Here is a 71,380-nt window from a genome sequence, read left to right as displayed (position 1 = left end):
GGTGCAGGTGCCCTGCATAACTATACAATAACATCACCACAGTATTTGCCCCCCTACCAGTGCAGAGGGTGTTACTTACCTAATGTTTCTAACCTGGTTAGTCTGATATCTAGTTTTCTGTCCCCCTGCCCCTCTCAAAGGAGCGGCGGGGGGAACAGACTAAGCTCTGTGGTGCAAAGGCTGCTTCTCAAGCTATGTCTATGCTGTGCCTGACGCAATGGATCCGTAACCTCAACTGGGTTCCTAGGTGCTACTGTGCTATTATTAATAATAATAAAGACTCCAACCCCCCAACTCTGCTCTTCTACCTCTTTCCTGCCCTTTGTCTTTGTTGTAGAACTTGAATCCTTGGTGCCACAGAAACAACAAAGAGTCTGGTGGCACCTTAAAGACTAACAGATTTATTTGGGCATAAGCTTTCGTGAGTAAAAACCTCACTTCTTCGGATGCATAGAGTGAAAGCTTTCACTCTATGCATCCGAAGAAGTGAGGTTTTTACTCACGAAAGCTTATGCCCAAATAAATCTGTTAGTCTTTAAGGTGCCACCAGACTCTTTGTTGTTTTTGTAGATACAGACTAACACGGCTACCCCCTGATACTTGGTGCCACAGAGCTCCTTGTCCCCCACTGACTCTGGGAGGGGAAGATGCAGAAATCTAAAATTAACATCACGTGCGTGGAGGGGATGGAGCAAGCTCCTGTTCCATCTCCTGTTCGTACAAAACCCTCCATTCTCACTGGCAAAGCAGAGCTCAGTACAACCAGAAAGGTGCATGTTTTGCACAATGGCATATGTTCTAGTTGTTTGTTCCTATCTCCTGAATCTACCACCATGTGACTTTCTGGAGCATGCATGAGAACATCCCCATAACAGAAAAGAGAAGTCAGGTTCAGTTTCCACTGCCCTATCGGGCGATGTGCTGGAGAGCTGCTTATCCCTGTTCCCGTGCTGCATGCGAGCTGAATATAAATCTGTCTCTGAGGAGATTAGAATCCAAAGAGTTTCTGAGGGGCAGGTCTGCTCTAGCTGTGTGGAGAAGAGACAGAATCTGTTAAGACTCTGGGGGGTTCCCAGTTTGATATTTAATTATCGAAAATGTGCCATTTATTGGGGAGGGGGTGTCATCTCAGAGGTTCCTTTGCCTTTCTCTTCCTTTCCCTCCCTCCCTCCCAAGACTAGGTAAAGCTGCAGCAACGGATTCCTAGAGTTTAAGGGCAGCAGGGACAATGGGATCATTTGATCTGACTGCCTGTGTAACACAGGCCATAGAATTTCATCCATTTGCCCCTGTAGGGAGCCAACTAACGTGTTGGAGTACGGTGGCATGCAGGCTTGGAGTCTGGCGAGACGGAGAATACAACGCTGCCCTCAGCCGTTTCTTCCAACGGGGCACCAATGAACATGCCAAAGCTATCAACTCTGTCAGGTGGGATCCCTGCAGATTTAGGTGCTTGTCTACATGGGAATAGTTCCTGCCATGGCTATAGTGGAATAGCTTTGGAAGCAGAGCAGTAATTTTGGGGAATAAAGTTGCTTTTATTTGGAATAGAGTGTCCATGTGTGTGGGGGTTATACTGGAATAGCTACAGCGCCGTGGTTGCTCTGCTTAGAGGAGGTCAGTCGATTCCCCCATGTAGACGAGCCCTTAGACTGCAGGTTTTGTGGGTCCCAGCAGCCAGCTCTGCTCAGTCTCCAGCGCTCACTTTGTTTTGGTAGCTTCCTCGCTCTACCGCTGGGGCCGTGGAGCTCTGGTGCCACCTGCTGGTTGTGATTGCAAAGCTTGGTGGAAAAACAAAAAACTGCAAGGGCGGGGGAAGCAACTCTCTCACTGAGCCCTGGTCTACGCTACCAGCCTATGTTGGTATAAAATGCATTCCCTGAGCGACACGTTATATTGACCTAGCCCCCCGGGTCGACTGGGGTTTCTCCTGTGGACATAGCTACTGCCTCTCAGGGAGGGGCAGCGCCTACGCTGACGGGAGAAGCTCTTTTCGTGGCGTAGGTAGTGTCTTCACTAAATGCTGCAGCGCTGTAAGTGTGAGCACCTGCCTGGGATAAATCAATCGCCACACAACAGCCTTTCACGGAAGAAACAACGAGGAGTCCTTGGGGCACCTTAGAGACTAACCCATTTATTTTGGCATAAGCTTTTGTGGGCTATAGCTCACTTCACCAGCTGCATGGAGTGAAAAATACAGCAGGCAGGTATAAATATACAGCACATGAAAAGATGGGAGTTGCCTTACCGGGTGGGGGTGTCGGTGCTAACGAGGCCAATTCAATCAGGGTGGAGGTGGCCCATTCCCAACAGTTGACAGGCAGGTGTGAATACAGCAGGCAGGTATAAGTATACAGCACATGAAAAGATGGGAGTTGCCTTACCGGGTGGGGGTGTCGGTGCTAACGAGGCCAATTCAATCAGGGTGGAGGTGGCCCATTCCCAACAGTTGACAGGCAGGTGTGAATATCAACAGAGGGGAAATTACTTTTTGTAGTGACCCAGCCACTCCCAGGCTTTATTCAGGCCTAGTTGGATGGTGTCAGGTTTGCAAATGAATTCCAGTTCTGCAGTTTATCATTGACTCCTTGCTGTTACAGACTAACGGGGCTACGCCTCTGAAACCTTTCACAGAAGAGTAACACTGAGCACTTCACAGCTGTAAAGCATGTCGCAAACACTGCATAATGTACACTCCTCACAAAGCTCCTTGGAGAGGAGGTAAATAGCTTAATCTTCACTCTGCAGAGGAATTCGAAAGGGGCAGCCACCTGAAGTGTCCTGTCCCAAGCCACATTGTAAGAACCAGAAGTTAAATATTAGTGTTTTGAACTTACATTACAGAAGATTGGGACCCCTGTGTGCTGGGTGCAGTACCACACCTAGTGCCTTCACTAGAGCTTACAAACCAAAATGCACAGACCATCTGTTGGATGGGGAGAAGAATACAACCTGTCTGTATAATTAATGCAGTTATTTGTATACATGTGACCTTCACTATTATATAAAAAAAGGTAAGTATCTCCCTGATAGACCCTTATTCATTCCTCCTACTGTTAAAAGTACTCACTCCAGAAAGTAGAATCCCCGCTTTTTAAAAAATTCTCTAGTAACGCTCACACGTATAGGCTCACAAAATTATAACAGAAACTTAACACAACATTTTTTCATCCATACCCCCCAAATATCAAATATTTAAGATTAAAAGTGTTATAAAGGCCAGTTTAAAAGAAAGGGAAGTCAACTGATTCTATTTTTGAACCACAATAGTCTCCCCGAGGGGAGGTGCACCGTTCCTGGAGGTACTGCAATACCAGGTCGATGCGTGGAGTGGATGGAGCAAGCTCCTATTCCATCTCCCTGTTCCAAAAATCCATTTAATATATAGTCCTCAGATAGAGGATGTATCAGATATTAAACTGATAAGAACAGATACTACACTTGATCTTAGCCAAAAGGCCGAGAAGCGATACTTTATCGTTGAAATATTAGGCAGCCCTCCCATTTCTACAGCTCTGTATGTGACGGTGACACATGCCAGTGAGCGCCATTAACGCCATAGCAATTTTTTGATGACTTCTAATCTAATCATACTTCCTTCACCTAATCGCTCCATTTTTACTATTCAAAGCAAACCGTCTCCTGCCTGACAATTCAGCTTCAAAACAAATACATTCCTCAAATTTGTTAGCTGTCCCCTTGTCGCTCGTTTCTCTGCCTGAAAGATACTCTCTATTTGCATGAAGCCAGCCCCTTCGCTGCAACGTGCTGACGACATCGGGTTGCTAATCCTATCGTTGCAAGTTTACACTCGGTGCCCTGCTCGCTCCCCCTACAGCGCACAGGATTGTCTTCCCTTCATCAAGGAAGGAAGATCTTAAACAGTACTTAATTTGTAATGAAAGAGGTGCCGGGGATCAAGCAAATTTTTTTTTTAACATTCATAACTGATGCAGCAAGCCCAGAAGTGCCAGAACTATGAACTGCCAAGCCTAGAGGTCCTGGGGCTCAGCCCTGGCACAAATTAAGCACTGATATTTACCCTACTCAAGTGCTTGAGCCTGTACACCTGACCCAAACAAGTCTGTAGGCCCAACACAGAAGAGAGACAAGTTAGAGAAAGAGGAAAGAGAAAGAAAGAAAGAAATGTTTGTGTTTTGGTGTAAGCAGCACAAGGGAGGATGGGAGTCTCCGAACGATTATTTTTCTTATCTCAACACACACCTGAGGGATGATGTTCATTCTGCAGATAATTAGCAGGATATTACTGAGGGAGTGTCAAACCTGATTCGTATGTAAGCCCTCTGTGCAGGGACTGTCTTTTTGTTCTGTGTTGGAACAGCACCCAGCACAGCGGGGTCCTCGTCCCTGACTAGGGCTCTTAAGCACTAGAGGATTACATAAATAAGCAAAACCAGTATTTTAGTACTCAACTCTTAATGCGTGAAAGATAGATACAAGTAAGTGAAACAGAGTATGGGTTGCATTTTAAGGAGGATATGGCTACACTAGCACTTTTGTCAGTAAAACTTTTGTTGGTCAGGAGTGTGGAAAAAAATAACAACACCCCACCCCACCCCGCCGGACATACGTTTCACTGCCAGAAGCACCGGTGTGGACAGCGCTGTGTTGGTGGGAGAGGCTCTCCCGCCGTCATAGCTACCGCCGCTCATTGGGGGCCGTTTAATTATGCCAACAGGAGAAAGCTACACTGCGGCACGGTGTGCCCCTGCAAGGTCTGTAGTGTAGACGTAGCCTGACTTTCTCCCTTTGGCTCTCAAACCCCTGTGACACGCTTTTCCCCACCCTTTCCCAACTGTACAGCCCTCATTAGAAATGTCTCAGTGGTACTCTAATCAAGTTGTCATTATATTAACTTGCTTCAGCACTTTGCAAAAACAGTAGTGCTTGACACTGTGTCAAATTAGCTGATGTCAGCTGATGTGCACACTAAAGAGAACTTTTGTTTTATTGTCTGGGAAAAAAAATAAAGTCAGCAGCTGATTACTGCACATGCACAGAGGCACAAACCCTAAACAAACAAACCCTAAACAAAGACACAAGCTTGTGGACCATGTCAACTTTAGGGCGACAGCACAGTAAACACTTAGACACATGAGTATCTAGGCCATTGAGTTTTAAAGTTACCCACATGCCTAAATATCTACAAGAAAGAGGCTATTTAAACACCAACATTAGAAAAGTGAACCACCAAAAATATGGCCTGTGGTTTGGTTTGGTTTTGTTTTACAAAATACTGCTTGGAAGATGGGAAACAGTCATGGAATTATAGGACTGCAAAGCTTGATTGGGCTCGTGCCTGGAACAGATCAGTCATCAGATTTTGTTTTTTAAAATGCTTTCAGGTAATGTCTACAGCTGTTGAACTTCAATCCAGGCACTTTCTATATGAAAGCAAAACCTCAAAAGGAAATCTGGACAAAATTCTCAGAAGTTGGGGATCCAAAAATGAAGGTACCCAAAAATAAGTGGACCCTTGGCAGAATTGCCAACAGCTGAATTCAAAGGATGAGGAGTTAAATCCTAATTGGCCTTGACCCTGCAATTTGAGTTCAAGTGCTGGCCAATAATATTTCAGGGCAGCTGGACAATTCTGCCAAGGGTCCACTTATTTTTGGGTACCTTCATTTTTGGATGACCCACAAAGCTTGAACACATCCTCAGGGTCCTTCCCGAACTGCATTTTGATCTGTTAACACTTACTCCTGGGAAAATTAATGTTATGTGCAGAATTTCCTTCCCCTTCCTCCCCCCAGAAATGGGCTGCAGAGACCTCCACTAGGGTGCACTGGACCCAGCAGAGCCCAACTTGCAAATAGAAGTCAGTGCCGGGGGAGGGGGAGACGCAATTCCCCTAGTGTGATCTTGTGCAACTGAGTCATAGAGTTGAGCAGTTCCTATTGTGTGGTGCTTACACAATTGTCATTGAATTGTAAACCCCTTTCATTACTTCTCCCCTGTTGATTAATGGCCGTTTAGCACCCTCCTGGGAGTGGTTCATCACCTAGCAGTAGAGACTCCCAAACCTATGATGTATTGTTACCCAAGGTTCTTTCAACCCAAAGCTCTTGGTAACTTTTACTCTGTGCGAGGTGGTGTCAGGAAATAAATCAGGGGAGAAATGGCCGTCCGACCGATAGAGGGCTGGCACAAATAGGACAAGGCAAGAGTGCTTTCACTGATAGCTAAACTTTACTTAGTCTCAAGCACTTACACACGTCCGCAACAGATTAGTAAAACACCCCCAACCCTCGATAATTACCAACGCTGAGTGTGGCTCTCGAGTGAAACAGCGGCAGGCTTCCGGTGGCCAAATCTTCCGTCTGCCGGTGGGGACCTCAAGATGTATCCAGAGGGAGAGTCCAAAACGAGTCCAACTATCTCAAGCTTTTCCCCTTATTTATACATTAGTCATAGAATGACATGTCCCTTAAAGAAAACTTGTTAAGCAAGCAGTTCCAATGGGCAAGCAAGAAGCTCCTTCTGATTATTGATTAACCAGGTGTGGGTTTTTCTAGAGTTTGCAGCCTTGAGACCCCAATAGACATTCCTGGGGGTACATCCTGCTCTTTTAAAATGCATGTATCAGCAACTTTAACACAGTACTTATCAGGAAGGATGCAGGGTCAAGCTGCCCTTTCTGAGGCACCCAAAACCCCCTCCCCTCCTGCCTTGGTCAAGCTGAGACTGCTTAATAGCTTGCTTTTAACAATAAGCCATAGTGGTTTCAGGCACTTTACTGGTTTGACAAAATCTCCCCGTACAGTATTTCAGTTTTCAGAGAAGCGGCTGTGTTAGTCTGTATCCGCAAAAAGAACAGGAGTACTTGTGGCACCTGAGAGACTAACTAATTTATTTGAGTAACAAGCCTACAGCTAAATCCCATAACTGCATACACACTAATGATGTACATATTTGGACAGAACAATGAGTATCCGTAGATCGTGACCTTTCATATGGTATCTTACATGGCATGCTTCTTATGAAATATCACTACGATGTATGAATGATGAATATGGGGGCCACAGAGTGCTATTTTGAGGTACAGAAGGTTACAGTGGGTGAAACCAGGCAATCACTATGAACTCATACAAGAAGACGATAAGACAAGCCCACCACATCACCTGTGGGTGAGCACTTCTCACAGAGCAATCACTCTTGTATGTGATCTATCAGCCCTCGCCCTCAAAGGAAACCTGCATAACACTTTCAAAAGACGGGCCTGGGAGTGTAAATTCATCACGTTGCTAGACACTAAAAATCATAGAATGAATAAAGATACTAGATCTATGGTTTATTTACAGCAATCTGTAAACCACTAACAACGTCCCACAGCTGCTTTCTCCTTTGCAGGAGTGAAAGTAACTTAAAAGTTACCAGTTCGGGGGCCTGGCTATATGTCTGCGCGGAGTCTCCTGGTCTCAGGCCCCTGGGACCCCCAGTGGGAGCGGAAGGTGGTGGTCAATGGGGAGACATTCCTGGCGTGGCGAGATCCTGGGACAGCCCAGGGGGTGCAACCCCACCAGATGCTGAGGGGCTGCGTGACCTGGGTGAAGGTCCCCGGTATGTAGCCATTCGCCCTGCCTATGGCTCAGATCCCTGTGCAGACCAGGAGGGATCAGGCTGGCTGGTAGTTGGGGTTCTCCAGTATATTGGCTGTGACCTCCTGTTGGGGGATGACTGTGTCCCTTTGGGACAGGATACAGGCCCTGCTCCTGTAATGGCTGAGGATTTGAATTTGAATCTAGGGAACCAGTCAGCTGAGACTGAAATTGTTAGTGAAAATACAAATGACCTGGCTGGCAAGGGGGAGGAGCTGCTAAGCTTGTGATACCTGCCTGCCTGTAACCAGGCCCCTGGGGCTCAGTGGGGGGGAAACGACACAGGCAGGACAGGATAGGACGGCTGGCAACTAGGTTTGCATTGTCCAGAGGTGCTGCTGGGAAGTAATTCCATGGCAGGGAGGGGGCTACCAGGGACAGGGCTCAGCGAGGCTCTGACCCCAGGCCCAGCCAGCGAGAGGGAACAGGTTCCACTCCCTTCCCCAGCAGCTGAATTCCAGACCGAGCTGCAGAAGGATTCCTCATTGTAGAAGCTGAGGGAACTTGCTGTCCACAGTGCTGCAAACCCCCTTGGGGAAGGCTGCAGGGAAAGATTCCTGTGGGACAAGGTATTTCTGTACCAGGAATGGGATCCCCAAGGGGAAGTGGAAGAGTGGGGGTTCAGGAGACAGCTGGTAGTGTGCCCCAGAAGTACCGCCACAGGCTATTGTAGCTGGCCCACGATGTCCCTCTCTCTGGACACCAGGGGATCCAGTCCACCCTGCAGCAGCTGCTGCAGAACTTTTACTGGCCTGGAGTCTGTGATGCAGTCCAGCAGGTCCTGCGACCCCTGCCAGAGGGTGGGGAAGGCCCAGAATAAGGGTGAAGCTCCCTTGAGACCCCTGCCCATCATAGAGGAACATTTCCAGAAGGTGGCTGTGGACATAGTGGGGTCCCTCAGCAAGGCAACCTGGTCGGGGAAGAAATACATCCTGGTGGTGATGGGCAGTGGCTCTGTCCTCCACCGAGGCAGACGTGCTGCTGACCATCTTCAGCAGAGTGAGGGTCCCCAGTGAGGTCCTTGCAGACCAGGGGTCCAATTTCATGTCAGCCTTGCTCTGGAGCTTGTGGGAGAAATGTGGGGTCTGGCCCACCTGGGCCTCTGCATATCACTATCAATCCAATGGGCTGCTGAAGAGATTTTATGGGACCCTGAAGATGATGATGACTTTTATGAATCAGCATCCGCAGGACTGAGACAAGTAACTGCCCCACCTGCGGTACAGGGAAGTGCCCCAGGAATCCACAGGGTTCTTCCCTTTCGAGCTGCTATATGGGAGGAGAGTGAGGGGACCCCTGCACCTGGAAAGGAATGATTGGGAGGAGAAGGCGGAAGACCCCCCTGGTGAATCTCTTCCCTGAGATGGGAGCCAATCCTCCCATCAGCAGTCCCCCGTTCAGAGTCACTGGGAAAACAGCCCAGAACTTGGAGAGAGAGGTCAAGGACATGCTGGCTTTAGAGGTGATCCAGCTGTTCAACAGCCCCTGGGCCTCACAACCCATCCAAGCTGGGATGTTTGTACTCCAGAGACTTGATTGGTTTAAATCAGCAGTATTCCCATCAAACCTGAAACAAGAACTTTGCAATTGTTGTAGTTGATTCCATTTAACCAATTTTAACTCTCATCTGTATTTCTTTCTTTTTATGAATAAACCTTTAGATTTTAGATTCTAAAGAATTGGTAACAGCATGGTTTGTGGGTAAGTTCTGACTTGTATATTGACCTGGGTCTGGGACCTGGTCCTTTCAGATTGGGAGAATCTTCTTTCTTTTACGGGGGTATTGGTTTTTATAAACATTCATCCCCATAATGAGTGGTGCTGGTGGTGATACTGGGAAACTGCAGTGTCTGAGGGAATTGCTTGTATGACTTCAGGAGAGGCTCCAAAGGGACACACACACCCACGCAGGGGGAAGAGACCCGTAAACCCCCCCCTGCTGGACTTTATCCCCTGAGCCCTGAACCCACCAAATCTAACTGAACCCCACCACGTGAGGGTCACCCCATCCCCATTACCCAGCCCGCTTACTTATACCCATGACTGTCTGTACTTTCTGTATGAGTGATGGACCCTCACCGCTTGCCAGCTGTATCTTGATCTCGCCCACCGTTTCCCCCCCCCCCCCCATTGGGGACATTGCAGACTGTATATATTATGTGCTGCCCAATACCAAAATAACTGACTTTTCAAACTCTGTGTATCATCTATTTTTAATCATTATCTAATAAACTTTTAAATCTGTTCGTATTAGTTTAATATCTGATACGTCCTCTATCTGAGGACTATATATTAAATGGATTTTTGGAACAGGGAGATGGAATAGGAGCTTGCTCCATCCACTCCACGCATCGACCTGGTATTGCAGTACCTCCAGGAACGGTGCACCTCCCCTCGGGGAGACTATTGTGGTTCAAAAATAGAATCAGTTGACTTCTCTTTCTTTTAAACTGGCCTTTATAACACTTTTAATCTTAAATATTTGATATTTGGGGGGTATGGATGAAAAATTGTTGTGTTAAGTTTCTGTTATAATTTTGTGAGTCTATACGTGTGAGCGTTACTAGAGAATTTTTTAAAAAGTGGGGATTCTACTTTCTGGAGTGAGTACTTTTAACAGTAAGAGGAATGAATAAGGGTCTATCAGGGAGATACTTACCTTTTTTTATATAATAGTGAAGGTCACATGTATACAAATAACTGCATTAATTATACAGACAGGTTGTATTCTTCTCCCCATCCAACAGATGGTCTGTGCATTTTGGTTTGTAAGCTCTAGTGAAGGCACTAGGTGTGGTACTGCACCCAGCACACAGGGGTCCCAATCTTCTGTAATGTAAGTTCAAAACACTAATATTTAACTTCTGGTTCTTACAATGTGGCTTGGGACAGGACACTTCAGGTGGCTGCCCCTTTCGAATTCCTCTGCAGAGTGAAGATTAAGCTATTTACCTCCTCTCCAAGGAGCTTTGTGAGGAGTGTACATTATGCAGTGCTTGCGACATGCTTTACAGCTGTGAAGTGCTCAGTGTTTCTCTTCTGTGAAAGGTTTCAGAGGCGTAGCCCCGTTAGTCTGTATCAGCAAGGAGTCAATGACAAACTGCAGAACTGGAATTCATTTGCAAACCTGACACCATCCAACTAGGCCTGAATAAAGCCTGGGAGTGGCTGGGTCACTACAAAAAGTAATTTCCCCTCTGTTGATATTCACACCTGCCTGTCAACTGTTGGGAATGGGCCACCTCCACCCTGATTGAATTGGCCTCGTTAGCACCGACACCCCCACCCGGTAAGGCAACTCCCATCTTTTCATGTGCTGTATATTTATACCTGCCTGCTGTATTTTTCACTCCATGCAGCTGGTGAAGTGAGCTATAGCCCACAAAAGCTTATGCCAAAATAAATGGGTTAGTCTCTAAGGTGCCCCAAGGACTCCTCGTTGTTTCTTCCGTGAAAGGCTGTTGTGTGGCGATTGATTTATCCCAGGCAGGTGCTCACACTTACAGCGCTGCAGCATTTAGTGAAGACACTACCTACGCCACGAAAAGAGCTTCTCCCGTCAGCGTAGGCGCTGCCCCTCCCTGAGAGGCAGTAGCTATGTCCACAGGAGAAACCCCAGTCGACCCGGGGGGCTAGGTCAATATAACGTGTCGCTCAGGGAATGCATTTTATACCAACATAGGCTGGTAGCGTAGACCAGGGCTCAGTGAGAGAGTTGCTTCCCCCGCCCTTGCAGTTTTTTGTTTTTCCACCAAGCTTTGCAATCACAACCAGCAGGTGGCACCAGAGCTCCACGGCCCCAGCGGTAGAGCGAGGAAGCTACCAAAACAAAGTGAGCGCTGGAGACTGAGCAGAGCTGGCTGCTGGGACCCACAAAACCTGCAGTCTAAGGGCTCGTCTACATGGGGGAATCGACTGACCTCCTCTAAGCAGAGCAACCACGGCGCTGTAGCTATTCCAGTATAACCCCCACACACATGGACACTCTATTCCAAATAAAAGCAACTTTATTCCCCAAAATTACTGCTCTGCTTCCAAAGCTATTCCACTATAGCCATGGCAGGAACTATTCCCATGTAGACAAGCACCTAAATCTGCAGGGATCCCACCTGACAGAGTTGATAGCTTTGGCATGTTCATTGGTGCCCCGTTGGAAGAAACGGCTGAGGGCAGCGTTGTATTCTCCGTCTCGCCAGACTCCAAGCCTGCATGCCACCGTACTCCAACACGTTAGTTGGCTCCCTACAGGGGCAAATGGATGAAATTCTATGGCCTGTGTTACACAGGCAGTCAGATCAAATGATCCCATTGTCCCTGCTGCCCTTAAACTCTAGGAATCCGTTGCTGCAGCTTTACCTAGTCTTGGGAGGGAGGGAGGGAAAGGAAGAGAAAGGCAAAGGAACCTCTGAGATGACACCCCCTCCCCAATAAATGGCACATTTTCGATAATTAAATATCAAACTGGGAACCCCCCAGAGTCTTAACAGATTCTGTCTCTTCTCCACACAGCTAGAGCAGACCTGCCCCTCAGAAACTCTTTGGATTCTAATCTCCTCAGAGACAGATTTATATTCAGCTCGCATGCAGCACGGGAACAGGGATAAGCAGCTCTCCAGCACATCGCCCGATAGGGCAGTGGAAACTGAACCTGACTTCTCTTTTCTGTTATGGGGATGTTCTCATGCATGCTCCAGAAAGTCACATGGTGGTAGATTCAGGAGATAGGAACAAACAACTAGAACATATGCCATTGTGCAAAACATGCACCTTTCTGGTTGTACTGAGCTCTGCTTTGCCAGTGAGAATGGAGGGTTTTGTACGAACAGGAGATGGAACAGGAGCTTGCTCCATCCCCTCCACGCACGTGATGTTAATTTTAGATTTCTGCATCTTCCCCTCCCAGAGTCAGTGGGGGACAAGGAGCTCTGTGGCACCAAGTATCAGGGGGTAGCCGTGTTAGTCTGTATCTACAAAAACAACAAAGAGTCTGGTGGCACCTTAAAGACTAACAGATTTATTTGGGCATAAGCTTTCGTGAGTAAAAACCTCACTTCTTCGGATGCATAGAGTGAAAGCTTTCACTCTATGCATCCGAAGAAGTGAGGTTTTTACTCACGAAAGCTTATGCCCAAATAAATCTGTTAGTCTTTAAGGTGCCACCAGACTCTTTGTTGTTTCTGTGGCACCAAGGATTCAAGTTCTACAACAAAGACAAAGGGCAGGAAAGAGGTAGAAGAGCAGAGTTGGGGGGTTGGAGTCTTTATTATTATTATTAATAATAGCACAGTAGCACCTAGGAACCCAGTTGAGGTTACGGATCCATTGCGTCAGGCACAGCATAGACATAGCTTGAGAAGCAGCCTTTGCACCACAGAGCTTAGTCTGTTCCCCCCGCCGCTCCTTTGAGAGGGGCAGGGGGACAGAAAACTAGATATCAGACTAACCAGGTTAGAAACATTAGGTAAGTAACACCCTCTGCACTGGTAGGGGGGCAAATACTGTGGTGATGTTATTGTATAGTTATGCAGGGCACCTGCACCCACCAGTCACTGGTCTTTTACCCAAGAACTAAATAGTTCAGTTGTCCCCTAAACATAACAAACCCTTTGAAACCCAAACACGTGGTCCCTCTCCCACTTAGGTTCAGAGAACAACTAAAAAAGAGTCTTTATGGAGCTCTGCATGCAGTTGAGCGGCTTTCAAGCATTCCTTGCTACCTGCTAATGTCTGAGAAGTGAAACCAGTCTGTCCTCTGGCTTCTCTGCAGCTGATTAGCCACAGGGGGCTCTCGGGTCCCTTTCCTCCAAGCTGCTTCTTTGACTTTACATAAACACAATAAAAAGGAGTTTCCTGCAATTCCACTATCCCCGTCTCCAACTGTGGCCAGTACCAGCTGTTTGACAGAAAGGTGGGAGAAGCCCCAGAATGGGCAACTGTGGAATAAGGTCTACTCAGGTCTACACAGAAGTGTTCCATTTTATTACCTGCAAAAATGTCCCTCTGACCAACAACAACATATTTATACACACCCTCCTTATATAATAAATACACTCAAAGGCCTTGATCCTGCAAGGTGCCAAGAGCCTCGCACACCTGATATTCTCTGAACTCCAAAACCCACTGGGTGCCACCCCACCCACTCCCCTTTGAACCACCAAGTACACGCAGGGGACAGTGTTTGCCAATGCTTGGAACCCTACAGACAACTATACAGAGGAAACCCACGGATCACCCCACTTACCTTCACACTTCACTCTTGTATGTGATCCGTCAGCCCTTGTCCTCAAAGGAAACCTGCACAACATTTTCAAAAAGACGGGCTTGGGAGTTTAAATTCATAACTTTGCTAGACACTAAAAATCCTGGACTGAATAAAGATACTGGGTTTATGGTTTATTAACAACCATCTGTTAAGCAAGAGAAATCAGGGTTTGATCCTGCAGAACACGGAGAAAAGGGAAAACTGAATTTTGCAAAGGGAAGCCACAGGTTAACCCTAAAATGCCCAAACTCCAATGGTATTGAGCCAAAGGTGTGGCATGACAAACATGACTGTAGATGGACACTTGCAATGAATTTGTTGTTATTGCTAATGGTAATTTTTGTAACTAATGTGTTGCTATTACCACAAACTGTACAAATGTACAATGTGCCTAATCTTTTGGAACATCCCTTGAACATGTTAAAAGGAATACATGAGAACAGACTATGTTAAAAGGCCTTGTTATACTGATGTTTCACAGTTAATGCCTGTAAACAGTATTGGAACTTTTCACGGGGAAAAGACATTCCAGACCTAATGTGCTGTATAAAAAAAGGGAAACTGAGGCACACTACCATATTGCTTTCATGGCTAAATGCCAAGATTCCTGTACTATGAGCAACCTTGACGTCTACATTGACTTGATGTTGACTGGGTTCCAAACATTTGCCAGAGCTTGTATGGACAAAGTAGCTGTTTTCTTTAGCTCTTGGCAAGTTCACACAAGACATAAACAGGTACCATGCTGCAAGAGCAGATCCAATCCACTATTGTTCTAACCAAGTTTTACCTTGAGTTTGTAAAGACATTCAATCATGTTATTAAACATGAGTTTTTGATAAACCATTTCTGTTATACACTGGTATGGCTTCTAACCCAATACTAGCTGTAGTGAGACAGACCCAAGGATGGGGAGCTCTTGGGATGCAATCAGTGATGTTTGTGTCATCCCTTCCTGCATCAATTTTGCATTGGGGGTGTGAAGTTATTGATATAATCTGGGACCATATAGATCATTGTTGCAACCAAGGTCCGGTAGTGGCACCCAAATCTTGTATAAAGGGGGTCAAATGGGGTGTCTAAGACAAGGTTATGGTTTACTGGTTATGATTATGCTGTCTATATGTGTGTATCAATTTTGTAGTTGAAGTTATGAATATTGGCTCTATACCAGGCCTGCACAACATGTGGCCCGCGGGGGCCCACTGTGCGGCCCACGGGGGTTGAGTAGATGGGCTCACTGTGCGGCCCGTGGGCGGGGAGGGGGGTGAGTAGGCAAGCGGTGGGTGAGGCACGGGGGCTGAGGAGGCAAGCAGGCGGGCAGTGGCAGGGAATGAGTAGGTGAGCCGGGCGGGTGGAGGGCTGAGGAGGCGAGTGGGCGGGCAGTGGCAGGGGGTGAGTAGGTGAGCCGAAGGGGGGAGGGGGGGAGGAGGTGAGTGGTGAGTCGGTGGCTGACCTGTTCTACTGATCTGGTCTGGCTCCCATCCCCTCTCCCAGGGCCAGCTCCAGGCACCAGCAAAACAAGCAGGTGCTTGGGGCGGCATTCTGGCGCCGGCCATCATAGATGCCGACTCCGGGCCATGGGGAAAAAGTGCCCTCGCCGCCCCAGCTCGCCTCCGCCTGCTCCCCTGACCGCACCGCCGCCGCTCCGCTTCTATGAAAAGCGCCTGTGTAAACAGCGCTGTGTGTGCAGGAGCTGCTGCGGCTCCATGGGGGTAGAATTTGTGACGGGTTGGATCACAGAAACCCCCTTGGGAGCTGCCACCTGATGTGCAAAGACTACCCCTGCTTCTGTTTTCCCTGCCAGCTCAGGACTCCAGCACCCTGTCTTGCTGAGCCAGACACTCCAGTCTGGCTCCAACACAGATCCAGGGTCTGAATCACTTGTCCCAAAGCTGCAAGTTTACCTGAAAACAGCTCATAGTAGTGTGCTTGTCTTTAGCACTCAGATGCCCAACTCCCAATGGGGTCTAAACCCAGATAAATCCGTTTTACCCTGTATAAAGCTTATGCGGGGCAAACTCATAAATTGTTCGCCCTCTATAACACTGATAGAGAGATATGCACAGTTGTTTGCTCCCCCAGGTATTAATACATACTCTGAGTAAATTACTAAATAAAAAGTGATTTTATTAAATACAGACAGTAGGATTTAAGTGGTTCAAAGTAGTAACAGACAGAACAAAGTAAGTCACCAAGCAAAATAAAATAAAATGCGCAAATCTATGCCTAATCAAACTAAATACAGATAATCTCACCCTCAGAGATGCTTCAGTAAGTTTTTCTCAGACTGGACACCTTCCAGGCCTGGGCACAATTCTTTCCCCTGGTACAGCTCTTGTTGCAGCTCAGGTGGTAGCTAGGGGATTCTTCATGATGGCTCCTCTCTCTCTCTCTGTTCTCTTCCCCCCTTTATATCTTTTGCATCAGGCGGGAACTCTTTGTCTCTCTGGGTTTCCACCCCCCCTCACTGGAAAAGCACCAGGTTAAAGATGGATTCCAGTTCAGGTGACATGATCACATGTCACTGCAAGACTTCATTACTCACTTGCCAGCACACACATATACAGGAAGACTCATAGGTAAATACAGCCATCTGCAGACAATGGGAGTCATCAAGATTCCAAACCATCATTAATGGTCCACACTTTACACAATTACAATAGGCCCTCAGAGTTACATTTTATATTTCTAGTTTTAGATACAAGAGTGGTACATTTATACAAATCAGATGATCATACTCAGTAGATTATAAGCTTTGTAATGATATCTTACAAGAGACCTTTTGCATGAGGCATATCCCAGTTACTTACATTCACTTATTACCGTATTTTCTCTAAAACTATCTCAGTTACATTATATTGACTTATTATCAAGTTTTTATAAAACCATATAGACTGCACAACGTCACACCCTCCTCCTGAACTTACTGCCAGAGACTTGGACACTGACCATGGTGGAGGCAGTATACGTAAAATTCGTTTTTGGGCTCCCCTATGGGGCAGACACTCCTGTGTCCCCCAAAAGGGAAAGAGACCCTGATCCAGCTGTAGGCTCACAGCTACCAGCTATGAGGGACCTTTCGCTGGCCAGCCAAATCCCCCCCCTTTCACTCAGGTTGGGTTTGCTTCCAGCTAGAGTCCTTGGGGTTTGTTCCCATCGCAGCAGTCACCAGGATACATGTCTCTGTGCACCTCTTTCACTCCATTACAGCCAGGTCATGCTTCTGTGTTTTACTTGCTTTGTCTCTGAAGTCCAGGCTGATGGGCAGCCTTTCCTTTTTCCAGGTCAGCCTTTTCCCAGGCGAATTGTACATCAATTTCCATTTGTCTTCCCTTGAGACCATCACTTAATGAGCTGGGATACCACAGAGAACACCCTCCTGCCAGAACAGGCACCCCTCCACTCCTGTCTTGCTAAATTAGACATCCCAGTCAGCTTCAGCACAGACGGAGGTTGGGCCACACCCATCTGCAGTTCACTGAAACTGAGATGCACTCAGCTCAGGGGCTTCTTAGTTAACAGAGACATTCCCAGTGCCCATTGTTCAGTCTTTCTGGGCAATTTGAAACTTGTGTAGTTTTAGCTTCTTTTGATCTTCATTCTTACTTATTTTGCTTCCTTTTCTGTCCCTACTTCCCTTTCCCGAAATAAGCAAACAGAAAATAACAAACCAGTAAAGAACGGTTACTTACCTTCTGTAACTGTTGTTCTTCGAGATGTGTTGTTCACGTCCATTACACATTAGGTGTACGCGCGCCGCGTGCACGGACGTCGGAAACTTTTTCCCTTAGCGGCTCCCGTCGGGCCGGCGGGGCCCCCACCTTCCCGCCAGAGCGGCGCCCCGCTCCAGGGTATATATATCCCTGCCGACCCGACCCCTCCGGTTCCTTTTTGCCGGAGACTCCGACAGAGGGGAAGGAGGGTGGGAAGTGTAATGGACGTGAACAACACATCTCGAAGAACAACAGTTACAGAAGGTAAGTAACCGTTCTTTCTTCTTCGAGTGATTGTTCACGTCCATTACACATTAGGTGATTCCCAAGCTTACCATTGGAGGTGGGTAGGAGTCAAGGTACAACTGACTGTAACACAGCCCGACCGACCATCGCGTCCTCTCTGGTCTGATGATGGATCGCGTAGTGGGCTGTGAACGTATGTATGGACGACCAGGTGGCTGCCTTACAGATCTCCTGGATAGGGACCTGCGCCAAGTAGGCCACTGAGGACGCTTGGGCTCTAGTCGAATGGGCCCAGATCTCCGGGGCCGGAACATTGGCGAGCTCATAACAAGTCCGTATACAATGCACAATCCATGCCGACAAGCGCTGTGTCGAGATAGGCAAGCCTTTCATACGTTCCGCAATCACAATGAACAGCTGGGGTGTTCTGCGGAACGACCTGGTCCGCTCCAGGTAAAATGCCAACGCCCTTCGGACATCCAGGGTATGTAGGCTGCGGTGGTGAGGGTCCGTATGGGGTTTAGGAAAAAACACCGGTAGGCAAATGTCTTGCCCCATGTGAAACTGTGATACCACCTTTGGGAGGAATTTGGGGTGCGGCCTAAGTTGCACCTTATCTTTATGGAACACCGTATAGGGTGGTTCCGAAGAGAGGGCCCTCAATTCCGATACCCTTCTGGCCGACGTGATGGCCACGAGAAACGCCACCTTCCACGAGAGGTGCGTGAGGGAGCAAGTGGCCAGGGGCTCAAAGGGAGGACTCATGAGTCTATTTAGGACTAGGTTCAGAGACCACGTCGGAACCGGCGGGCGTGAGTAGGGAAACACTCTTTCCAGCCCCTTGAGGAATCGGGCCACTGTGGGGTTGGAGAATACTGACACTCCCAACTCTCCCGGATGGAAAGCCGAAATAGCGGCTAAGTGAACTCTAATTGAGGCGGGCGCAAGCCCTTGATTCTTGAGGTGCAGTAAATAGTCCAAGATGGACGGAACTGAGGCCTGTAAAGGTTGTATGCGTTGAGGCTCACACCAGTGGGAGAACCTTTTCCACTTCGCCAGGTATGTTGCCCTTGTGGAGGGGTTCCTACTATTAAGGAGGATTTGCTGAACCTGGTGAGAGCACCTGTGTTCTGCATCGTTCAGCCAGAGAGATACCATGCCGTGAGATGAAGCGAAGACAGGTTCGGGTGGAGTAGGCGACCTTTGTCTTGTGTGACTAGGTCGCGATGGAGGGGAAGGGTGATTGGATCGGTCATGGACAGTTCCAGCAGGGACGTGAACCAATGCTGGCGAGGCCAGGCCGGGGCAATAAGTATGATCGTTGCCCTGTCCCTGCGGGTCTTGAGAAGAACCTTGTGTATAAGTGGAAATGGAGGGAAGGCATATTTTAGGCTCCCTCCCCATGGGATCATGAAAGCATCCGCTAATGATCCCCGGCTGAGGTTCTGGAACGAGCAGAACTGAGGGCATTGGCTGTTGTCCCTGGTGGCGAATAGATCCACCCGGGGAAAACCCCACCTCCGGAAGATCGAATGCAGGACGTCTCCTCTCAACGTCCATTCGTGCATTCGGTAGGATCGGCTGAGGCGGTCCGCTAAGCCGTTTTGAATTCCCGGAAGATACGTCACGATGAGGTGTATCGCATGGGCTATACAGAAGTTCCATAATTGGAGTGCTTCGTGACAGAGGGGAGAAGACCGGGACCCGCCCTGCTTGTTTATATAGAACATGGCGGTAGTGTTGGCCGTCAGGACTGCCACGCTGTGACCTTTTAGGAAGGCATGGAAGGTCTGGCAGGCGAGGCGAACCGCTCTTAGCTCCTTCAGATTGAAGTGAAGCAGCTTGTCCTCTCTGGACCACAGCCCTTGGGTCCGCAGTTCCCCCAGGTGCGCCCCCCAACCCATGTCTGATGCATCTGTCACTAACGTCAGAGTGGGTTGTGGGGCAGCAAAGGGGATCCCCTCGCATACCTGCTGGCGATCGAGCCACCAGCGTAGCGAGCTGAGTACCTGGTTCGGGATCGTGACTACTTGATCCAATGGGTCTCTGTTGGGGCGATGCGTGTGGGCGAACCACAACTGTAAAGGCCGGAGCCTCAGCCAGGCATGTCTGACCACGTGTGTGCAAGCTCCCATATGCCCCAGAAGCTGCATGCAACACCTTGCCATTGTCGTGGGAAATTTTTGGACCGAGCTTACGGCCCCGTGAATTGACATGAACCGTGCCTCTGGTAAACTCGCTTGCGCGGTTACCGAGTCCAGGGTAGCACCTATGAAGTCCAGCCTCTGTGTGGGGACTAACGTGGATTTCGGCACATTGACCCGGAGGCCGAGCTTGTCGAACGTCTGCAAGGCCAGCGTTACGTGAGATCGGACTTCGGCCTCCGACCTGCCCGCGAGTAGCCAATCGTCCAGGTACGGGAACACACGCATCCTTCTTTTTCGAAGGAAGGCTGCTACCACGGACATGCACTTCGTAAACACTCGTGGTGCTGACGCCAGGCCGAAGGGAAGGACCGTAAATTGGAAATGGCGCTGGCCGACGACGAAGTGCAGAAAACGCCTGTGGGCCAGATTGATTGCGATGTGAAAATAGGCATCTTTCATATCGAGGGCAGCATACCAATCCCCCGGATCCAGGGATGGAATAATAGTTCCAAGGGAGACCATACGGAAGCGCGCTTTGATCAGGAACCTGTTTAGATCGCGCAGGTCCAAGATAGGACGGAGGCCCCCTTTTGCCTTGGGAATCAGGAAGTATCTGGAATAGAATCCTTTTCCCCTTAGGTCCAGAGGGACCTCTTCTACTGCTCCTGCAGCGAGAAGGGTCTGTACCTCCTGTATGAGGAGTTGCTCGTGAGAAGGGTCCCTGAAGAGGGACGGGGAAGGGGGATGGCAGGGAGGGGGCGAGGAAAACTGGAGGGTATAGCCCGCCTTCACTGTGCGCAGGACCCAGCGGTCCGATGTTATGCGCGACCAGGCCCGGTAGAAACGGGACAGACGGTCCTTGAAACCCAAAGGAGGATCCGGAATATGAAGTGGTACGCTGTCCTCGGGCGTAGCTTCAAAAGCCTGGTTTATTTCCCGGCTGTGGCTTGCCCTGGCCATGATTCTGGCCCTGGTTAGGCGTATTGTTTCGTCTCCGCCTGTTATCCCTGCCTCGACGGCGGTAAGGCTCGTGTCGGGGCCGAGGGTGGTAATGCCTTTGCGGCGGCTGGGGCTTGAAGGGCTTACGCTGCGTCACCGGCGTGTGCATACCCAACGACTTAAGGGTCGCTCGTGAGTCCTTAAGGCTATGCAGCCTGGCGTCCGTCTGGTCGGAAAACAAGCCCGAACCTTCAAACGGGAGGTCCTGCAGCGTGGTCTGTACCTCCGGCGGGAGACCTGAAGCCTGCAACCACGCCGAACGCCTCATCACGACTCCCGACGCAATTGTTCTAGCCGCAGCGTCGGCTGAGTCTAGAGCGGCCTGTAAAGAGGTCTTGGCCACTGCCATTCCCTCATCCACCAGGGCCGTGAACTCCTGATGAGCGTCAGGTGGGAGGGAGTCCTTAAACTTGGCGACTGATGCCCAGGAGTTAAAACTGTGCCTGTTTAGAATCGCCTGCTGATTGGCGATCCTCAGTTGAAGGCCTCCCGATGAATAGACTTTCCTCCCGAATAAGTCCAATCTCTTAGCTTCCTTGCCCTTGGGGGCAGGAGCTTGCTGGCCATGCCGCTCTTTCTCGTTTACCGCCGAGACCACCAGCGAACAGGGGGACGGATGTAGAAAGAGGAAGTCAAACCCTCTAGATGGGGCGAAGTATTTTCTCTCCACGCCTTTTGCAGTTGGTGCACTGGAGGCCGGTGTTTGCCACACCGTCTTATAGTTGGACTGTACTGTCCGTATAATCGGGAGAGCGACTCTGGAGGGGCCCTCTGGGCTCAGGATATCGACCATGGGGTCGTCCTGCTCTACGGTCTCCTCCGCCTGCAAACCCAGATTGAGGGCTACCCGGCGAAGCAGGTCTTGATGTGCCTGATGGTCAATCGGGGGAGGGCCGGACACCAATGTGCCCGCAACCGCCTCATCTGGCGAGGAGGAAGAGGTCGGGGCCTTCTGCCCATCCTCATTATCCTGCAATCCGGGCTCAGCCAATTGCTCCTCTGCGGCCTGACCCGCCGCGTGGGATTGGGACGGTACCGTACTCGGTGCCGAGTCCACTCCTTCCCGCTCCGGTGGTCTAGAGACCGTTGCCTCCCTATACGATGGCGGACGGTGCCGCGGGGAGCGGGATCGGTACCGGGATGGCCCGGATCTCGAGGCCCTCGATGGGGGCCCTTGTTGGTGGTAGGCCCAGAGTGTCCAGAATGGCCATTGGCTCGGCTGGCCCCATTGTGACTGTCCGTAGTCCCTGCTGGTCTGTGACCTACGGGCAACCCCGCCGTATCGGTCTGAGTCAGTCCCCGAGACCACGGACGGTGACCTGGAAGGCCACGGTGGAGCCGTAGGACGGTGCCGGTCCGATCTTGGAGAGTAGCGCCTTCGCGACCAGGACCTGGAATGGCGCCTCGTCGACCTGGACCTGGAACGGTACCGGTGATCACGGGACCGGGAACGGCTATGGCTGGTCGGCCTTGGGTAACGAGCCGCCAATGCTTCGCGGTGCCGACTCGTGCTCGGTTGCTGAGTCGGTGCCGATCGTTTGCTGAAGCCCGACTGCTGCGGTGCTTCTTGCGCCGGGGGCAACCGGGAGTCCACCGAGGCGGAGCTCGACCGGGACCAGTCCCTGGAACGGTGCCGAGACGGCGACCGTGATGGGCGCACCATCGCCGGCTTGCCTCTGCGCGGCAGCATAGGCGGGGCACCTTCAGCGCGTACTGGGGCCTCAACGGACAAGGCGATGAGGTCCTTAGCTGCCACAAACGTGTCCGGAGTGGAGGGCTGTTCCACAAGTTCCTCCAGCCCTTCATCGTCGCTCGACGCGCTCATCCCGGGGCTTGACGGGCCCTTCGGCGCCGGAGCCACTACCGGGGTCCTTGATGAGGCCGTGTCGGCCTTAGGGGCACTCGAGGTCTTTACCGGTGCCGCCTTCTTATGCGGGGAGCGACCGCGGGCCTTAGGTTGGCCCTTCACTTTCGCCGGCGAAGACGATCGGCGTCGTGCACTTCCCCGCTGGGTCGGTGCCGCGGTCTTCGAGTGACCCGCCGGCGCCGGTTCCCGCACCGAAACCGGGGCGCTCCGCACGGAGGCAGACGGTGCCGTCGAAGTGGAGGGCTGTAACGCCGTCTCCATGAGCAGCTGCTTAAGGCGAAAGTCCCTCTCTTTTTTAGTTCTGGGCTTAAAGGCCTTGCAGATCTTGCAGCGCTCTTTCTGGTGAGCTTCCCCCAGGCAACGCAGACACGAAGCGTGGGGGTCGCTCAATGGCATAGGCCTGCGGCACGTGGCACAGGCCTTAAAACCCTGGGCGTGTGGCATACCCCGCCGCCCGGGGCCGGTGCCGGGGCTGAACAAACAACCCCAGCAGGAGCTTTAAGTACTCTAATGAGCCGTTAACTACTGAGTAAACACTATCTTACAACTAACTGATAACTGCTAGATAACTCTAATGACTATTGCTAAGGGACACTCTCAGACGAGAGACAGAGTTGTTCCAACGCCGCCACGGACGGTAAGAAGGAACTGGAGGGGTCGGGTCGGCAGGGATATATATACCCTGGAGCGGGGCGCCGCTCTGGCGGGAAGGTGGGGGCCCCGCCGGCCCGACGGGAGCCGCTAAGGGAAAAAGTTTCCGACGTCCGTGCACGCGGCGCGCGTACACCTAATGTGTAATGGACGTGAACAACACATCTCGAAGAAGAACCACTTTGTCTGTTCTCCAGCCACCACACTTAAAACTCACTTAAAATCACTACCAGTATCTCAAAGCAATCAGCTGTGCACAGATCCTGCTCGACTACGCCACTGTGACGGGTTGGATCACAGAAACCCCCTTGGGAGCTGCCACCCGATGTGCAAAGACTACCCCTGCTCCTGTTTTCCCTGCCAGCTCAGGACTCCAGCACCCTGTCTTGCTGAGCCAGACACTCCCGTTTGGCTCCAGACACAGATCCAGGGTCTGAATCACTTGTCCCAAAGCTGCAAGTTTACCTGAAAACAGCTCACAGTAGTGTGCTTGTCTTTAGCACTCAGATGCCCAACTCCCAATGGGGTCTAAACCCAGGTAAATCCGTTTTACCCTGCATAAAGCTTATGCAGGGCAAACTCATAAATTGTTCGCCCTCTATAACACTGATAGAGAGATATGCACAGTTGTTTGCTCCCTCAGGTATTAATACATACTCCGAGTAAATTACTAAATAAAAAGTGATTTTATTAAATACAGACAGTAGGATTTAAGTGGTTCAAAGTAGTAACAGACAGAACAAAGTAAGTCACCAAGCAAAATAAAATAAAATGCGCGAATCTATGCCCTAATCAAACTGAATACAGATAATTGCCTCACCAGTTCCAGAGTGCTCCCTTTTACAGGCTAATCTCCTTTTAGCCTGGGTCCAGCAATCACTCACACCCCCTGCAGTTACTGTCCTTTGTTTCAGTCTCCTTCAAGTATCCTGGGGGGGGGGGGGGGGAGTGGAGAGGCTCCTTCTTTAGCCAGCTGAAGACAAAATGGAGGGGTCTCCCCTGGGTTTAAATAGACTCTCTCTTGTGGGTGGAGACCCCCCTCCTCCCTCCTCTGCAAAGTCCATCTCTAAGATGGAGTTTTGGAGACACCTGGGCAAGTCACATGCCCCTGCATGACTCAGTCTTTGCAGGCTGACGCCATTGTCCACATGGCATCTTGCATGTCTCCAGGAAGACTTCTCATGTGGATTGGAGCATTCCAAGATGCATTGTTCCCCAAGTGTCTCCTGATCAGGTACTTAACCTGGTGAATTCCTTCCTAAAGAAGCTGACCAAATGCCTCACAAAGCTTACTTAGAAATCAGGCCAGCATACAGCCCATATTCTTAACCTCGAGTAGAAAATGATATATATGTGCAAATAGGATGAATAGATATAGTAGATCATAACCTTTACAGAGATATGTTACATGGCACAGGCAGCACAAAACATATTCCAGTTATGTCATACATACATTTATAAGCACCCCCTCCCCATAAAGCCTTATGGAGTACACTGTCACAGAATTGTTCACATCCCTGAGCGACACAGTTGTACCGATATAAGTCTGTAGTGTACACCTGGCCTTACTCTTGTTTACTTTTGCCAATGCGACTCTCACTAAATGCAATGATCAAAGGGGTAGCCGTGTTAGAAGCAGCAAAGAGTCCTGTGGCACCTTACAGACTAACAGACGTTTTGGAGCATGAGCTTTCATGGGTGAATGGCATCCGAAGAAGTGGGTATTCACCCACGAAAGCTCATGCTCCAAAACGTCTGTTAGTCTATAAGGTGCCACAGGACTCTTTGCTGCTATTACTAAATACAATGTTGGCACTAACCATTGATTCTTGGCACACTTCTCTCTGCCCGCCCCTCCCCCCCCCCAAAAGGAAACTTAAATCACCCAAAAGAAGGGGTAAAATTAGCCATAAATGAGACAGACACACATGAGCTTAACAAACAATATACACATCCCACCAACTACAGCCAGAATATTCCCCTTTTCCACACATCTCTGTGGGGACTCACCATCTTTCAGAGCTCCTGCCTCTACTCCCCTGCTGCCAAAGACTGAATTACCTCAGCCATAGGGAGAAACCCAACTTAAATAGTGCCCCAGGCGCCTCCCCTTTCCTCACCATCTCTTGGGAGGCCACAACAGCTGTAAAATAGAGGTAGCAGGGACGTAGCAGCTCATTTCCAGGACAACACCAATAGAAGGAGGAACTGTTAAGCAGAACAGGTCTTGGCTGTGGATCTGAAGACTCGGGATTTCAATCATACTCATGATCCATGTGAGACTGAAAAAATATGCACATATAGAAAAGTTAGTGGGAGGGCCCTGCTGTAACTGCTGGCTTCATTTTAAGTAGGAGAAAAGGACGGTCTAGTAGGTAGGATACTGAACTGAGCCTGGGAAGTCATGGGTTCTATTCCTAACTCAACCACAAAGGCCCAGATTTGACCTCAAAGTTATTTAGATGCTTAACTCCCACTGATTTCAATGGGAGTTAAGTGCCTAAATACATTTAAGAATCTGGTCCAAGTTCCCTAGGTGACCCTGGGCTAGTCACTGAATTTCCCAGACCCCCTATCAACTAAGAAGAACACTTCCCTACTTCACATGCATTGCACGAGGTGCACGGAGACTGCAGTGATGGGGGCCAGAGAAGTACCTAGACTGATTGAGGTTTACCTGGGTTCCTTATGCCAGTCCCAGGGTTACAGACAACCCAGGATCTGTGATCAGATAACAGGGTTTATTTCCTTATTCGCCATCACATCCGAAGGAAAACAGAGCGAATTCTGAGCCCCTCTCTGCAGCATCGCAGCTGCCCGAGCCTCCGAGCCGCGCCCCCCGTAGGAGCAACAGCTGGGAGCTCCAGGGAGGGGCCGCTGCTTTTCAGGAGGGGAGACTCGGGATGGGGGTGGGGGAGCCTGCGAGACTTGAGCAGTTCAAAGGGCAGCCAAACTTTTCCATTGTGCCCCCTGGCAGGTTCGGGCGGCAGCTAGCGAGAGGAGAACGCCGCCCGGCCAGAAGAAAAGTGCCGCGCGCTGTGCAAGCCCCCCCCCTCCCCGCAGGGAAGTTGGTCCAATCTAGGGTTACCATATTTCAGCAAGCAAAAAAGAGGACGTGAGGAGCCCCGCCCTTGCCCCTCCCACTTCCCATCCCCCTCAGAACTCCCAACCCTCCCCCCCGTTCCTTGTCCCCTGACTGCCCCCTCCTGGGACCCCTGCCCCTAACTGCCCCCCAGGACTCCACCCCCTACCTATGCCTCCCTGCCTCTTTTCCCCTGACTGCCCCCTCCTGAGAACCTCCCCCCATCCTAACTGGCCCCCTAGGACCCTACCCCCTACCTGTACCCTGATTGCCCCAACCCTTATCCACACCCCCACCCCCAGACAGACCCCTGTGACTCCCACGCCCCATTCAACTGTTGGGGTCCACTAGGTATAGCTACCAGGTAACTCGGGAGAGCGGAAGGCCAAAAGTGTCAATGAAACTCTTTTGCTCTGGGCCTACCTGAACCACAGTGACTCCATCTTGGGAACTCTCACCTACTTCTGTGCTAACTGCTTACATGCTCTGAAGTAGGTTGAAGCAGAAATGTAATGTCAGCTTTTTAGCAGATGGCTGCAGTTTCACTCACACTAGCAGAAATAATAGAGATAAGAAGCGGGGTAGTTAGTTTGCAGGCGTCTAATCCAAGGTCGCAAAGACTGAGAAAGTTTTCTCACAAGCTTATGTAGAGTTTATTGTAACAGTTGTCTGGAAGGGAGGGGTAAGGGGGAACAGCCAGACAAAGAGATGTATGCAAACAGTTTAGAGTACAAAAGGTAAAATTTGTTTGTATTTGTTGCACTGGATTTGAGACATGCTGGTCTCCTAGTGCCATTTCAGAGCTCTGAAATAAACTTGGCTTGCTTTCTCCCCTCGGTGTCTTTATTGGTGCCAAGCACACCGGGCAACGAACCCCCTGTTTGCCATCTCGGGCCCAGTTCTGGGCAGTCAACACAACCCCTCCCCACCCCCTGACAGCCCCCCCAGAACTCCCGACCCATCTAAACCCCTCTGCTCCCTGTCCCATTGACTGCTCCGATCCCTCTCCCCACTCCTGCCCCCTGACAGCCCCCTCCCGAACTCCCAACCCCCCCCCTCGCTCCTTGTCCCCTGACTAACCCCTCCTGGGACCCCTGCTCCTAACTGCCCTCCAGAACCCCACCCCCTACCTAAGCCTCCCTGCTCCTTGTCCCCTAACTGCCCCCTCCTAAGACCCCCCACCCTAACTGCCCCCCAGGACCCTACCCCCTACCTGTACCCTGACTGCCCAAAACCTTCTCCACCCCCCCAAAAAGCCCCCCTCCCGAACTCCCGATCCCTCCCCATCTCTTGACTGCCCCCTCCAAAATCTCCCTGCCCCTTCTCCTGCCCCCTGGCCCCCTTACCCTGCCGCTCAGAACATGGTGTTGGGCTCTGTGCGGAGCCGGACACGTCGCTGCGCTCCCCAGCGCAACACACAACCCGCTCCCACCCCACCCAGTGCTGCCGGAGCGGGGCACTGGGCAGCAGGGGAGGAGGAGCTGCCGAGGCCCGATGCAAATGGCCCGGCAGCCCGGCTGGCTCAGAATGCGGGGGAGGGGGGGGCGGGGAGGAGGAGCTCTACAGCTGCTCCGGAGTCCAGCCCGGCAAGCTGCGGGGGAAGGGCTCTGGCAGCCAGAGCCCTATGCGAGCGGCTGAATTTCCTGCAGCCCTCCCAGCCGCGCCTCACTCTGCATGGGGGGGGAAATCCCCGACATTTTTAGTGATTTACAAATTCCCCCCCGGACACTATTTTTACCACAAAAAGCAGGACATGTCCGGGTAAATCCGGACGAATGGTAACCCTAGTCCAATCCAAGCTGTGACCTCACCCACCTCGTGCTCTGAAGGGCGAATTCAAACGCCCAAAGCGGCTCCCTCAGGCCAGAGCCCCAGGCCGGGACCCTGTGGCCAGGCTCTGTCCCTCCAGCGCAGAGCGCGTCTCTCTCTGGAGACAGAGGTGTCCGGTCAGCCAGAGCCCCGCCAGCCCCACGCTGCGGAGACCAGGCACCCGCTGGGGAGGCGGGGCCTCCTCACAGGGCGGGTAGCCTGGGGCTCGGCCACTCGGGGGAGAGGCTCAATTGGTCTGGCCCCTCCCAGCGCTCCTGTCCCCTAGCTGCGAACGGGGCGTAGCAAGCCCAGCACGAGCCCGCCTTACCCTAGCCTGGGCGCGGCCGGGGTCGGGACGGGTGTTATGCCCCGCCCCTGCGCCGCCCGGACCAATAGGAGCTCAACATGCCTCTGGCTCGAAAAAGGGGAGGGGATGCCGCCGGGTTTTGCCAGGGCTGCTCCTGTGAAGGGGCTGTCGGAACCTACTGCGCGTGCGCTTCCCCCGCCAGATGGCTGTAATGAGCCGCCGTGACCACCCGGTGGCAGCAAAGAGTTTGTAGAAGAGCAGTTTGCTGCTATTTCTGTAAAAAGGCCAAAGTAGCAATTTAAAAATAAATCAAATCAATTTGGTCCTGTAAATAGTCACCCTTTTTACAGTTCTGTCTAGAAACACAAAACCAGACAAATAATTCTACTTGACAGGAATTTTGCGTTTTTGCCTGTGAGAGGCCCTCAGCATAAAACTACCTTTGAAGTCACGGGGCATTCAGGCCCATGATACTTTTGCACTTCAGACTCCCCAGGGCTTTGATGAGAGCTTTGGTGGCAGAAGGAAAGTTAACTATATAATTATTCAATCTATTTAATAGAATTAGGCCCAAATGAAAGCTCTAGTTTTAATTAAACGATAGAAAACAGTCATACATACTCCCTTCACTGTGGTCGCTCCATAGAGACCAATCACTAAGGGACCCCTTCTGCGAGGTCTTGTCAGTAGCAGCAAGGACCTGCTTGAAATATCTAGTGGTTCCGCTTGTAATTAACAAACACACTGGCTCAAGCTCCCACCAAGAAGCCTGGGGAAAACTAAATCCCCCTCCTTAGGCACCCTTAACAGGCAAATTTTCTGTCACAAGTAACTGTGTATGAAACAAAGAAAACTTATAAGAGAAAAGGGACAGCATTCATATGGGAAACAATAAATCAACTGCATGGTGAATGAATACTAAGCAAAACCCCCACTTCCACAGTACATTGGGCAATGTCCTTTGCCTCAGTTTCCCCACCTGCAGAGCTGACAGTCCTATGAACAAATATTCCTTTAGCACACCACTTCCCTCCTTTTCCTCCTGCTGGCCTCCACTCATGGTTTGCAGTCAGAAGTTAGTACTGTTCCCAGGACAGCATCTCTCACAGCCACTACTGTCTTCAGCCACAATATAAAGGTTGAGTTCTGAGGCTCTATTACATAACCCAGCTCTCAGTGATTCCAGGTCTGGTAGCTGCGCTGTGGAGTGCACTCAGCTATATTATTATACTATCCAGCCTCAGCAGAGAAAGGCTCAAGCAATCTGCATGAAGCCAGCCCTTATGACGACATTGGGCTGTTAGCCCTATATCTACAGTAGACCCTCATATGAACACCAAACTGATCAGTCAACCACACACCGCATTTGGAACCAGAAGTATGCAATCAAGCAGCAGCAGCGACAGAAAAAGGGCGGGAGGACTAGCAAATACAGTACAGTAGTACTGTGTTAAACATAAACTACTCAAAATAAGAGGGAAAGTTTAAAAAAAGATTTGAAAAGGTAAGAAAACTCTTTCTGTGCTTGTTTCATTTAAATTAAGATGGTTACAAGCAGAATCTTGTCCTTGGTAAAGTTTTAAAGCTGTATTAAATCAATGTTCAGTTGTAAACTTTGAAAAGAACACCCATCACGTTTTGTTCAGTGCTACAAACACTTCAGTGTTAGGAACAACCTCCATTTCCCGAGGCGCATTTGTAACTTTGAGGTTCTACTGTATTGAGTTCCCGGGACCAGTGGCAGCCTCCCCCCAGACTAAGGGGAGGAGCTACTGGACCCAGGGCTCAAATAAATACGGGGGGCAACAAAAGAGAAAACAGGAACGGGAATGAGGTCATAGGGTAAAAGCAGGGATCCAGAAGGGAACTGTCAACCCTGTGAATTGCAAATTTACACTGTCCTGCTATGGCATATATCATTTTCTTCCCTTCATCAAGCAATGTATTGTATTCAAGGGCCTGATCTCGTACACCTGACACAATCAAGTCCCTTGAGCCAAGACTTGTCAGTTGAAAGGAGAATTGGAAATACTGCATTTCATGAAGCACAGACAGAAGAATGCGCAGCCAAATCCTTCCCCTTCCCATTCCTGCTAGCAGAGCAGAGCTCACCAGAGCCAGAAAGGCACATATTCTGCATGCTGATACCTGTTCCAGATGTTTGTTCCCAGGGCCACCCGGGGGGGGGGGGGGGGACCACAACTTGCCCCGGGCCCCACAAGGGCCCCCATGAGTTTTTCAGGGCTCCTGGAGCGGGGTAGGCCCCCTGAATCCTCTGGGCGGCCCTGTTTGTTCCTATCGCCTGAATCTATCACCATGTGGCTCTTTCTTTCCAGAGCATTTGCAAGCACATCCCCATCATTGACCCAAGGCACCCCGATCGTGGGATGTGTTGGAGGGTCCCTCACCCCTGTTCCTGGGCTGCGTGGGATCTGACTGGAGATCTGCCTCAGAGGAGATTAGAATCCAAGTGTTTCTGAGGGGCAGGTCTGCCCTACCTCAGCGGAGAAGAGACAGACGGGATTCCCAGTTAAATTACTGAAGTGCTGAAAATATGCCATTCATTAGGGAGGGGCTGTCATCTCAAACATTCCTTTGCCACCTCCCTTCCTTTTTCTAGGCTAAGCTGCAACAACGGCTTCTTAGGCTTTAAGGGCAGCAGGGACAATTCTGACCGCCTGTGTAACACAGGCCATAGAATTTCATCCATTTGCCCCGTAGGAAGCCAAATAACATATGTGGGACTAAGTCTATCTCCCAGAAAGGCCTGCGGACTTGAAGACATCCAGAGATGGAGAATCCACCGCTGCCCTCGGTAGTTTGTTCCAATGAAGCACCAATGAACATGTCAAAGATCTCACCCCCATCAGCTTGGATCATGGTATATCTAGGAGAGCCTCAGGGCCTGTCTACATGGGGAAACTGACCAGCATGGCTATAGGAGAAGAACTTTGGAAGCAGAGGAATAGAACTGCTCTTATTTAGAGCAGGGGGGGGTTATACTGAAATATACAGCACGATAAAAAGGTCCCTTAGGTTATGTGCTAACTACTTAGGCTAAACTCTCCGTTCAATCTTGTATTTTGCTGTGACACCAAGTACCTTTCCTAGGCTATGTCTACACTAGCACTTTGTTGGTAAAACTTTTATCGGTCAGGGGTGTGAAATAAACACATGCCTGACTGACATAAGTTTCACTGACAGAAGCACCACTATGTCGCTGGGAGATGCTCTCCTATTGACATAGCTACCGCCACTCATGGGATGGTTTTATTATGCTGATGGGAGAGAGCTCTCCCGCCAGTATAGAGCGGCTACACGGGAGACCTTACAGCAGTGCAGCTGCAGTGGTACAGCTGTAAGGTCTCCAGTGTAGACATAGCCCCAGACCTGGGGAAGAGCTCTGTATAGCTCGAAAGCTTGTTTCTTTCACCAACAAGTTGGTCCACTAAAAGATATCACTGCACCCACCTTTGTCTCTCTAAGGCCCTTCAGTCTGGCAAGTAGTAGTTAACCAGCCTATTGAAAGTGGTCACAGCACAGAGTGGACTCCCACATTGTTACTTTAATCAGCTTTTTAAAAATCCACCAGTAGCAGACAAAGAAGTTCATTTTTATCCACACAAATAAATGTACACCACCAGCATAGAGCAATGTTTTCCCCAAAGAGAAATTAAGACTTTCATTACACAGAGGAAAAATGGATGCTGTGTCTATCACCACATGCTGCGTATCACCCCCCGCCCCCTGCTTTCTCAAAGGCAATCAGACTCCCTGACTCAAACACTTCTGCTTGCGTTAATGGGTATGTGTTCTTCACTAAAGCTACCATATAACTCGGCTTGTGAACTCCCTGAAGGCAGGGGCTGGACTGTATCTTATGCTTCAGTGCCGTAACATTCTGAAAGCAAACTGAGTCCTCTGGGGTTTTGCAACACAAATGTTATTAATTAACAAATACTGCTTATGTCCCTGTCCAGAGTAGCATGGTGCTTTAAGACATGCGTAATAGCTAGTGTAGTACAGGTAGACCTGCTGGTTACTTCTTAGCTCTGGGTTCTTATTCTAACTGTTCTTCCATTCTCCTTCTATTGATCTTTTTGGGCTCTCTCTTGACACACTGTTGTCCTACGTATCCTCACTAGCTCTTTCTTCCATACTATTCCTGCCTTCCTTTGTTGTTGCTATTGCAATTGAAAATGCTGCCCTCTTTGGGAGGAGAAAAGATGGTATTCAGTATTTTCCCACAGTTCAGCATTCCGAGGCACAGAACTTGGGTACCTTGCCTTGATCTAGACCGGGGCAGGCAACCTATGGCCCACATGCCAAAGGCGGCACACGAGCTGATTTTCAGTGGCACTCAACACTGCCCGGGTCCGGGCCACTGGTCCGGGGGGCTCTGCATTTTAATTTAATTTTAAATGAAGTTTCTTAAACATTTTTAAAACCTTATTTACGTTACATACAACAATAGTTTAGTTATCTATTATAGACTTATAGAAAGAGATCTTCTAAAAACGTTCAAATGTATCACTGGCACGCAAAACCTTACATTAGAGTGAATAAATGAAGACCTCGGCACACCACTTCTGAAAGGTTGTCGACCCCTGATCTAGACACTTTTGCCAGTTGCAAATGCTTCTTAGGCAACACATATGATTTGCACTAGTTCAGAAAGGGGGTTGTGTTTTGTGAGAAACTCCAGCTTGCTGCAAATGTACAGGATTCGGTGATTCATGCATTGCAGCTGATTCTCTGAGGCCTTGTCTTCACATGGGAATACAAAGTGTGTTTCTACCATGAACTAACACAAAATAAAGTCCTAGTGAAGACAAGACAAGTGTAGTTTTAACACGTTAGCAACTCAAGATAAACTCTTGGGTTGAGATTACCTGCGACTGCTAACGCATGTGAAAACTACAAACTGCCTTGTCCTCACTGAGATTTTACCAGGTCAGCTAGCATCCGGGCCGGCTCCAGGCACCAGCCTGGCAAGCAGGTGCTTGAGGCGGCCGCTCCGGAGAGGGGCGGCACGTCCAGCTATTTGGCGGCAATTCGGCGGACAGTCCCTCACTCCCGCTCGGAGCGAAAGACCTCCCACTGAATTGCCAACGCAGATCGTGATCGCGGCCTTTTTTTTTTTTTTGGCTGCTTGGAGTGGCCAAAACCCTGGAGCTGGCCCTGGCTAGCATGTAATAAAAGCACACCTGTTTTCCCTAGTGTGGATGCTCATTAAGAACTAAACTCATAAGAAACTGTTGAAGTTGTGCCATTTAAGAGAGCAAAACAAGTAAATTACTTTTCTTTTGGCAACTATTTATTCTATCTCAGGGCGTTTCTATGCACCGTGGGGTGCCATGAAAAGCTACTGGGTGCCTACACAATTGTTGATTCTTCGGTATTTTGCCTTAGGTGCTATACACATACTGCAGTAACTCACCTTGTACTTTCATACTGGGCCAGAATATGGTATCTTGCATGTTGTAAGTAAAAGCCTCAAGGATTTTGTTTAAAAGGTTCTGCCTCATGCTCTGTGCAACAAAATCTGCCCTCTTTTCTTCCCTAATTTCACTGTAAATTTGAATTCATTTCTTAGTTCCTTTGACTCACTGTGTAACTGAACTTTTAAGTCACTTTCCCAGCCTGTGCTTTGGTGTCCCCCTTTGTAAGTTGGAGAGCTGCTGTGGGGCACTAGCCTAGGACTTGGGAGACCCAGACAAAATTCCGTTCTCCAGCAGAGACTCCCTCTGTCACCCTGGGCAAGTCACATAGCTTCCCTGTGCCTCACTTCACCATCTGGTCAATGAGAATAACAGCCCTGCCGTTCATCTCAGGGATGTCGTGAACATAAATACGTTAAGAGATTGCGAGGGGCTCAGATATCATTGGAATTGGGATCCACTAAGTACTGAAGACAGGACCTAGATCCTGTTCCATCTTACGGAGCCGGACTGATACCAGAATGTTTATAGAGGGCCTTGCGATGACTGGATGACAAGTCCATAAGAACATGAGACCGGCCATACTGGGTCAGACCAATGATCCATCTAGTCCAGTGTCCTGTCTTCTGACAGTGGCCAATGCCAGGTGCCCCAGAGGGAATGAACAGAACAGGTAATCATCAAGTGATCATCCCCTGTCGCCCATCCCCAGCTTCTGGAAAACAGACGCAAGGGACACCATCCCATCCCGGTTAACAGCCATCGATAGACTTCCTCCATGAACTTATCTAGTTATAGTCTCGACGTTCACAGAATTCTCTGGCAAAGAGTTCCACAGACTGACTGTGTGTTGTGTGAAGAAATACTTCCTTTGGTTTGTTTTAAACCTACTACCTATTAATTTCATTTGGTGAAATGTGTTATGAGAAGGAGTAAATAACACTTCCTTATTCACTTTCTCCACACCAGTCATGATTTTAGAGACCTCTATCATATTTCCCCCTTAGTCATCTCTTTTCCAACCTGAAAAGTCCCAGTCTTATTAATCTCTCCTCATATGGAAGCTGTTCCATACCCCTCATCATTTTTGTTGCCGATTTCTGTACCATGTCCATTTCTAATACATCTTTTTTGAGATTGGGCAACCACATCTCCACACAGATTCAAGATGTGCGCGTACCATGGATTTATATAGTGGCATTATGATATTTTCTGTCTTGTTATCTATCCCTTTCCTAATGATTCACAACATTCTGTTCGCTTTTTTGACTGCTGCTGCACATCGAGTGGATGTTTTCAGAGAACTATCCACAATGACTCCAAGATCTCTTGCTTGAGTGGTAACCGCTAATTTAGACTCCATGATTTTGTATGTGTAGCTGGGATTATATTTTCCAATGTGCATTACTTTGCATTTATCAATATAGAATTGCATCTGCAATTTTGTTACCCAGTTTTGTGAGATCCCTTTGTGAAGGGTTAAAATCCATGTGCATGTTATATAACAACCTGGTATATATGGATTGTGCCAGCTCTTTTTCAGACCCGAAGTCCAGAGTTTGGTCTGGAGACCAGAGGCCTAGCTAATAGTGATCAGCTACGAGAAAGCTGGGGTAAACAAAATAACATTGCCTTTACTAAGATCTGCTTGGTCAGTAGAAATGCCAGATGTTGAAGCAATAACTGAATAATTATGTTTCATCCAATGTTTCAAATTGAACAAAGGATCTCTGTTCCTATTGTGTTTCTCCTGAAGGGAAAACAGTCTTCCCACAGATCCAACCTTGAGTTTATGAAATATTGGCACATGTCACTATAATGATATGGCACCCTTCCACCTCCCTTTCAAGGGACCAATGCCCTGCCTTAAGACATAAAGGAGACAATCTCTATTTTCATATGCTTTCACTGTTTCTTTGCTTTATCCCCTAGACATGTACCTGTCGGACAATCAAAGGAGTTACTCCATTCCTATGGACCCCAAATCAGAATTCAACATATATATTTTATACTAATAACATTTTATCAAAGTATTAATCAAATGTTAATTTGCTAACTTGAGACCATGGGCGGAGACATTGTGTAACCTTTTAACCATTGGCTATTGTGCTATCTTGTCTTGCTGCAAAACCTATCCCGGGGTGTGGAACTGCCTACCCCGTCACTTTCCCCCGCCCATGGAAAATCTATATATTTCATTGTAATCAATTAATTGACAGTGTCTCTGAGCCTAATAAGCCAGGTGACACTCCGCCAGCGCTGTGTGTAATAAACCCCTATGCTTTGACCTCTACACGGTGTGGATTTATGTCCTTCAGTTTGGGGGCTCGTCCGGGATACAAGTTTGTGAACTGGCTGAGGATCTGAGACTGAAATCCAAAAGAGGTGAGTATGTTTACTTTACCACCTCATTAGGCCAGGGATAGAAGTCTCTCATCCCCTTTCAGACACATCTTGTTTCCTTTTTAATTTGTGTGAAGGACCTTAGACACATGTGGTCAAAGCAGTGGGGTTAAATAAGGGTACCACTTGGGAGGGAAGACTTGTGCAAGAGGGTCATGTACTGTTTAAACAACTAAGGGGTGTGTTACGGAGGACTTGAATAACCCGCCAGCAAGCGATTGGCCGTGAGTTAAGCCCACGATTGGCTGGGTACGCAAGCGGTAGGCAGTGCAAACTGGTGGTCCATTTCCTCATTGCACGTAACATTGCAAGTCCTAGGGGAGTGCCCCCCCCCAAGGCATATGACGTACATGCTTTCGAATAGCACAAAGTCTCCAACCAATAAGTCCGGCATGTGTGTGTAATTGAAGACACGCTTGGTATTAAGGGTGGGGAGACGTCCTCATGAAATTCAAGGCTGTGGGGAGTTGGAACTATAGCATAAAAAGGGGGAAAAGTAACTCCTCATAAAGGCTGACAAGCATTTAGGGGGGGAAGACGCAAGTTCCCTTCAAGGTCAGCAGCCGGGGTGACGAAAAACCCATGGCGTCAAAAGGAGAGGCAATAATTAGTCCTCGAGAGTACTTGGAATATAAACATGTTAAAACTCGGCAGGCAGCAGCTAAAAAAGCAAACTACTCTGCAGCCAGACCAGAGGCAGATCTAGTTACTTGGTGGAACCATCAGAGAAGTGACAAAACAGACAAAGCAGTAATAGTTTTATTGGATATTCTTAACATAAAGGAGAAAGAAATTGCAACGTTAAGATCTCAAAACCAGGCTCTGAGAGATAAGAGCCTATGTTCTAAAATATGTAACTGTCTGGAAATTGGAAAAGATCCCGGAGAAAAAGAATCATCATGTCTGGGACACACCTCCAGATTGGGAGGGGGAGAGCAAACTCCTGGCATATGCCAGCCCACCGCTCCGCCGATTAACTATCTGTGGGAAAACTCAGCAGCACAAAGCAGAGGGGAGGAATCAGAACCCCCTCCATACATTTCTTCAAATGACAGGCCAAATTTAAGCACCCACAGAGATAATAAAGGAGCACCACAAGCATTAATTGCCCCAGGGGAGCAAGTACAGCATATGGCTCCAATCAAAACACAGTTAAGGAGGTTCAGAAACGTTAACGCGGAGGGTGAGCCAGTAAGGGGACTTAGAACAGAAACAACTGAAATTTACCGTCCCTTCACCCCCCAGGAAAAACAAGCATTACTGTCTGATTTACCTGAACTCAAGCGTGATAACAAGAATACTGAGTTCTGGGACAAGCTGGATGGCCTCACAGAAATACATGGCCTCCATAGGAAGGATGTTCACATCCTGGTCAAGTGCAAGTGCCCCAGGGATGTGTGGGAGAATCTAGATAATAAATGGAAGACAGGGCGCTGGGCTGAAGATCGTAACCCCAACCCAGCAGGAGGGGATCAGGCTGAAGAACCAGCAGGAATCCCAAACCCAGACGCAGGCACTGTAACAGAATTTAGGAATGCACTATCTGTTGTTCTAGGAGCCCAGACCACTAACTGGGGGGCTCTGCAGTCTGTGGTTCAGCAGAAGGGGGAGTCTGCCATGTCCTATGCTGAAAAGAAATGGAATGCATTCCGAGCTTATTCAGGTCTGGAGAATATAACATCCCGAGACCATGATGTATTCCTTCAAATCCTAAAGGAGGGGCTGTCTGCAGATCACCAAGCAGTCCTGGCATTAGGCATCTCAGTGGGAGAAACATACTCAGCAGTAATGAAATGGGCCACAGAAGTAGAAAACAGAAAAAAGAGGAAGGTAGCAGCAACCGCCCCCTCTGAAGAAGTGGTAGCTGTGCATGCAGTCAAAACCACTACCTGCTTCACGTGCAATAAGCCTGGACATCTGGCACGTGACTGTAAAAGTAAAAATAAAATCAAAACATGCAATAATTGTAAAAGGAGCGGCCACTTACAGGACAACTGCTTCTACCCCGGAGGGGGTAAGGAAGGGCAGTGGCCATACAAGCAAAATAAAACCAATACAATTAGTACCCAAGAACAAGATAAGGATAAACAAATCCAGGAGTTGCTCAAACTCCTGGCTAGCAAATAGGTATCAGCGGCCTCTGTGGCTGGAACCGAAGGCGACCCCAGGATGTTTCTTAACACACGAGTGGGGGGCCGACCGTGCAGTATGTTAATAGACACAGGAGCCTCGGTATCGATAACCAGCCAAGATCTCCCCCTCACCCGTAGAACAATATGGATTGAAGGGGTGGGAGGGGGAAGATTAAAAGCAACCCTTAGCCAGCCAGTAGAAATAGAATTCGAGGATATGGTCACAGTCAGTCAAATCTGGGTTTGCCCCGAGCAAGGAGACACAATTTGCGGCATAGATCTCCTTAAGGAGCTCGGGGGAGTAATCAACCCCAGAGCTATCTGCATTGAATGGGCCAAAGGGTCCAAACAGGAAAGATCATCTCAAAATATAGCCATAATTGCCAGTAATAAAGTAATAATACCAGAGTGGGGGGAGAGCCCAGTAGAAACCCTGTGTTCCCTTCACCCTGAAGTGTGGGCAACAGATAAACAAGATTGTGGGCTAGTAAACATGAAGCCTATATCTGTAGAAGGACCAACTCACAAAGCCCACAGGCAGTACCCAATTAAACCGGAAGCCTTAGAGGCAGTTAAAGGTATAGTCACTAATTTGGAATCCAGAGGGGTGATTAGAAAAACCACCTCCACAACTAATTCCCCAATTTGGCCCGTCAGGAAGCCAGACGGGACCTGGAGGTTAACTATAGACTACACCCACCTTAACCGGGTGACTCCAAAGGCACATCCTATTGTGGCAAGCCCTGCCACGATTCTTAATTTGCTAACACCAGGACATTTAATATTCTCAGTCCTGGACGTAGCTAATGGATTTTGGAGTATTCCCCTTGCAAAGGAAAGTCAGGAGAAATTTGCATTTACAGTAGGAGACCAGCAGTACACTTGGACCCGAGTACCTCAGGGGTTCCATAATTCTCCCTCCATATTCCACAGGACAATGGCAGAAGTAATAGCACAAGTGCCTTTGGAAGGGGATACTGTGATACTGCAGTATGTGGATGATTTGCTAATTGCCAGTTCAAATGAAAAGGACCATTTAAAAACCCTAAACAGACTGTTCATGTATCTTCGCGAGGCAGGATTTAAATTAAGCCCAAAGAAAGCCCAATTGCAACAGCAGCAAGTTTTATATCTAGGGCATAACATATCACAGGGAGAAAAGGCACTCACAATAGACAGAAAGCAAGCAATTCGAGGGTTAAAGAAACCACGGACAGTTAAGGAAGTCCGAAAAGTCCTGGGACTCCTTAATTTCTGTAGAACCTATATACCGGAGTACTCAGAGATGGTGGAACCAATTCAAAACCTCACTAGGGGGGGAAAGCCTGCAAATGAGTTAGTAATATGGGGCACAGAGCAAGAGGAGGCATTTATAAAAATAAAACAGGCTTTAGCCTCCGCCCCCAGCCTGGGCTTACCCGATATGGGAAAGCCGTTCCACCTTTACTGTAGCCATAGCGGGACCCAGTATTCTGCAGTACTAACTCAGCTTCACTGAGATAGACAGCGTCCGGTAGCATCCCCATCTACCATAAGACCCCCTGTATCCCAGGGATTACCGGAGTGCGTAGCAGCTCTAGATTGTGCTACGTGGGCTGTGAAAGCTTGTGAATCATACACTTTCATGGGGAAATTAGTGCTTCATACACCCCATACACTTATCGATCTCCTCAACACCAGGCGACTAAGATCTGTAACAGATGCCCGCAGGAGTCAGTGGGAATCAACATTGTGCTTGCAAAACCCTAACTTCTCCATAGTAAGAGACAAGGGAATGAATGTAGCCGAATGTCTGAACATAGAGGGAGAGGTACACGAATGTCTTATAGATAGAGAAGAGGAAGTGTTAGGAAGAATTAAAGAAGAGCCATTAGAGAATCCAGATATAGTTTTGTATGTAGAAGGATCAAGAAAGTATGAAAATGGAGTGCCACACACCGGATGGGCAGTGGTACTCAGTAATGGGACGGTGATAGCGTCAGGTCAGATGGAAGGATCAAAGTCAGCACAAGAAGCGGAGCTAACAGCCCTCACAGAAGCTTTAAGAGTGGGGGAAGGCAAGAAGCTCACTGTATATACAGACAGCAGATATGCATTTGGAGTTGTGCATGACTACATGGACGTGTGGTCACGCAGAGGTTTTATAACAACAACTGGCAAGCCGATTAATAATATGGAAGCAGTTCAAAGACTAACAAAAGCTGCCAAACTACCATCAGAACTAGCAGTAGTAAAGATAAAAGCCCACAGTAAGATCTCAAGTGAGGAACAAAAAGGAAATTATTGGGCAGATAAACGTGCCAAAGAAATTGCACAAGCAAGTCCTATTAAGATTTGTGCGGCTAGAGTGCCAGAAGAGGAAGTGAATTTAAGAAAACTATATGCAACCATAAGCCCAGAAGAAAAAAGTAAATTGGAAAAACAAGGCTGTGTATATAAAAATCACCTCTGGTATGGGCCAGGGGGGAAGGAGCTGGTAGCCCCGGAGTGCATACGGGCTCTACTGCTCCATGCCATCCACTCTCCGGCTCATCTGGGGTGGAGACAAATGAGGGCCGCCTTGGAATACTGGTGGTGGCCAGCCATGAAAAAAGATGCTTTGCAATTTCTCAAAAGATGTGTAACATGTGCACAAGTGAATGTGGGTAGAAGGAAAAAGGTGCCTCTAAATCACCAACCACGACCAGAGGGACCATGGCAAAATTTGCAAATTGATTTTACTGGACCCTTGCCACAAAGCAGAGGGTACACTTACATTTTGGTAATTATTGACACTTTTACCCGATGGGTAAAGGCATTCCCAACCAAGAATTGTACTGCTACAACAGTAGCTCGAATCCTAACAGAAGAAATAATACCCAGATGGGGTTTACCACTGTCAACAGACTCTGACCAAGGAACTCACTTTACAGGGCGAGTAATGAAGGAGGCATGCAAGGCACTGGGAATAAAGCAAAGATTCCATATACCATACCACCCTGAAAGCTCGGGAATGGTGGAAAGAATGAATAGAACAATGAAAACAGCCTTAACAAAAGCAGTACTGGATACAGGAGAAGGGTGGGCTCGTATGCTTCCTGCTGTATTGTACCGAATTAGAGGCAGCCCAAATAGGCTGACTCAATTGACACCCTTTGAGCTAATGACAGGAAGAGCAATGAGAATGCCTAGCACTGTGATCCTCCCTGCGGGGGAGTCAGGGCTTTTTGCAGACAGGCTGCAAAACTACATCAAGGCATTGGACAGAGAGTTGAAGGATTTATATAATCAGGTGAAGGAAAATCAAACCCAGCTGGATGATAATAGCAGTCTGGACAAACCTGCATTTAAAGTTGGGGATTTGGTAATGTGTCGCATTTACCCAGAGGTTAAAGGAATTTTAAAGCCAAGATGGCAAGGCCCTATGAGGGTCCTTCTGACTACTAATACATGTGCAAAGATTGGGGGAAAATTGGGAACATTTTGGCGTCACCAAAATCAGTTAAAATTGTTTGAATCAGTATCTGTCAATACTAACGACATTTCCACAGGTGTCTCTACAGGAAAACAACAAGAGGAAGGACTGAAGGGTGACCAGGACAACCAGAACGACCATGGGGAGGCTTCTGCTGTGGCTCCTGCTGTCCATGTGGTGCATGAGGAAGGACGCAAGTAGTATGCCATGTGAAAAGGAGGACTGGGAATGGGTCACTAACCCCCCTCCTCCGGGTTTGCTTCGTTTTAATTGCCGCACTAAGGAAACACTTAGCTTTTGCAAGACACGTGCAGTGGCCAATAAACAAGTTTGGCCAGAAGTAAAGGTGGCACTGTGGTTAGGACATGAGCACACAGTAGAACGCAAGAAGGTCCAAATAAAATCATACACTGATGCTCATAACAACAGGGAGGCTAGTAACATTACAATTTTGATAACAGCTGACTGCCCTGTTATTCGCTGGTGTCAAGTACCAGAGATTATGGAGTTTCATGGAGGCATTTGGAAGGAATCATGGAAGTGTATAAGCTACCCCTTTGAACAGGGTGACGCTCTTAGACGATGTTGTGGCCCTCTTAGAGGGACAGTGTCTATACTTAATGCAACCAGTGTCCGAGTTACCTTTAAAGGGGGACAGCTGCGTACTACTAGTGAAGGGGACTACAAAGTCTTGGGTTATCCCTCATTTGATCACATGGCATATTGCCACGATGGTTTGGGAGGAAACACACAGACCTCGATACTGGAATTTGTGTGGGATTTTGTGGGAAAGAAACCAAACACTCATGAACGATTATGTGCCAATTATACTGACATGGTACCAGTGGAGGTTGGGCCTGTTGAATCAGGATGGGGCTTACCACTTAAAGCCCGAACGGAGGTAACCCCAAAGGCATGGCATACATTTGTTAAACGATGGCCCAAATTAGAATGTCCACGACTGGTAACAATTAACCGGGTTATCAGAGACAGAGTGGAACCACCCGATTGTGTGTCATGTCCTGAACAAATCCCTGTTCCAAAACCAGGACTGATACTGATAGGACCAGCTCTACCGATCCTCACCTCGGTGGTATTCCACACTTACAGGGTCAAGGTGCGTATTCCTTTAGAGGAAGTGAACAGACAATGTGCAAAGGTCAGGCCTCGAATGAGTAGAAACATTACTAGCCTAACAAACCAAATTGGTGAGCGCTTAACTAGACAGAAGAGGGGATTACTAGATACCCTTGCAGGATGGTTTGGTGCAGGTAATTCTGTTGGCAACTCCTATACCATAGCACGCCAAGCTGAGAGGAGGGACCGGCTGGAATCAAGGTTGGCTGACGCTGTAATTTCTAATGCCCGGGGAGGACTGGATACTACTAAGGCCAGTCAATTGATCCTAGATAGCTTAAAGGATCTGTCAAACTCTGTATCCACCTCATTAGATATAACAAAATACCTGGGTCAAGAAGTCACCAGCCTGCTAATAAATGGGACTAAAATAAAGGCACTGGAGGAAAGTTGTTGGAGAGCAGGACAAACTTTGGCTATCACCACACAAGGAATTGTAACCGATCTCCTTGATGGCCGGGTCCATCCAGCCCTTATGGAAGTGGTGGGACCCTATCTCCCCAGTACCCCTCCGTGGGCATGGGGAAACAGAGAATCAATGAGAGTCCAAAGACCAGTTTGGACAGGTAACAGTATACTCTTTAGCCTTCTGGTACCTTTAGGCATCCCTCATTTGCAACAAGCTAGGATGGTGACCTCCCTGCCAGTATGGAGAAGGGGTCATGTTATTAAAATAGAAGGCGTTGCATACGCTGAGGTCGCAGGGAGAGCATTGTATCCTAGTGAATGTTGCACCCATTCTGATAAGGAAATTCTGTGTACATGTCCATATAATGTTCTAACGAATCTGTCTAGGTTCGAAGTGGCCATTACTGAGAAACTGGCGCACACGGAGCTGGTCCAGATGAACGGTACCTACTAGTGTGTGACTGCCCAGAACCACTCCATCGAGCTAAATGGAAAGCCCTGCCCCTCAAGACATCCATCCGTGTGCATGACGGTCCCCCGAAGGTCAACCCTGACTGTTGACGGGACGCGGCTCCACCGTACTCCGCCAATGATGGGTAACCTAACATGGGATCCGGAATGGCACTACGGCAGTAAGTATCTAGAGGAGGGTCTACAGGCCCTGCAGGCGAAGATCGAGGAGTTGGTGGCCGAGGCCCAGAGGCATATTGGGGAAGGCCGTCTGAGGTACACTCAGATAGGAGAAACCGTGGACCAGGCCGATGTGAAGTACTCAAAGGCAAGGAACCAGGCAGTGAAGGTTAAAGCAATGATTATGGGCGATGCCATCTCGGGTGACAAGGTCCCCTGGGGATGGATCTGGGTGTTATTTTGTCAAGTTATGTGTGGATTGTCTATCCTAACATTCCTGATGGTACTGGTGCTTTATCGGCGACTCCGCAGTAGGCTGAGTACATTAAAATTGGTATATTTGACCTGGCGGGTTAGGGAACCCTAGGGTCAAGAGGAGGGACTGAAGGGTTAAAATCCATGTGCATGTTATATAACAACCTGGTATATATGGATTGTGCCAGCTCTTTTTCAGACCCGAAGTCCAGAGTTTGGTCTGGAGACCAGAGGCCTAGCTAATAGTGATCAGCTACGAGAAAGCTGGGGTAAACAAAATAACATTGCCTTTACTAAGATCTGCTTGGTCAGTAGAAATGCCAGATGTTGAAGCAATAACTGAATAATTATGTTTCATCCAATGTTTCAAATTGAACAAAGGATCCCTGTTCCTATTGTGTTTCTCCTGAAGGGAAAACAGTCTTCCCACAGATCCAACCTTGAGTTTATGAAATATTGGCACATGTCACTATAATGATATGGCACCCTTCCACCTCCCTTTCAAGGGACCAATGCCCTGCCTTAAGACATAAAGGAGACAATCTCTATTTTCATATGCTTTCACTGTTTCTTTGCTTTATCCCCTAGACATGTACCTGTCGGACAATCAAAGGAGTTACTCCATTCCTATGGACCCCAAATCAGAATTCAACATATATATTTTATACTAATAACATTTTATCAAAGTATTAATCAAATGTTAATTTGCTAACTTGAGACCATGGGCGGAGACATTGTGTAACCTTTTAACCATTGGCTATTGTGCTATCTTGTCTTGCTGCAAAACCTATCCCGGGGTGTGGAACTGCCTACCCCGTCACTTTCCCCCGCCCATGGAAAATCTATATATTTCATTGTAATCAATTAATTGACAGTGTCTCTGAGCCTAATAAGCCAGGTGACACTCCGCCAGCGCTGTGTGTAATAAACCCCTATGCTTTGACCTCTACACGGTGTGGATTTATGTCCTTCACTTTGTAACTCTTTGCAGTCTGCTTTGGACTTAACTATCTTGAGTAGTTTTGTATCATCTGCAAATTTTGCCCCTCACTGTTTACCCCTTTTTCCAGATCATTTATGAATACGTTGAACAGTACTGGTCCCAGTACAGATCCCTGGCAGACACCACTATTTACCTCTCTCCATCCTGAAAACTGACCATTTGTTTCTACCCTTTGTTTCCTATCTTTTAACCAGTTGCCAATCCATGAGAGGACCTTCTCTCTTATCCCATGACAGCTTACTTTGCTTAAGAACCTGTGGTGAGGAACCTTGTCAAAGGCTTTCTGAAAATCTAAGTACACTATATCCACTGGATCCCCCTTGTCCACATGCTTGTTGACCCCCCTCAAAGTTTCAACCAATTTGTTTGGTACTGAAGTTAGGCTTACTGGCCTGTAATTGCTGGGATCGCCTCTGGAGCCTTTTCTAAAAATTGGCATCACATGAGCCACCCTCTGGTCATCTAGTACAGAAGCTAATTTAAGTGATAGGTTACATACCACAGTTAGCACTTCTGCAATTTCACATTTGAGTTCCTTCAGAACTGTTGGGCGACTACCATCTGGTTCCGCTGACTTATTACTGTTTAATTTATCAATTTGTTCCAAAACCTCCTCTAATGACACCTCAATCTGGGACAGTTACTCCGATTTGTCACCCAAAAAGAATGGCTCAGATTTGGGAACCTCCCTCATATCCAGAGCCGGCTCCAGGCACCAGCCGAGCAAGCTCGTGCTTGGGGTGGCAGATTCTACAGGGCAGCATTCTGTCCAATCCTAGGGCGGCATGGCTGCTTTTTTTTTTTGATTGTTGTTCGCCACTCCGGCTGCCCTGTAGGGGGTGGCGGCACGGAGGAGGGGAGCGCCCCACTGGGAGCGGGCTGCACGCTCCATCTGCCCCAGCCGGTGCCAGGTCTGTAGCAAGCCCGGCAGGGCATCCCGCATCCTTTCCTCCCTGCAGACCGGAGCGGCGTGGAGTCCTCCCGGCAGGTGGCGCGGCGGTCGGGTCTGCGTGGCGAGTGCCCCGCTGAAGCCCTGGCCAACCCCCTTCTCTCTCTCTCCCCCCACTCCCTCCCCCTCCTCACTGCTAGTGGGGGCACGTCTGCAGTGCAGGGAGTCCCCCTGCACCATGGCTCTGGCCGCCCCGCAGGTTTTTTGTTTGTTTTTCCTGCTTTGCTGCTCCGGGCACGCCGCAGGTTTTTTTTTTTTTTTGCTTGGGGCGGCAAAAGTCAGAGCCGGCCCTGCTCATATCCTCAGCCGTGAAGACTGATGCAAAGAATTCATTTAGTTGCTCCGCAATGGCCTTATAATTTTTGAGTGCTCCTTTAGCATTTCCAGTGATTGTCCAGTGGCCCTACTGGTTGTTCAGCAGGCTTCCTGCCTCTGATGTACTCAAAAACATTTTTTTTTTGCTGTTAGTTTTTGAGTCTTTGGCTAGCTGTTCTTCAAATTCTTCTTCTTCTTCTTTTTTTTTTTTTGCCTTCCTAATTGTATTTTTACACTTCACTTGCCAGAGTTTCTATTTTCCTCAATAGGCTTTAACTTCCACTTTTTAAAGGATGCCTTTTTGCCTCTAACTGCGTCTTTTACTTTGTTATTTAGCCACGATGGCAATTTTTTGGTTCTCTTATGTTTTTTAATCTGGGATATACATTTAAATTTAGCCTCTATTAGGGTGTCTTTAAAAAGTTTCCATGCAGCTTGCAGGGATTTCACTTTTGGCGCTGTACCTTTTAATTTCTGTTTAACTAACTTCCTTTGTGTAGCTCCCCTTTCTGAAATTAAATGCTCCCATGTTGGGCTGCTGTGGTTTCTCCCTCTCTCTCCGCCTCGGGATGTTAAATTTTATTATGTTATGGGCATTGTTATCAAGCACCTCTTGGACCAGATCCCACGTTCCTTTTAGGACTAAATCAAGAATTGCCTCTCCTCTTAGGGGTTCCAGGACTAGCTGCTCCAAGAATCAGTCATTTAAGGTGTTAAGAAACTTTCTCTCCGCATCCCGTCCTGAGATGACATGTACCCAGTCAATATGGGGATAGTTGAAATCCCCCTTTATTATTGATTTTTTTAATTTTTATAGCCTCTTTAATCTCCCTGAGCATTTCACGGTCACTATCACCATCCTGGTCAGGTGATCCGTAGTATATCCCTACCGCTATATTCTTTTTATCCAAGCATGGGATTTCTATCCATAGAGATTCTATGGTACAGTTTGGTTCGTTTAAGATTTTTACTTCATTTGACTCCATGCTTTCTTTCACATATAGTGCCGCTCCACCACCAGCATGACCAGTTCTGTCCTTCCAATAAATTTTATACCCTGGTATTACTGTGTCCCACTGATTATCCTCATTCCCCCAAGTTTCTGTGATGCCTGTTATATCTATATCCTCATTTAATACGAGGCACCCTAGTTCACCCATCTTAGTATTTAGACTTCTAGCATTTGTATATAAGCATTTTAAAAAATTGTCACTGTCTACCATTATGTGATGTAATTGAATGGAATTCTTTCATTTCACCATTTCTCATCAGATCCTACCCATATTTTATCATAGTCCATCCTCTCCTCCTTACTTGGATATAGAGAATTTCCATTAATAGACCTCCCCTAAGGCATTGGCTCTCAACCTTTCCAGATTACTGTATCCCTTTCAGGAGTCTGATTTGTCTTGTGTACCCTCAAGTTTCACCTCACTTAAAAAGTACCGTACTTGCTTACAAAATCAGACATAACAATACAAAAACCTCCCAGCACACTATTACTGAAAAAGTGCTGACTTTTGCATTTCTACCATATAATTATAAAATAAATCAATTGGAATATAAATATTGTGCTTACAGTTCAGTGGATAGTATATAGAGCAGTATAAACAAGTCATTGTCTGTAGAAAATTTTAGTTTGGGATTAAGACACACACCCACACCCACACACCTTTACCTAGATGTCTCGAGAGATCTGCAATCTTTGCACCAGGCAGGCAAGGCACCATGCAGTTCTCCCGGTCATCACAAACCCAGCTATGTCTCTAATGACTGAATCCTCCATTACTATTACCTGTCTCTTCCTAATAACTGGAGATCCCGCCCCCAGAAGGGTATCCTCAGTATGAGGATACCATGACATCATCTGGGAGGAGGGTCCCAACTCTGGGATCATTTCCCTCTGCTCCAGTTGGATGTTCTCCTTCCCTGAGACTTTCATCCTCCTCAACAGCACAGGGGCTGTCGGACCGGGGATGGGACCATTCTACTGTGTCCCGGAATGTCTCATCTATGTACCTCTCTGTCTCCCTTAGCGCCTCCAGTTCAGCCACTCTGGCCTCCAAAGCCCATACACGTGTCTGAGGGCCAGAAGCTCCTTGTACCGAATGCACACGTATGTCACCCACCCATCGGGCAGGTAATCATACATGCTGCACTCAGTGCAATAAACTGGACAGCCCCCACTCTGTTGCTGAACTTCTGTCTGCATTCTCTTTTTAATCCTGCAACTGTTTCCTTTATTGTTGTTTTTATCAGGGGTGTTTATTGCCTTAAGTTTAAAGAAAGTTAATGAAGTGTATCTAGCCCCTTCCCCCCAGACTCCCTCACAAAACTCCCCAGTTAGCTGCTTCTGTTCGCTAGCTCCTCGCTAAGGGGTGATGCAGCGCTAAAGGACTTGGGGGTCCAAGCCTGGTTAAGAAGCTCTCGGCCTTGCCTAGCAGCTAGGCTCAGCATACGGTGCTCCAACCAAACAGAGCACACTATTGTGACATTCTATATCTCGGGGGGAGCACCCTGTAACCCCCATAGTCATTGTATATATAGGATTGTGATATTTCATCTAAATCATGCCAGGAGAGGTATTGGGGAAAGGTTATCATAGAATATCAGGGTTGGAAGGGACCTCAGGAGGTCATCTAGTCCAACCCCCTGCTCAAAGCAGGACCAATCCCCAGACAGATTTTTGCCCCAGATCCCTAAATGGCCCCCTCAAGGATTGAACTCACAATCCTGGGTTTAGCAGGCCAATGCTCAAACCACTGAGCTATCCCTCCCGCCACAAAGGCTGGGGTATGTCCATTTTCCATTATGATCTGCTGAAAGCCATTGTTCTATCAAAATATGTGTATCATTAGTGCATATGAAGTCATGATATTGGGTTATCTGGTTGCCACTAAAATACGCTGGGGAATAGCCCAGATATTAGATCCCCAGAGACAAGAACAAAGGAGCTAACCAACATCAGGGTGGGTGTCAAACAACCATCAATAGCCATTGTCCAGCAAGGGAACTACAATGCAATGACTCACTTGCACAAGGCCACACCAGAGAATTGCTCTAGGGACTCAGCAATGCCCACCAGACATGCCTGGACTCGTTTTCTCCAAGCACATGGACCAAGGGTATAAAATACAACACAGTGGCCACATGCTTCATCCTTTCTCTTCTCCCCTACCTACGCTGAAGGCAACAAGAAAGCTGGAGATGAAGAGACTGTCCTGAGGGGAAGAGGAAAAGCCTGCAGATGAAAGACTGTGACCAACCTGCAATATCCAGTGCAGTGAGAAAAACTGCTTAATCTAGATGTCACCCAGTCTATAGGTTGAGAGTTTAGACAGCATGCTTATCTTTTATTTTCTTTTGGTAACTACTCTGACTTAATTAATTAATTAATTGACCTGGTTCTGCGGATCCAAGCACGACTACGCCGCTGTAACGATGCGGTTCTGGTGGGACCCAACTGAGAGTGCCACTCGTTATGGGGATAAATGGTTATGAAAACCAATACCCCAGTAAAAGAAAAAAGGTTCTTCTTCGAGTGCTTGCTCATATCCATTCCATTAGGTGTGCGCGCGCCGCGTGCACGATCGTCGGAAAATTTTCTACCCTAGCAACACCGGCGGGTCGGCTGTGGAGCCCCCTAGAGTGGCGCCTTCATGGCGCTGAATATATACCCCAGCCGACCCGGCGCCCCCTCAGTTCCTTCTTACCGCCCCTGACGGTCGTTGGAACTGTGGAGCGCGGCATAGCTGTTCTCCACTCTCCCTAGCTTATTTAGTCATTCACAGTTATAGTTATAGTTCTAGTTGTTTATAGTTAAATAGTTGGTTTCTTCACTTGTTACTAGTTGTTATATAGTTCAAGGAGATTAAGGGGGTTGTCTCCCCCTTTTTCCCCCGGCCGCGTGGCCGGGCTCATGCCCAAGGCTCCCGGCTTCAAGCAGTGCGCCTCCTGCGCTAAGCCTATGCCAACGAGCGACCCGCACGACTCCTGTCTGAAGTGCCTGGGAGAGTCCCATCAAACAGATAAGTGCAAGATCTGTAAGGCCTTCAGACCAAGGACCAAGAAGGAGCGGGACTTTCGGCTCCGGCAACTCCTTATGGAGGCGGCACTTACCCCGGACGCTCCATCAGCACGTCAGGCCCCGGCACCTGGCACCTCGGTGCGCAGTGCCCCGGCGGCACCGACTATTCCGACCACGCGAGTGGCGTCGGACAAGCCTCCCCGGCACCGGACCTCGTCGGCACCGCAAGCACAGCAAGTGCCTCGGCGCCGGTCATTATCCCCGGGACATAAAAAAGCCCATAAGACGGGGACCTCCGTGCCGAAGACGCCGGCTCCCCCAGTGCCGGGGGTAGAGCCGCGTCCGCCTGTGGAGCACCGGAAACAGGTGCCTCCAGCACCGTCGACTCCGGCTCCGAGGCCGTTGAGTCCGGTGCAGATAGGGTCTCCACCGAGACCGGCGGTGATACAGTGCCTCCCGTCGACCCCAGAGACCTTCGCGACGGCGAGAGACTTGATCGCTCTCACGGAGCCGGCACCGCCCCAACCACCGGCACCGCCGGCACCGTTGACTCGTCCGGTCCAGTCTAGGGGGAAACCTGCCTTGATGCGCCCTCCATTGCAAGGGCTGGAACCACGACACCGGTCCAGGTCCCGAAGCAGGTCCCCACGCCGCTCGCAGTCCCGGCGCCGGATATCACCTCGGCACCGGTCGTACTCGCGGCCAAGATCTTCGTCGCGGCACCGCTCTACGTCTCGGCACCGCTATGATCGTCGGCACCGATCAACATCGAGACGTAGTTCTCGGCACCGCTACGATCGACGCTCGACGTCGAGAGGCCGCTCCCGGCACCGGGCCTACTCCAGGTCATCGTCGAGGTCCAGATCCGACTCCCGGCACCGGCGAGGTCATCGGCACCGGTCGCGGTCCCGGCACCGATCGCCAGCACCGCGTGGAGATAGAACATCTCCGGACCGGCACCGTGCGGCACCGCATCCCACGGGATTCGTCTCGGCGCACTCGGCACCGCCATGGCCATCGAGATCGGTGTCTCGCTCCTCTGAGGACTTATCGAGATCGGCATACCCCCCTCAGGGGCAAGCCGAGGAGCAGGACATAGGCCATTGGCAGGAGGTAGCATAGGACCCTGCTCAGGGCCCATCTCACTGGTCGTTCTGGACCCCGTGGGCGTACCATCAGGCGCAAGGGGCTCCAATAGCTTCGACCTCTCGCTCGGGCCACTCCGTTAGAAGGGCCCCGGAGTCCACCATCTCTCGACCTCCGCCAGGGGGCATGGAGGCTTCCGTGTCCGCACCACCTGACGTCCTGGACCCAAGCGCAGGTGATGCTCCGGCCCAGGAGCAGGGAGACCAGGACCCTCCCTTGGATCCTTTACCACCGGAGGCATCTTCCTCTTCCTCTCCGGATGAGGCAGTGGCGGGCACATCGTGCACAGGTCCACCCCCAATAGATCTTCGGGCTCACCAGGACCTCCTACGTAGGGTGGCCCGTAATATGGACCTGCAGGCGGAGGAGATAGTGGAGGTGCAGGACCCCATCGTAAATATCCTCGCGGCGGATGCCCCATCGAGAGTGGCGTTACCCCTGATCCGCACGATCCAGGCGAATGCAAGTACGATATGGCAAACTCCTGCCTCTATCCCACCCACAGCGAGAGGGGTGGAAAGGAAGTACTTTGTCCCCTCCAAAGACTACGAGTACTTGTATACCCACCCCCAGCCGTGTTCACTGGTGGTGGCATCAGTGAATGCAAGGGAGCGCCACGGTCAACAGGCCGCAGCGCCCAAATCGAAGGAGGCTAAGCGCCTCGATTTGTTTGGCCGTAAAGTTTATTCAGCCGGAGGGCTGCAACTTAGAGCGGCTAACCAGCAGGCGCTCCTGAGCCGCTACAACTTTAATTCCTGGAACTCTATGGGGAAGTTCAAGGAATTGGTTCCCCAAGAGTCCAGGGAGGAGTTTGGGGCCTTGGTAGAGGAGGGTAAGAAGGTGGCTCGGACCTCCTTACAGGCCTCCTTGGACATAGCGGACTCTGCTGCGAGAACCCTGGCCTCAGGTATCGCTATGCGGAGGATCTCCTGGCTCCAGGTTTCGGGTTTGCCTCAGGAACTGCAGCAAACCCTGCAGGATCTGCCCTTCGAAGGACAGGGGTTGTTCTCGGAGAAGACGGACTCTCGCCTGCAGAGCCTCAAGGACTCCAGGACAATCATGCGTTCCCTGGGGATGCATGTTGCGGGCCCTCAGCGCAGGCCATTTAGGCCTCAGCCTCAGCGCTTCTACCCCCCCCCCGACCTCGTCAGAGACAGGACTCGGCCCGGAGGCGCGGGCGAGGTGGTAGACGAAGGTGGACTGGCCCTCAACCCGGTCAGAACCAAGGGCCACCAAGACCACCCGCAGGCCCCAGGCAGAACTTTTGAAGGTGCGGTCGAGGACGGCGCCCCAGTCATCCCCCAGGATCCAGCCCCCTCCTTTCGGGATCGCCTCTCCCACTTCCACCGTGTTTGGTCCCTTATAACTTCGGACCGTTGGGTCCTTCGCACGGTGGAGAGGGGATACGCTATCCAGTTTTCTTCAATCCCCCCCTCCTCCCCCCCTTCCCCGTCCCTCTTCAGGGACCCTTCTCACGAGCAACTTCTTATACAGGAGGTTTCCACGCTCCTCGCTATGGGGGCCATAGAGGAGGTTCCAGTAGAGTTAAGGGGCAGGGGATTTTATTCCCGTTACTTCCTCATTCCCAAGTCCAAAGGAGGTCTGCGACCCATCTTGGACTTGCGCGGACTCAACAAATTCGTAGTAAAGTTGAAGTTCCGCATGGTCTCTTTGGGGGCCATTATCCCTTCCCTCGATCCTGGAGACTGGTTCGCCGCCCTCGACATGAAAGACGCATACTTTCATATCGCAATTTACCCGCCTCACAGACGCTTCCTGCGATTCGTGGTAAGCAAGGTGCACTACCAATTTGCAGTCCTTCCCTTCGGCCTATCCTCGGCCCCAAGAGTGTTCACGAAATGTATGGCTGTCGTGGCAGCGTACCTTCGTCGGCAAGGGATACAGGTGTTCCCGTACCTAGACGACTGGCTGGTACGCAGTCGCACCAAAGAGCAAGTTCGAGCTCACGTCCACATAATAGTGCACACATTCAACGAGTTGGGCATCCTACTCAACAAGGACAAATCCACTCTAGAACCTACCCAGAGAATAGAATTCATCGGCGCAGTCCTAGACTCCAGACGTGCACAAGCCATCCTGCCAGACAACCGCTTTGGCACCATCACGAGCCTCATTCAAGGGCTCAAGGCCTTCCCAACTACCACGGTGAGGTCGTGCCTTACCCTGCTGGGTCACATGGCTTCCTGCACGTACGTAACCAGGCATGCCAGACTTCGGCTTCGCCCACTCCAGACCTGGGTGTCATCGATATACCGCCCACATCGGGACAGCCTGAACATGGTGGTCACGGTCCCGAACTCGGTCCTGACCTCCCTCACCTGGTGGCTAGATCACAATGTGGTTTGCGAAGGGATGCCATTTCACGCCCCACAACCCTCTCTGCACCTGGTCACAGACGCTTCATCTCTGGGTTGGGGCGCCCATCTCAACGAACACCATACCCAAGGCCTGTGGACTGCACCCCAGCTGTCCCTGCACATCAATGTTCGGGAACTGATGGCGGTGCGCCTGGCGTGCCAGGCATTTCTCAATCTCCTACGTGGCCGCTGTGTGTTAGTTCTCATCGACAACACCACGGCCATGTTTTACATCAACAAGCAAGGAGGAGCACGTTCGTCAATTCTATGCCAAGAGGCCATTCGCCTGTGGGACTTCTGCATCGCCCACTCAATCCATCTCACGGCATCGTTCCTCCCTGGAGTCCAGAACACTTTAGCGGACCGACTCAGCAGGTCCTTTCAGACGCACGAGTGGTCTATCCGTCCGGACATCATACATTCCGTCTTCCAGAAGTGGGGGTTTCCCCAGATAGACCTGTTTGCATCTCGAGACAACAGGAAGTGCCACGTGTTCTGCTCCCTGCAAGGTCGAGCTCCGGGCTCCCTCTCGGATGCGTTTCTCCTTCCCTGGAAAGACCACCTGTTTTATGCCTTCCCTCCGTTTCCTCTGGTCCACAAGGTACTGCTCAAATTGCGCAGAGACCAGGCACAGGTAATTCTGATCGCTCCAGCGTGGCCGAGACAACATTGGTACACCACACTGTTGGAACTCTCGGTTCAGACACCGATCCCGCTTCCATTATGTCCGGATCTCATCTCTCAGGACCACGGCCGGCTGCGTCACCCCGACCTGCAATCACTCCACCTCACGGCGTGGCTGCTCCATGGTTCACCCAGGCAGAGCAACAATGCTCGCACTCTGTCCAACAGATTCTGCTGAGCAGTAGGAAGCCCTCAACACGGACCACATACTTGGCCAAGTGGAAGCGGTTCTCCTGTTGGTGCGAACAACGAGCCACGTCCCCATTACAGGCACCTATTCCTCTCATATTGGAATATCTCCTCTCCCTAAAACAGCAGGGGTTGGCGATATCTTCAATTAGAGTTCACCTGGCCGCTATATCGGCCTTTCACCCAGGGGAACTCGCGTCCTCGGTATTCTCTAACCCGATGGTTGTTAGATTCCTCAAGGGCTTAGACCGGATGTACCCACAACAACATCAGCCCGTTCCGACGTGGGACCTCAACCTGGTTCTCTCCAAGCTCACAGGTCCTCCATTCGAGCCACTGGCCACCTGTTCACTTTTGTACCTATCCTGGAAGACAGCCTTCCTCGTAGCCATCACCTCAGCAAGGCGCGTTTCTGAACTCAGGGTGCTTACATCCGAGCCCCCTTACACAGTTTTCCATAAGGATAAAGTGCAGCTTCGTCCACATCCTGCCTTTCTCCCTAAGGTGGTTTCTCCTTTTCATATCAACCAGGATATATTTCTCCCGGTCTTTCATCCTAAACCACATGCTACTCGCCAGGATCAACGTTTGCATTCTCTGGACGTACGCAGGGCCCTGGCTTTCTATATTGACCGCACAAGGCACTTTAGAAAGACGACGCAACTCTTCGTTGCAGTGGCCGACCGAATGAAAGGCTCACCGGTCTCCTCACAACGCCTATCCTCCTGGATTACGTCTTGCATCCGGACTTGCTATGACCTGGCAGGTGTCTCAGCACCGCACCTCACCGCTCACTCCACGAGGGCCCAAGCTTCCTCGACGGCTTTCCTGGCACAAGTTCCGATCCAGGACATTTGTAGAGCGGCGGCTTGGTCATCAGTCCACACATTTACAGCTCACTATGCACTAGTGCAGCAGTCCAGGGACGATGCTGCCTTCGGATCAGCGGTTTTGCACACAGCAATGTCTCACTCCGACCCCACCGCCTAAGTTGGGCTTGGGAGTCACCTAATGGAAAGGATATGAGCAAGCACTCGAAGAAGAAAAGACGGTTACTCACCGTTGTAACTGTTGTTCTTCGAGATGTGTTGCTCATATCCATTCCAAACCCGCCCCCCTTCCCCACTGTCGGAGTAGCCGGCAAGAAGGAACTGAGGGGGCGCCGGGTCGGCTGGGGTATATATTCAGCGCCATGAAGGCGCCACTCTAGGGGGCTCCACAGCCGACCCGCCGGTGTTGCTAGGGTAGAAAATTTTCCGACGATCGTGCACGCGGCGCGCGCACACCTAATGGAATGGATATGAGCAACACATCTCGAAGAACAACAGTTACAACGGTGAGTAACCGTCTTTTCTCTCGATCCCAAAGGACCAAGCCCCAGACCCAGGTCAATATACAAATCAGAGCTTACCCACAAATCACGCTGTTGCCAATTCTTTAGAATCTAAAATCTAAAGGTTTAGTTATAAAAGGAAAGACATAGAGATGAGAGCTAGAATTGGTTAAATGGAATCAGTTACGTACAGTAATGGCAAAGTTCTTGGTTCAGACTTGCAGCAGAGATAGAATAAGCTGTAGGTTCAAATCAAGTCTCTGGAACATCCCCAGCTGGGATGGGTCATCAGTCCTTTGTAGAGCTTCCGTTTGTAGCAAAGTCGGTAAGAAGCAGGATTGAAGACAAAATGGAGATGAGGCATCAGCCTTATATAGTCTTTTCCAGGTGTAAGAACACCTCTTTGTTCTTACTGTGGAAAATTACAGCAAAATAGAGTCTGGAGTCACATGGTCCAGTTCCTGCATACTTTGCTGAGTCTCAAGGCATATTTGCCTTCTCTCAATGGGTCCATTGTATAGCTGATGGTTCTTAATGGGCCATCAAGCAGGCTAGGAAGAGCTAACACCAGCTTGTCTGGGATGTCACCCAGAAGCTTAGTACAAGTTTGAAATACAGACAGTATAGAGCCAATATTCATAACTTCAACTACAAAATTGATACACACATATAGACAGCATAATCATAACCAGTAAACCATAACCTTGTCTTAGACACCCCATTTGACCCCCTTTATACAAGATTTGGGTGCCACTTCTGGACCTTGGTTGCAACAATGATCTATATGGTCCCAGATTATATCAATAATGTCACAAGGTGCTAAGGGGCTTAGGGATCCAAGCCTCATTAAGAAGCTCTCAGCTTTGCCTAGTGGGCCACTAGACTCAGCTCGGCACATGGTGCCCCAAACAAACAGACTACACTATATACCAGTCAAGCAGGGAACACACACACACACACACACACACACACACACACACACACACACACACAAAAGACAACACACTTACCCGAAGGTCACGTAGTCGCTCCTCCATCCCCTGGAGAACTCCCTCGCAAAATTCCTGTTAGCTGCTCCTGGTCACTAGCTCAAAGGGAAGTATTTTCACACTTGTGGCAGCTGACAAAGACCAGCGTTGGTCTAAGTGTATATGTTAATTTTAGTTTTCTGCATCTGGACACCCCCCTCACACCCTGAGGCCCTGTTTCCACTAGCACTTATGTCGGCAAAACTTTTGTCGCTCGGGGTGTGAAAAAAAAACATATGTTTTCCCGGCATAAGTGCTCATGTGCACAGCGCTATGTCGGCGGGAGACGCTCTTGACATAGCTACCGCTGCTCATTGAGTCGAAGGGCGAGCTCTCTCCCATCGGCAGAACATGGCTACACGAGCGCTCGGACAGCTATGCGACTGTAAGCTTGTGAGTGTAGACATAGCCGGACTCAGGGCAGGCAGGCAGCACAGCTGAAGGGGAAGGAGCTCTGCAGCACCAGGGCTTCCAGATCTGCGAGCCTGGGGCAGGAAAGAGGTAGAAGAGCAGCATTAGGGGTTGGCGCATGGCCATTACTTACAGCACAGTAGCACCAGGGACACCCATTGAGGTTACAGAGCCATTGTGCCAACCACGGCATAGATACACATTGAAACGCAGCGCTTGCTCCAAAGAGCTGTGTCTTTTTTGTCTTGTAGGAGGGGTGGGGCAGGGAGACATAAAATTAAACCCTCCATTGTTGTTTACAGTGTTGTTGTAGTGGTCTTGGTCCAAGATATGAGACAGACAAGGTGGGTGAGATAATATCTTTTATTAGCCCAACTTCTGTTGGTGAGAAAGACAAGCTTTCGAGTGCCACAGAGGTGAGGTGGAAGGTGAAACCAGTTTAGGGTTACCATATTTCAGCAAGCAAAAAAGAGGACGTGAGGAGCCCCGGCCTAGCCCCGCCCCCATCCTGCCCTAGCCCCGCCCCTGCCCCTCCCACTTCCCCCCCTCGGAACCCCCAACCCTCCCCCTGCTCCTTGTCCCCTGACTGCCCCCTCCTGGGACCCCTGCCCCTAACTGCCCCCCAGGACTCCACCCCCTACCTAAGCCTCCCTGCCTCTTTTCCCCTGACTGCCCCCTCCTGAGACCCTCCTCCCATCCTAACTGCCCCCTAGAACCCTACTCCCTACCTGTACCCTGACTGCCCCAACCCTTATCCACACCCCCACCCCCAGACAGACCCCGGGACTCCCACACCCCATCCAACCACTCTCCACCCCCTGACAGCCCCCCCCCGAACTCCCGACCCATCTAAACCCCTCTGCTCCCTGTCCCCTGACTGCTCCAATCCCTCTCCCCACCCCTGCCACCTGACAGCCCCCCCCCAGAACTCCCAAACACCCCCCCCGCTCCTTGTCCCCTGACTGCCCCCTCCTGGGACCCCTGCTCCTAACTGCCCTCCAGAACCCCACCCCCTACCTATGCCTCCCTGTTCCTTGTCCCCTAACTACCCCCTCCTAAGACCCCCCCCCAAATGCCCCCCAGGACCCTACCCCCTACCTGTATCCTGACTGCCCAAAACCTTATCCACCCCTCCCAGAAAGCTCCCCCCCGAACTCCCGACCCCCCCCCCGTCTCTTGACTGCCCCCTCCAGAAGCTCCCTGCCCCTTCTCCGACCCCCTGGCCCCCTTGTTGTTGGCCTTCGCCTAATGTCTCTGTGAGCTTGCTCAGGCCTGAGCCGTTCCTCCCGGCAGGCTGGGCAGCAGTGGGGGAGGAGCTCCAGACTGCCGGAGGCGATCTGCGAATGCAGGGAGGGGAGTGATCTCTGCTGCAGGGGAGGTGGAGGAGGGGCTCTCTCTGGCTGTCGGAGCCCCATGTAAGTGGCACCATCCGGCCGGCTGCCCTGTCAGCCGGGTGCTCTGCATGGGGGGGAAGTCCGGACATTTACAAATTCCCCCTGGACGCTATTTTTAGCTCAAAAAGCCGGACATGTCCGGGGGAATCCGGACGAATGGTAACCCTAAACCAGTTCGTCCTCTGGCTTCTGTGTAGACATAGCCCCAGACCTGGGGAAGAGCTCTGTATAGCTCGAAAGCTTGTTTCTTTCACCAACAGAAGTTGGTCCACTAAAAGATACAACTGCACCCATCTTTGTCTCTACACTGGCAAGTTTGTGCACAGTAAAGCAGCTTTGAGTGCTGTAACTCCCGAGGTGTACACACTGCCAAGCCACCGAGTGTGCAAAAACTGCGCAAATGCAGCACTCTAAAAAAAACCACCTGGACGAGAGGCGTAGAGCTTTCTGCGGTGCCAGTGTAGAGACCGGGGTGATTACAGCGCTGCGATTGGCCTCCGGGAAGTGTCCCACAATTCCTGTTCTCACCTCTCTGGCCATCGGTTTGAACTCTACTGCCCTGCCCTCAGGTGACCAACTGTCAGCCCCACCCCATACATTCCTTTGCAAATTTGAAAGTCCCCTTCCTGTTTGTTCGGTGATGCGTGCAGTGGTCTCAGCACATCTTTCCAAGTGGCCATGTCTGCTCCACGCACCAGGTGATCCCCCACTTGGAGCAATGCCGAGCTGCTGGACCTCATCGGTATTTGGGGAGAGGAGGCTGTGCAGTCCCAGCTGCGCTCCAGTCGTCGGAATTATGATACCTATTGTAACGATGCGGTTCTGGCGGGACGCAATTGAGAGTGCCAATTCAGGACAAATTGCTCAAAACAGGGCAGTTACAGATTTCTAGATGCATGATAGAAAAGGGCGATGACCAGGACACATTGCAGTGCAGGGTCAAAGTGAAGGAGCTGCGGAACGCCTACCACAAGGCACGGGAGGCAAACCGCCGCTCCGGTGCTGTGCACACAGGCTGCCGGTTCTACAAAGAGCTGGACGCAATACTCGGGGGTGATCCCACCTCCACTGTGAAGTCCCCTGTGGATACTTCATTGGCTTCATTGCCGGCCGAGAGTGGACCGAGCCAGAAGGAGGCCCTCTCAGGCGAGGGAGGGCAGAGAAGAGGAGCAGCAGCGCGTTCAGGGGAGCAGGCGGAGCAGAGGTGAGCTAGGGTGGGGGGGGACGCAGGAAGTAACAGGGGGTAGAGGAACCGCTCCCTGCTTCAGCTCACCTCCGTTCCACCATCACCACCTCCCCTGAGCACCCGCCGCTCGGCTTCTCCTCCCTCCCAGCCTTGCTGTGCAAAATAGCGGTTTCGCAAGTGGCAAGCCTGGGAGGGATGGGGGAGAAGTTTGATTAGGCACAGATTTGCGCATTTTATTTTATTTTGCTTGGTGACTTACTTTGTTCTGTCTGTTACTACTTTGAACCACTTAAATCCTACTGTCTGTATTTAATAAAATCACTTTTTATTTAGTAATTTACTCAGAGTATGTATTAATACCTGGGGGAGCAAACAACTGTGCATATCTCTCTATCAGTGTTATAGAGGGCGAACAATTTATGAGTTTGCCCCGCATAAGCTTTATACAGGGTAAAACGGATTTATCTGGGTTTAGACCCCATTGGGAGTTGGGCATCTGAGTGCTAAAGACAAGCACACTACTATGAGCTGTTTTCAGGTAAACTTGCAGCTTTGGGACAAGTGATTCAGACCCTGGATCTGTGTTGGAGCCAGACTGGAGTGTCTGGCTCAGCAAGACAGGGTGCTGGAGTCCTGAGCTGGCAGGGAAAACAGAAGCAGGGGTAGTCTTTGCACATCAGGTGGCAGCTCCCAAGGGGGTTTCTGTGATCCAACCCGTCACAAATTCTACCCCCATGGAGCCGCAGCAGCTCCTGCACACACAGCGCTGTTTACACAGGCGCTTTTCATAGAAGCGGAGCGGCGGCGGTGCGGTCAGGGGAGCAGGCGGAGGCGAGCTGGGGCGGCGAGGGCACTTTTTCCCCATGGCCCGGAGTCGGCATCTATGATGGCCGGCGCCAGAATGCCGCCCCAAGCACCTGCTTGTTTTGCTGGTGCCTGGAGCTGGCCCTGGGAGAGGGGATGGGAGCCAGACCAGATCAGTAGAACAGGTCAGCCACCGACTCACCACTCACCTCCTCCCCCCCTCCCCCCTTCGGCTCACCTACTCACCCCCTGCCACTGCCCGCCCACTCGCCTCCTCAGCCCTCCACCCGCCCGGCTCACCTACTCATTCCCTGCCACTGCCCGCCTGCTTGCCTCCTCAGCCCCCGTCCCTCACCCACCGCTTGCCTACTCCCCCCCCTCCACCCCACGGGCCGCACAGTGAGCCCATCTACTCAACCCCCGTGGGCCGCACAGTGGGCCCCCGCGGGCCACATGTTGTGCAGGCCTGGTATAGAGCCAATATTCATAACTTCAACTACAAAATTGATACACACATATAGACAGCATAATCATAACCAGTAAACCATAACCTTGTCTTAGACACCCCATTTGACCCCCTTTATACAAGATTTGGGTGCCACTACCGGACCTTGGTTGCAACAATGATCTATATGGTCCCAGATTATATCAATAACTTCACACCCCCGTGCGGAGCGCCCCGGTTTCGGTGCGGGAACCGGCGCCGGCGGGTCACTCGAAGACCGCGGCACCGACCCAGCGGGGAAGTGCACGACGCCGATCGTCTTCGCCGGCGAAAGTGAAGGGCCAACCTAAGGCCCGCGGTCGCTCCCCGCATAAGAAAGCGGCACCGGTAAAGACCTCGAGTGCCCCTAAGGCCGACACGGCCTCATCAAGGACCCCGGTAGTGGCTCCGGCGCCGAAGGGCCCGTCAAGCCCCGGGATGAGCGCGTCGAGCGACGATGAAGGGCTGGAGGAACTTGTGGAACAGCCCTCCACTCCGGACACGTTTGTGGCAGCTAAGGACCTCATCGCCTTGTCCGTTGAGGCCCCAGTACGCGCTGAAGGTGCCCCGCCTATGCTGCCGCGCAGAGGCAAGCCGGCGATGGTGCGCCCATCACGGTCGCCGTCTCGGCACCGTTCCAGGGACTGGTCCCGGTCGAGCTCCGCCTCGGTGGACTCCCGGTTGCCCCCGGCGCAAGAAGCACCGCAGCAGTCGGGCTTCAGCAAACGATCGGCACCGACTCAGCAACCGAGCACGAGTCGGCACCGCGAAGCATTGGCGGCTCGTTACCCAAGGCCGACCAGCCATAGCCGTTCCCGGTCCCGTGATCACCGGTACCGTTCCAGGTCCAGGTCGACGAGGCGCCATTCCAGGTCCTGGTCGCGAAGGCGCTACTCTCCAAGATCGGACCGGCACCGTCCTACGGCTCCACCGTGGCCTTCCAGGTCACCGTCCGTGGTCTCGGGGACTGACTCAGACCGATACGGCGGGGTTGCCCGTAGGTCACAGACCAGCAGGGACTACGGACAGTCACAATGGGGCCAGCCGAGCCAATGGCCATTCTGGACACCCTGGGCCTACCACCAACAAGGGCCCCCATCGAGGGCCTCGAGATCCGGGCCATCCCGGTACCGATCCCGCTCCCCGCGGCACCGTCCGCCATCGTATAGGGAGGCAACGGTCTCTAGACCACCGGAGCGGGAAGGAGTGGACTCGGCACCGAGTACGGTACCGTCCCAATCCCACGCGGCGGGTCAGGCCGCAGAGGAGCAATTGGCTGAGCCCGGATTGCAGGATAATGAGGATGGGCAGAAGGCCCCGACCTCTTCCTCCTCGCCAGATGAGGCGGTTGCGGGCACATTGGTGTCCGGCCCTCCCCCGATTGACCATCAGGCACATCAAGACCTGCTTCGCCGGGTAGCCCTCAATCTGGGTTTGCAGGCGGAGGAGACCGTAGAGCAGGACGACCCCATGGTCGATATCCTGAGCCCAGAGGGCCCCTCCAGAGTCGCTCTCCCGATTATACGGACAGTACAGTCCAACTATAAGACGGTGTGGCAAACACCGGCCTCCAGTGCACCAACTGCAAAAGGCGTGGAGAGAAAATACTTCGCCCCATCTAGAGGGTTTGACTTCCTCTTTCTACATCCGTCCCCCTGTTCGCTGGTGGTCTCGGCGGTAAACGAGAAAGAGCGGCATGGCCAGCAAGCTCCTGCCCCCAAGGGCAAGGAAGCTAAGAGATTGGACTTATTCGGGAGGAAAGTCTATTCATCGGGAGGCCTTCAACTGAGGATCGCCAATCAGCAGGCGATTCTAAACAGGCACAGTTTTAACTCCTGGGCATCAGTCGCCAAGTTTAAGGACTCCCTCCCACCTGACGCTCATCAGGAGTTCACGGCCCTGGTGGATGAGGGAATGGCAGTGGCCAAGACCTCTTTACAGGCCGCTCTAGACTCAGCCGACGCTGCGGCTAGAACAATTGCGTCGGGAGTCGTGATGAGGCGTTCGGCGTGGTTGCAGGCTTCAGGTCTCCCGCCGGAGGTACAGACCACGCTGCAGGACCTCCCGTTTGAAGGTTCGGGCTTGTTTTCCGACCAGACGGACGCCAGGCTGCATAGCCTTAAGGACTCACGAGCGACCCTTAAGTCGTTGGGTATGCACACGCCGGTGACGCAGCGTAAGCCCTTCAAGCCCCAGCCGCCGCAAAGGCATTACCACCCTCGGCCCCGACACGAGCCTTACCGCCGTCGAGGCAGGGATAACAGGCGGAGACGAAACAATACGCCTAACCAGGGCCAGAATCATGGCCAGGGCAAGCCACAGCCGGGAAATAAACCAGGCTTTTGAAGCTACGCCCGAGGACAGCGTACCACTTCATATTCCGGATCCTCCTTTGGGTTTCAAGGACCGTCTGTCCCGTTTCTACCGGGCCTGGTCGCGCATAACATCGGACCGCTGGGTCCTGCGCACAGTGAAGGCGGGCTATACCCTCCAGTTTTCCTCGCCCCCTCCCTGCCATCCCCCTTCCCCGTCCCTCTTCAGGGACCCTTCTCACGAGCAACTCCTCATACAGGAGGTACAGACCCTTCTCGCTGCAGGAGCAGTAGAAGAGGTCCCTCTGGACCTAAGGGGAAAAGGATTCTATTCCAGATACTTCCTGATTCCCAAGGCAAAAGGGGGCCTCCGTCCTATCTTGGACCTGCGCGATCTAAACAGGTTCCTGATCAAAGCGCGCTTCCGTATGGTCTCCCTTGGAACTATTATTCCATCCCTGGATCCGGGGGATTGGTATGCTGCCCTCGATATGAAAGATGCCTATTTTCACATCGCAATCAATCCGGCCCACAGGCGTTTTCTGCACTTCGTCGTCGGCCAGCGCCATTTCCAATTTACGGTCCTTCCCTTCGGCCTGGCGTCAGCACCACGAGTGTTTACGAAGTGCATGTCCGTGGTAGCAGCCTTCCTTCGAAAAAGAAGGATGCGTGTGTTCCCGTACCTGGACGATTGGCTACTCGCGGGCAGGTCGGAGGCCGAAGTCCGATCTCACGTAACGCTGGCCTTGCAGACGTTCGACAAGCTCGGCCTCCGGGTCAATGTGCCGAAATCCACGTTAGTCCCCACACAGAGGCTGGACTTCATAGGTGCTACCCTGGACTCGGTAACCGCGCAAGCGAGTTTACCAGAGGCACGGTTCATGTCAATTCACGGGGCCGTAAGCTCGGTCCAAAAATTTCCCACGACAATGGCAAGGTGTTGCATGCAGCTTCTGGGGCATATGGGAGCTTGCACACACGTGGTCAGACATGCCTGGCTGAGGCTCCGGCCTTTACAGTTGTGGTTCGCCCACACGCATCGCCCCAACAGAGACCCATTGGATCAAGTAGTCACGATCCCGAACCAGGTACTCAGCTCGCTACGCTGGTGGCTCGATCGCCAGCAGGTATGCGAGGGGATCCCCTTTGCTGCCCCACAACCCACTCTGACGTTAGTGACAGATGCATCAGACATGGGTTGGGGGGCGCACCTGGGGGAACTGCGGACCCAAGGGCTGTGGTCCAGAGAGGACAAGCTGCTTCACTTCAATCTGAAGGAGCTAAGAGCGGTTCGCCTCGCCTGCCAGACCTTCCATGCCTTCCTAAAAGGTCACAGCGTGGCAGTCCTGACGGCCAACACTACCGCCATGTTCTATATAAACAAGCAGGGCGGGTCCCGGTCTTCTCCCCTCTGTCACGAAGCACTCCAATTATGGAACTTCTGTATAGCCCATGCGATACACCTCATCGTGACGTATCTTCCGGGAATTCAAAACGGCTTAGCGGACCGCCTCAGCCGATCCTACCGAATGCACGAATGGACGTTGAGAGGAGACGTCCTGCATTCGATCTTCCGGAGGTGGGGTTTTCCCCGGGTGGATCTATTCGCCACCAGGGACAACAGCCAATGCCCTCAGTTCTGCTCGTTCCAGAACCTCAGCCGGGGATCATTAGCGGATGCTTTCATGATCCCATGGGGAGGGAGCCTAAAATATGCCTTCCCTCCATTTCCACTTATACACAAGGTTCTTCTCAAGACCCGCAGGGACAGGGCAACGATCATACTTATTGCCCCGGCCTGGCCTCGCCAGCATTGGTTCACGTCCCTGCTGGAACTGTCCATGACCGATCCAATCACCCTTCCCCTCCATCGCGACCTAGTCACACAAGACAAAGGTCGCCTACTCCACCCGAACCTGTCTTCGCTTCATCTCACGGCATGGTATCTCTCTGGCTGAACGATGCAGAACACAGGTGCTCTCACCAGGTTCAGCAAATCCTCCTTAATAGTAGGAACCCCTCCACAAGGGCAACATACCTGGCGAAGTGGAAAAGGTTCTCCCACTGGTGTGAGCCTCAACGCATACAACCTTTACAGGCCTCAGTTCCGTCCATCTTGGACTATTTACTGCACCTCAAGAATCAAGGGCTTGCGCCCGCCTCAATTAGAGTTCACTTAGCCGCTATTTCGGCTTTCCATCCGGGAGAGTTGGGAGTGTCAGTATTCTCCAACCCCACAGTGGCCCGATTCCTCAAGGGGCTGGAAAGAGTGTTTCCCTACTCACGCCCGCCGGTTCCGACGTGGTCTCTGAACCTAGTCCTAAATAGACTCATGAGTCCTCCCTTTGAGCCCCTGGCCACTTGCTCCCTCACGCACCTCTCGTGGAAGGTGGCGTTTCTCGTGGCCATCACGTCGGCCAGAAGGGTATCGGAATTGAGGGCCCTCTCTTCGGAACCACCCTATACGGTGTTCCATAAAGATAAGGTGCAACTTAGGCCGCACCCCAAATTCCTCCCAAAGGTGGTATCACAGTTTCACATGGGGCAAGACATTTGCCTACCGGTGTTTTTTCCTAAACCCCATACGGACCCTCACCACCGCAGCCTACATACCCTGGATGTCCGAAGGGCGTTGGCATTTTACCTGGAGCGGACCAGGTCGTTCCGCAGAACACCCCAGCTGTTCATTGTGATTGCGGAACGTATGAAAGGCTTGCCTATCTCGACACAGCGCTTGTCGGCATGGATTGTGCATTGTATACGGACTTGTTATGAGCTCGCCAATGTTCCGGCCCCGGAGATCTGGGCCCATTCGACTAGAGCCCAAGCGTCCTCAGTGGCCTACTTGGCGCAGGTCCCTATCCAGGAGATCTGTAAGGCAGCCACCTGGTCGTCCATACATACGTTCACAGCCCACTACGCGATCCATCATCAGACCAGAGAGGACGCGATGGTCGGTCGGGCTGTGTTACAGTCAGTTGTACCTTGACTCCTACCCACCTCCAATGGTAAGCTTGGGAATCACCTAATGTGTAATGGACGTGAACAATCACTCGAAGAAGAAAGAACGGTTACTTACCTTCTGTAACTGTTGTTCTTCGAGATGTGTTGTTCACGTCCATTACACTTCCCACCCTCCTTCCCCTCTGTCGGAGTCTCCGGCAAAAAGGAACCGGAGGGGTCGGGTCGGCAGGGATATATATACCCTGGAGCGGGGCGCCGCTCTGGCGGGAAGGTGGGGGCCCCGCCGGCCCGACGGGAGCCGCTAAGGGAAAAAGTTTCCGACGTCCGTGCACGCGGCGCGCGTACACCTAATGTGTAATGGACGTGAACAACACATCTCGAAGAACAACAGTTACAGAAGGTAAGTAACCGTTCTTTACTGGTTTGTTATTTTCTGTTTGCTTATTTCGGGAAAGGGAAGTAGGGACAGAAAAGGAAGCAAAATAAGTAAGAATGAAGATCAAAAGAAGCTAAAACTACACAAGTTTCAAATTGCCCAGAAAGACTGAACAATGGGCACTGGGAATGTCTCTGTTAACTAAGAAGCCCCTGAGCTGAGTGCATCTCAGTTTCAGTGAACTGCAGATGGGTGTGGCCCAACCTCCGTCTGTGCTGAAGCTGACTGGGGTGTCTAATTTAGCAAGACAGGAGTGGAGGGGTGCCTGTTCTGGCAGGAGGGTGTTCTCTGTGGTATCCCAGCTCATTAAGTGATGGTCTCAAGGGAAGACAAATGGAAATTGATGTACAATTCGCCTGGGAAAAGGCTGACCTGGAAAAAGGAAAGGCTGCCCATCAGCCTGGACTTCAGAGACAAAGCAAGTAAAACACAGAAGCATGACCTGGCTGTAATGGAGTGAAAGAGGTGCACAGAGACATGTATCCTGGTGACTGCTGCGATGGGAACAAACCCCAAGGACTCTAGCTGGAAGCAAACCCAACCTGAGTGAAAGGGGGGGGATTTGGCTGGCCAGCGAAAGGTCCCTCATAGCTGGTAGCTGTGAGCCTACAGCTGGATCAGGGTCTCTTTCCCTTTTGGGGGACACAGGAGTGTCTGCCCCATAGGGGAGCCCAAAAACGAATTTTACGTATACTGCCTCCACCATGGTCAGTGTCCAAGTCTCTGGCAGTAAGTTCAGGAGGAGGGTGTGACGTTGTGCAGTCTATATGGTTTTATAAAAACTTGATAATAAGTCAATATAATGTAACTGAGATAGTTTTAGAGAAAATACGGTAATAAGTGAATGTAAGTAACTGGGATATGCCTCATGCAAAAGGTCTCTTGTAAGATATCATTACAAAGCTTATAATCTACTGAGTATGATCATCTGATTTGTATAAATGTACCACTCTTGTATCTAAAACTAGAAATATAAAATGTAACTCTGAGGGCCTATTGTAATTGTGTAAAGTGTGGACCATTAATGATGGTTTGGAATCTTGATGACTCCCATTGTCTGCAGATGGCTGTATTTACCTATGAGTCTTCCTGTATATGTGTGTGCTGGCAAGTGAGTAATGAAGTCTTGCAGTGACATGTGATCATGTCACCTGAACTGGAATCCATCTTTAACCTGGTGCTTTTCCAGTGAGGGGGGGTGGAAACCCAGAGAGACAAAGAGTTCCCGCCTGATGCAAAAGATATAAAGGGGGGAAGAGAACAGAGAGAGAGAGAGGAGCCATCATGAAGAATCCCCTAGCTACCACCTGAGCTGCAACAAGAGCTGTACCAGGGGAAAGAATTGTGCCCAGGCCTGGAAGGTGTCCAGTCTGAGAAAAACTTACTGAAGCATCTCTGAGGGTGAGATTATCTGTATTTAGTTTGATTAGGCATAGATTTGCGCATTTTATTTTATTTTGCTTGGTGACTTACTTTGTTCTGTCTGTTACTACTTTGAACCACTTAAATCCTACTGTCTGTATTTAATAAAATCACTTTTTATTTAGTAATTTACTCAGAGTATGTATTAATACCTGGGGGAGCAAACAACTGTGCATATCTCTCTATCAGTGTTATAGAGGGCGAACAATTTATGAGTTTGCCCCGCATAAGCTTTATACAGGGTAAAACGGATTTATCTGGGTTTAGACCCCATTGGGAGTTGGGCATCTGAGTGCTAAAGACAAGCACACTACTATGAGCTGTTTTCAGGTAAACTTGCAGCTTTGGGACAAGTGATTCAGACCCTGGATCTGTGTTGGAGCCAGACTGGAGTGTCTGGCTCAGCAAGACAGGGTGCTGGAGTCCTGAGCTGGCAGGGAAAACAGAAGCAGGGGTAGTCTTTGCACATCAGGTGGCAGCTCCCAAGGGGGTTTCTGTGATCCAACCCGTCACAAATTCTACCCCCATGGAGCCGCAGCAGCTCCTGCACACACAGCGCTGTTTACACAGGCGCTTTTCATAGAAGCGGAGCGGCGGCGGTGCGGTCAGGGGAGCAGGCGGAGGCGAGCTGGGGCGGCGAGGGCACTTTTTCCCCATGGCCCGGAGTCGGCATCTATGATGGCCGGCGCCAGAATGCCGCCCCAAGCACCTGCTTGTTTTGCTGGTGCCTGGAGCTGGCCCTGGGAGAGGGGATGGGAGCCAGACCAGATCAGTAGAACAGGTCAGCCACCGACTCACCACTCACCTCCTCCCCCCCTCCCCCCTTCGGCTCACCTACTCACCCCCTGCCACTGCCCGCCCACTCGCCTCCTCAGCCCTCCACCCGCCCGGCTCACCTACTCATTCCCTGCCACTGCCCGCCTGCTTGCCTCCTCAGCCCCCGTGCCTCACCCACCGCTTGCCTACTCACCCCCCTCCCCCCCCACGGGCCGCACAGTGAGCCCATCTACTCAACCCCCGTGGGCCGCACAGTGGGCCCCCGCGGGCCACATGTTGTGCAGGCCTGGTATAGAGCCAATATTCATAACTTCAACTACAAAATTGATACACACATATAGACAGCATAATCATAACCAGTAAACCATAACCTTGTCTTAGACACCCCATTTGACCCCCTTTATACAAGATTTGGGTGCCACTACCGGACCTTGGTTGCAACAATGATCTATATGGTCCCAGATTATATCAATAACTTCACACCCCCAATGCAAAATTGATGCAGGAAGGGATGACACAAACATCACTGATTGCATCCCAAGAGCTCCCCATCCTTGGGTCTGTCTCACTACAGCTAGTATTGGGTTAGAAGCCATACCAGTGTATAACAGAAATGGTTTATCAAAAACTCATGTTTAATAACATGATTGAATGTCTTTACAAACTCAAGGTAAAACTTGGTTAGAACAATAGTGGATTGGATCTGCTCTTGCAGCATGGTACCTGTTTATGTCTTGTGTGAACTTGCCAAGAGCTAAAGAAAACAGCTACTTTGTCCATACAAGCTCTGGCAAATGTTTGGAACCCAGTCAACATCAAGTCAATGTAGACGTCAAGGTTGCTCATAGTACAGGAATCTTGGCATTTAGCCATGAAAGCAATATGGTAGTGTGCCTCAGTTTCCCTTTTTTTATACAGCACATTAGGTCTGGAATGTCTTTTCCCCGTGAAAAGTTCCAATACTGTTTACAGGCATTAACTGTGAAACATCAGTATAACAAGGCCTTTTAACATAAAGTCTGTTCTCATGTATTCCTTTTAACATGTTCAAGGGATGTTCCAAAAGATTAGGCACATTGTACATTTGTACAGTTTGTGGTAATAGCAACACATTAGTTACAAAAATTACCATTAGCAATAACAACAAATTCATTGCAAGTGTCCATCTACAGTCATGTTTGTCATGCCACACCTTTGGCTCAATACCATTGGAGTTTGGGCATTTTAGGGTTAACCTGTGGCTTCCCTTTGCAAAATTCAGTTTTCCCTTTTCTCCGTGTTCTGCAGGATCAAACCCTGATTTCTCTTGCTTAACAGATGGTTGTTAATAAACCATAAACCCAGTATCTTTATTCAGTCCAGGATTTTTAGTGTCTAGCAAAGTTATGAATTTAAACTCCCAAGCCCGTCTTTTTGAAAATGTTGTGCAGGTTTCCTTTGAGGACAAGGGCTGACGGATCACATACAAGAGTGAAGTGTGAAGGTAAGTGGGGTGATCCGTGGGTTTCCTCTGTATAGTTGTCTGTAGGGTTCCAAGCATTGGCAAACACTGTCCCCTGCGTGTACTTGG

The 71,380-nt window shown here is 50.3% G+C and overlaps 1 protein-coding gene, 1 long non-coding RNA gene and 2 other non-coding genes across 6 annotated transcripts; 2 read left to right on the top strand and 2 right to left on the bottom strand.

Moving 5' to 3' along the window:
* Positions 1-3,280: 3,280 nt before the first annotated feature.
* LOC135978573 (U2 spliceosomal RNA) lies at positions 3,281-3,471 on the bottom strand. The gene has a single exon (XR_010595971.1). It is a non-coding gene; the product is annotated as a U2 spliceosomal RNA (small nuclear RNA).
* Positions 3,472-9,827: 6,356 nt separating this feature from the next.
* LOC112061395 (U2 spliceosomal RNA) lies at positions 9,828-10,015 on the top strand. Its single transcript, XR_002890232.2, has one exon. It is a non-coding gene; the product is annotated as a U2 spliceosomal RNA (small nuclear RNA).
* Positions 10,016-11,611: 1,596 nt separating this feature from the next.
* Positions 11,612-29,057, bottom strand: LOC135978571 (uncharacterized). 3 transcript variants are annotated; one of them, XR_010595969.1, is made up of 3 exons: positions 28,408-28,783; positions 25,631-25,792; positions 11,612-11,864 (listed from the first exon to the last, which is right to left on the bottom strand). XR_010595969.1 is itself a non-coding variant. In XM_065579458.1 (2 exons), the coding sequence occupies exon 2, from the start codon at positions 23,301-23,303 to the stop codon at positions 20,910-20,912; it is 2,394 nt and encodes a 797-aa protein (XP_065435530.1). In that variant the 5' UTR covers positions 23,304-25,792; positions 28,408-29,057; the 3' UTR covers positions 20,768-20,909. The 3 variants fall into 3 exon arrangements, 2 of the variants coding, with proteins under 2 accessions (XP_065435530.1, XP_065435531.1); XM_065579458.1 differs by lacking the exon at positions 11,612-11,864 and having other exon boundaries at positions 20,768-25,792; positions 28,408-29,057; XM_065579459.1 differs by lacking the exons at positions 11,612-11,864; positions 28,408-28,783 and adding an exon at positions 27,016-27,501 and having other exon boundaries at positions 20,768-25,792.
* A 7,309-nt stretch (positions 29,058-36,366) lies between these two features.
* Positions 36,367-45,517, top strand: LOC135978572 (uncharacterized). Its single transcript, XR_010595970.1, has 2 exons — positions 36,367-36,534; positions 42,215-45,517. It is a non-coding gene; the product is annotated as an uncharacterized LOC135978572 (long non-coding RNA).
* The last annotated feature ends 25,863 nt before the right edge of the window (positions 45,518-71,380 follow it).

Source organism: Chrysemys picta, unplaced genomic scaffold, assembly GCF_011386835.1.
Source record: "Chrysemys picta bellii isolate R12L10 unplaced genomic scaffold, ASM1138683v2 scaf313, whole genome shotgun sequence".
Taxonomy (NCBI): domain Eukaryota; kingdom Metazoa; phylum Chordata; order Testudines; family Emydidae; genus Chrysemys; species Chrysemys picta.
Note: the sequence above shows the minus strand (reverse complement) of the source record. Positions and strands in the feature narration are given on the sequence as shown.

What these genes read in the sequence shown, in the direction of transcription:
- LOC135978571 (XM_065579458.1), bottom strand. Translation starts at nt 23,303, where the DNA reads ATGCCACACGCCCAGGGTTTTAAGGCCTGTGCCACGTGCCGCAGGCCT.